This window comes from Bos grunniens, chromosome 7 (assembly GCF_055505025.1).
Source record: "Bos grunniens cultivar Pamir isolate PY7600 chromosome 7, Bosgru_T2T1.0, whole genome shotgun sequence".
Classification (NCBI taxonomy): Eukaryota; Metazoa; Chordata; class Mammalia; order Artiodactyla; family Bovidae; genus Bos; species Bos grunniens.
The window spans coordinates 4,445,432-4,514,616 of NC_141171.1; the positions used below are offsets into that span (position 1 = coordinate 4,445,432).

The 69,185-nt window shown below is 53.5% G+C and overlaps 3 protein-coding genes across 18 annotated transcripts; 2 read left to right on the plus strand and 1 right to left on the minus strand.

The window, feature by feature from the left end:
* Window positions 1-310: 310 nt before the first annotated feature.
* CERS1 (ceramide synthase 1) lies at window positions 311-20,511 on the plus strand. 11 transcript variants are annotated; one of them, XM_086408267.1, is made up of 9 exons: window positions 996-1,365; window positions 3,553-3,712; window positions 6,899-7,056; window positions 8,719-8,843; window positions 10,941-11,102; window positions 11,590-11,737; window positions 11,954-12,063; window positions 18,405-18,571; window positions 20,156-20,292. In XM_086408267.1, exons 1-9 carry the CDS (start codon window positions 1,129-1,131, stop codon window positions 20,164-20,166), a joined length of 1,278 nt encoding a protein of 425 aa, XP_086264393.1. In that variant the 5' UTR covers window positions 996-1,128; the 3' UTR covers window positions 20,167-20,292. The 11 variants fall into 11 exon arrangements, with proteins under 11 accessions (XP_086264399.1, XP_086264403.1, XP_086264400.1 ...); XM_086408273.1 differs by lacking the exons at window positions 996-1,365; window positions 20,156-20,292 and adding an exon at window positions 311-329 and having other exon boundaries at window positions 18,405-18,955; XM_086408266.1 differs by lacking the exon at window positions 20,156-20,292 and having other exon boundaries at window positions 18,405-18,955.
* On the plus strand, window positions 20,505-22,323 carry GDF1 (growth differentiation factor 1). The gene is made up of 2 exons (XM_086408278.1): window positions 20,505-20,864; window positions 21,482-22,323. Exons 1-2 carry the CDS (start codon window positions 20,540-20,542, stop codon window positions 22,264-22,266), a joined length of 1,110 nt encoding a protein of 369 aa, XP_086264404.1. The 5' UTR covers window positions 20,505-20,539; the 3' UTR covers window positions 22,267-22,323.
* A 310-nt stretch (window positions 22,324-22,633) lies between these two features.
* UPF1 (UPF1 RNA helicase and ATPase) lies at window positions 22,634-56,253 on the minus strand. 6 transcript variants are annotated; one of them, XM_086408258.1, is made up of 25 exons: window positions 55,737-56,092; window positions 44,384-44,482; window positions 43,821-43,963; window positions 42,093-42,182; window positions 39,609-39,776; window positions 39,036-39,216; window positions 37,767-37,928; window positions 37,058-37,142; window positions 36,777-36,875; window positions 36,218-36,326; window positions 35,903-36,062; window positions 35,681-35,799; window positions 35,097-35,261; window positions 34,889-35,003; window positions 33,943-34,086; window positions 33,355-33,568; window positions 30,255-30,372; window positions 29,703-29,859; window positions 29,394-29,536; window positions 27,830-28,004; window positions 27,238-27,319; window positions 25,888-26,049; window positions 25,538-25,755; window positions 25,077-25,199; window positions 22,634-24,499 (listed from the first exon to the last, which is right to left on the minus strand). In XM_086408258.1, the coding sequence occupies exons 1-24, from the start codon at window positions 55,956-55,958 to the stop codon at window positions 25,080-25,082; spliced, it is 3,450 nt and encodes a 1,149-aa protein (XP_086264384.1). In that variant the 5' UTR covers window positions 55,959-56,092; the 3' UTR covers window positions 22,634-24,499; window positions 25,077-25,079. The 6 variants fall into 6 exon arrangements, with proteins under 6 accessions (XP_086264384.1, XP_086264382.1, XP_086264383.1 ...); XM_086408256.1 differs by having other exon boundaries at window positions 37,025-37,142; XM_086408257.1 differs by having other exon boundaries at window positions 25,056-25,199; window positions 37,025-37,142.
* Between the last annotated feature and the right edge of the window lie 12,932 nt (window positions 56,254-69,185).

Genomic DNA, 69,185 nt, shown 5'->3' on the forward strand with positions numbered 1-69,185 from the left:
TGGATTCTGGCAATGTCTGAAGGTGGAGTGAATTGGATGTGCTGGAAGACTAGGGGTTGGGACAGGCAGTAAGGGAAAAGAAGAGGGATGGGGGTCCTCTTGACCCCTCTCTCCTCCATTTTCACCTGTGTGCTTGAAGGCCAGGTCAGGCTAGTGGCTGTATGGAACCCAGCCAGGCTCCTGCAGGGCCCACACTGATTGCTTAACTCTACCTTGAAAGGTGGTGGGAGGACTCCTAGGTAGGGGGAAGGGAGGGGCACAAGTGTACAAGAATCCCCGGGGGCTGGAATGAAGGCTGTCAGTGGCAGAAGAGACGATGTCCTCAAGAGGTGACCTTTGGGGGCTTTGGACACGGCCTGGTGGGTGGGCAATGGAAGATCACCGGGAGTGGTCCCGATGAAGCAGTGGTTCGGATTCAACCCACGTGGCCCCCCACACACCTTGGGGCACCCACTCCCTTGGCCTCCCTGAAGGTCTGTTAACCTGCTGCGGGGGCCTGCCGGGTCCTCAGGGGCATGGAGAGCAGCAGGTGGCCCTCAGGCCAGGACGTGGTGAGGCGTGAGTGTGGGACAGGGCAACAGAGACAAGCTGGAGGGCCTGGGAAAGGGAACCGCGGGTCCCGGGTGCGGCCTGCTGGTGTTCGCTGTGCCCCATGTCGGGGACACAGCCTGGTGGGGTGAAGGGGCCCAGGGTGAGCAAGGGCATGCGAGCGGGGACGAGGGATGGGGGCACAGGGCCGCTCCGGACCTTCTTGGGTTCAGGCCTGGCGGGCGGCAGGCCAGATGCCCGTTCCATCTCTACCCCGCCCTCCCGCGCCTGGGTTTCCTCCACTGGAAAATGAGCCAGAGCGCTGGCCCGCCTCCAGGACGCGGCGCGACAACGCCGGGACTTGTACACCGGAGGTCGACGCCGCCGCTGCCTCCGGGGGACCCAGCTACCGCGCGCCCCGAAATCGTAAACGCCGCGCCCCGTCCCTGCGGGGCGGAGCTAGCGCCGGTCCCGCCCCTTCGTCCCAAGAACTCCCGCCAGCGCGCCCCCCGGCCCAACTGCAGCGCGTGACGCGGGGCGCGCGGCTCCGGCGGCCACCGTGGGCGGGCGCAGACTGCCGGGGCGTCCGGGAGCGGCGGCATGGCGGCGGCGGGGTCGGCGGGGCCCGAGCCCATGCCGAGCTACGCGCAGCTGGTGCAGCGGGGCTGGGGCAGCGCGCTGGCGGCGGCGCGGGGTTGCGCGGACTGCGGCTGGGGGCTTGCTCGCCGCGGCCTGGCTGAGCACGCGCACCTGGCGCCGCCCGAGCTGCTGCTGCTGGCCCTTGGCGCGCTCGGCTGGACCGTGCTGCGCTCGGCGGCCACCTCGCGCCTCTTTCGGGTCAGTGCTGCTGGGGGTTAGGACATGGGGGCCCCCGGGCTGGAGGAGCTCGGGCCGCGGAATCGTGGGCCGCCGCGTGCCCTATCGGTCAGGAAGGGGTGGGAGTGGGGGTGGATGCGGGGGTGTGACTGGGCCGGGGAAGCGTGGGACGTGGGGACCCCGAATCGGGTAGGGTGTTCAAGATGGGGAACCGATTCGGTCAGTGAGGCACAAGGAGGCCCCGGGAGGTGGGAGGGCCTTGGCTGCTGCGCAGTCTTTCGGACCCGGTGGAGCCGGAGACCGAGGAGCGGAGGACACAGGAGGAGAAGGTTCGGCGCACAGGGGCCTTCTGCGCTTTGCTTCTCCGGGTCGTGGGGGGTGCTCTCCGAACCGTATTGGTGTCCTGGGTCGGTGCGGCGGTGGGACTGGCTTGTCCGCTGCTACGGGGAAGAGGCCGGAGCTGCCCGGTCGCTGTAGCTCGTCTCTCTGGAATCAGCGCCACCCTCTGATCAAGGGCTGCAAAACCCGGGGCTCCCTGACGACGCCGCGTTCTCAGTCTTTGGGAGAGATCGCGCGGCCTGGGTCCTCAAAGCTGGACTGTATGGCCCCCAAGGGGTCGCGACCGAACTACTGAATTTCCGGCGAGCCTGGGAAGGCCACCTCCCCCACCTGGAGAGTGACTGGGGGTGACATTGGTGCCTGGACTCCCTCCCTTCCTTGGGGAGGGGTCGCTGCTGTGGGAGCTTGTGGGAAGGCGTTTGGACTCATCGCTGGGCTGTGACTCCCCTGAGGACCAGCTAGGATCACTCCGCCCGTCTGACCAGAGCTGGCAGGGGGTGCAGGGACAGAGTGCCCAGAGCCAACAAAGGGGCCTTTCTCTGCTGGCGGGGAAGAGGCTGGCCCTTGTTAAGTCAAGGCTGCTTGTCCCCACCCCCATCTGACCCACATGATGGGTAGAGACCCCAGCCACCACCCTGCTCCAGGGAGGGGGCGGCAGGCATGACGAGAGCCCCTCCATATGTAAGCTCTGGGCCCAGTCTGGCTTTGTGGCTTCCCCCACCTTACTAGTTTCCAGCTGGGAGGTGGGAGGTCCAGGAACACCAGAGCCTGGGAAGGGGATACGGTCCGTTTGGGACTACCAGCCTGGAGCAGGCTTCCTCCTCACTTACTGAGGGAGCTGGGCAGGGGACAGCAAGGTCACAGCGCCCCCACTTTTGGAATCCCCGGAGGTCTGGCACTCACTCCAAATTTGTGGCTCGCCCTTCCCCAGAAACGGGTGGAGGGGCTGCCTTGTCCTCCAAAGCTCATCTTTTTGGCAGTTGTCTGGTTGCCAGGGGTTACTGGAGCTGGCTCCAACTGTCTCCATGGCGACTATTGGTGCTCCAGCCCCCTCAGCCTCGCCTCCGGGAAGGGGGCGGGGCTTGGCCGGCCGCTGTGGAGCCCCGCCCCCAGGGAGATTGAGGCTCTGCTTCCAGGACTCCAGGGGCTCTGAGCCCCTTAGATTCCTCCACGTCTCACCGTTGCATGCCCCCACTTCTCTTGTGCCTTCCCCGATGTCCCTTCAGGTCCCATCTTTGATGTCCTTTCCCTCACCCTCTTTCTTCCTCTCCTGCATCCTCCCTTCCTTTGTCGCCCTGCGTTCCCAGGTCTTGCCCCACATCCCTACGCCATCTTCCACAGCCCTTTGTTCCTCTCAGGTCTCCCCAGATTCCACCTCTGAGGCACCCCCTTCCCCTCAAGTTTCTCCCCCTGGCGATCACTGGATTCCAGCCCCCTGTGTCCCCCACAAATGCCCCCAAATTTGCCTCCATGCTCTCTTCACAGGTTCACCCCCACCGCCCCTTCCAAATCTTCTCTTTAATCCTCCCTCCTCCCTGTCATACCTCCAGCTCCTATTGAGACCCCCCCACCCCCAGTCCCCTGGACTGACCGCACGATCTCCCTGGCTTTACACCTACATGTCCCCTTCCTCTGCTCACAGCCTCCCCTCACGTTTCCTCTCAGGTCTCCCCCATCACTCCCCTCCCCAGGCCACTGACTGGACAGCTGGGCACTAAGTTTAGCTCTTGGCAGGCACTCATGGGCTCTGGTTACGTTCCAGGAGGCTGTGGGGACCTGGCCTGGAGTCCCTGGGCTTCGGTTTCCCTTTCCTGGAGGAGTGGACCTGGGCCCCCAGTGCTGATGGCCCACCCACCTTCTCACCCATAGCCCCTAGCCAAGCGGTGCCGCCTCCAGCCTAGAGATGCCGCCAAGATGCCTGAGAGCGCCTGGAAGTTTCTCTTCTACCTGGGCGCCTGGAGCTACAGCACCTACCTGCTCTTCGGCACTGACTACCCCTTCTTTCACGACCCACCCTCCGTTTTCTATGGTAGGGCGCCTCCCAGGGTGGGGCAGGTTGGGGGAGGGCTCTATTCGGGACATGGACACTCATGAGACATCCCATACTGGACATCAGCCCTGAGACAATGGCGATCAAGGGGCCTGTGGGCCAGGAAAGGGGGCACCTGACCCTGTGTCAGGACACAAGGAGACATCCTAGAGGAGGGGTACCCCTTGTGTGGGCCCTGGCAGTCAGTCCGGCAAGTGGAAAGGCCCTGGGGCATGCATGAGCTTGATATGTAAAGATGAGAGGAGGATGGGCAGGAGCTTGAGTTTCATCCTAGATGGGGTGGGTTTGTGGATTATAAGAAACTTCTGGCTCCCAGGAGATGAATCCTGGGTAAGAAGGGGAGCCGGGCCCAGAGGGCAGGCGAAAGACCAGTGTGGCTTGGACCAGCTTGGCGAGGAGGTATAGGTGGGGAGAAGTGGCTGCATCCATTGGGTGGATTCGGTGTGGAAGTCTGCTGGCCTGAGCTCTGGGTGGGGGGTGGGCAGGAAGGTGACTGCAGTGTCGTCTGTCACCAACCGGCAGGCTGATAGAGAACAGTCTGCAGTGAGGGTCAGACTTCGCTCCCCTTGTGCTGACCACACAGGCCATGTGTCTGGGACACGCATGGGTGTGTTTCCTGCCGTGTGATATAAACATCCTGAGAGGGTTCCTGTGGCACCAGGGAGCTGAGCATGGAAGCCCTGTGTGTCTGTCTTTCTGGGACCCTGCTGTCCACAGGGCCACTTTTCCCATGTCATGCATCCCTGGGGGGAGGTTTTAGTTGTCATTTGATTTTCTGAGAATGAACTGTAATTGAACTCTCTCAAAGTTTTGGGCATGGACTTGCCTCTGGCTCCTCCTCATAAATTATTCTGTGAGACCACACTTGCAATTTAGCTACTTGTTTGGGTGCCCATTTATTGAGCACCTACTGTGTACCAGGTGCTGTTCTGGCACAACTGGGCAGGTCAGAGAAAGGGCCCTACCCCTGTGTTTTGGGGTAGCAGACCATGAAATAGCAAGTCTGTTAATGGTGACAAGTACAGACGAGAAATCTTGAGTGAGGAGAGGAGAGGGGATATGGGGTGTCTGGGAGGTGGGAAGAAGGGCATTTTCTACAGGGATGGGGAAAGCGTTAGCTAGTGTCCAACTCTTTGTGACCCCCATGGACTATATATAACCCACCAGGCTCTTCTGTCCATGGAATTCTCCAGGCAAGAATACTGGAATGGGTAGCCATTCCCTTCCCCAGGGAATCTTGCTGATCCAGAGACTGAACCCAGGTCTCCTGCATTGCAGGCAGATTCTTTACTGTCTGAGCCACCAGGGAGGCCACAGGGATGGGAATGGTCCCACCAAAGGTGACTTCTGTGTGGGGACTGGGAGGAGCCGGGGGCAAATAGGAGATGTAAAGGCTACTGTCAGACAGACACGCTACTGGCTGATCAGAAACAGCAGGGAGCCCAGTCAGCTGGGGCAGGGGCACTGGGGGCCTTAACCAGAGGGCGGAGAGCAGAAGCGGGGGCATCGACAGGATGACTTGAGGGGCTGAGGGCGGGAGCTGGTGTCTGTGGCCAGAACAGGGTTGAAGCAGGGAGAGAAGTGGTTAAGAACTGTTTTAAGGGGATTCCCCCTGGTTGCCCAGTGGTTAGGACTCTGCTTCCACTGCACAGCGCACAGGTTTGATCCCTGGTCGGGAACTAAGATCCCGCATGCCGCTCAGCATGACCAAATCTAAAAAAGAGAGAGAGAGAGAGATCATATCATTAAGAAATTTTTTGAAAGCAGAATTGATAGGATTCACTGCCAAACTGGAGGTGAGTGTGAGAGCGGAGGAAGGTGGGGCTGATGGTGGGGTCTAGTGGGGTGGAGGTGGGGCAGGTTTGGGGAGACCAGGAACTGATCCTGGAGATCGAGGAGGGGGATGAGGCGAGGGTGATGTGGAGAGTCCAGAGCAGCAAGGGAGTGTGTGTGGAGACAAGGTCAGAGGTCCAGGGACAGAACCCAGCCCTGCCTGCCCCCCTCCAAATGTGCCAGGAGGTACAGACGCAGCCCGGATGGGGAATTATCTGCTTCCCATTTCCCTCTACCCCAGATCCGGGGCCCAAGGCTGGAGAGGGGATACTCGCTCCCCACTGTACCAGTCTTGCCGATGCGATAGGTGGAAAAGTGGGTGTCCAGTTTCCACAGAGGGCGCCTCTATGTTCCTTCCTTCTCAAGAGGGACAGAGGCGCCTGGCAGGTGCGGGGTGGGGGGCTCCCTCTGCTGACTGCAGCGCTGCTACGCAGCTGCACCCACAACGTACTGAGAGAGCCTCCTAAGACTGTGAGTTCGGCTGCCGAGTCTCGGGAGCCCTGGGCGTGTTAAAGTTGAGGGTGAGTGATCTGTCGGGTGTTTGGCATTCTTTTAATTAGTTACACATAACAAAGAATTAACTATTTATTTATTAATTTATTTGGCTGTACCATGTGGCTTGCAGGATCTTAGTTCCCTGGCCAGGGATTGAACCCATGCCACCATCAATGAAAGTGTGGAGTCCTAACCACTGGACTCCCAGGGAATTCCCAGAATCAATGGATTTTAACCAGTCACAGAAAGACAAATATTGTGTGATTCTTATATGAGGCACTCAGGGCTTCCCTGATAGCTAGGTTGGTAAAGAATCTGCCTGCAATGCAGAAGACCCCGGTTCAATTCCTGGGTTGGGAAGAGTCCCCTGGAGAAGGGATAGGCTACCCACTCCAGTATTCATGGGCTTCCCTGATGGCTCAGATGGTAAAGAATCCACCTGCAACACGGGAGACCTGGGTTTGATCCCTGGGTTGGAAAGATCCCCTGGAGGAGGGCATGGCAACCCACTCCAATATTCTTGGCTGGAGAATCCCACGGACAGAGAAGCCCACCAGGCTCCCGGGCTCCTTTGTCCATGGGGTCACGAAGCATCGGATGCAACTGAGCGACTAAGCACAGCACAGGATTGTCAAGTCCACAGAGACAGAAAGTAGGATGGTGGGGGGCAGGGGTTTGGGGGAGGGGGAGCAGTGGGAGTGTCCAGTGGGAACAGAGTTTCAGTTTTACAACATAGAAAGAGTTTGGGGATTGGTTGCACAACACTGTGAATATACCTAGTGCTACTGAAATTAAAAGTGGCCTAGATGGTACATTTTATGTTATATATACTTTTAGCACAATTTTTCAAAATTCACCATTTTGGAGCAAGCAATTCAGTGGCAGTTACACAGTCAGTGTTGTGCAAGCACCATGTCTGTCCAGAACATTCCATCTTGCCCCAAAGGAGACCCATCCGCATTAGCAGCTCCCCATCCTCCCTCTCTCAGCCCCAGGTAAGCACTAATCTGCTTTCAGTCCCTACGGATTTGCCTGTTGTGCTCATTTCTTCTACATGGAATCATTGGTTTGTGATTATCTGTGACTAGTTTGTGTCTGGCTTCTTTTACTCAGCATAATGTTTTTGAGGTTTATCCACATTGTAGTGTGTTAATGTTTCTTTCCTTTTTGTGGCTGCACAATATTCCACTGTGTGAATTTATCCCATTTTGTGCATCCCTTCACCTGCTGACGGGCACTGGGGCTCCTCCCCTTTCCTGCCATGAACATGGGTATAAAGGGCCCCTGTCTTCATTTCCCTTGGCCGTAGGCCGAGTGGGCTTGCCAGGTCATGGGGTCTGTGTATTCCCAGCCATTGAGGTGGCTGCAGGGAGAACGGACCGTCAGGCAGTCAGGAACTGGCTCTGGAGGCCGGGAAGCTGGGGCAGTGCTGGGAGGAGATGGCAGTGCCTGGTCCAGGGCGGGGGTGGGGGCAGGGACCAAGGAGGGACCCTCCGAGAGGGGCCCACGTGGATCTCTGTTGCACGAGGGGCTGGGGCACAGGCGAAGGCTTGTCACTGGAGGAGGCAGCAGAAGAGGCAGCTAGGGGATAGGGCTCCAGGGGGACATGAGTCTAGCTCCAGGTCATGGAGGCAGAGGGTGGGAACAGGAGGCCTGGGATGGAGCCCACGGAGGCCATTTCAGGGGTGCGGTGAACAGAGGAGGAGCTGCAGACAGCACGGCACAGCCCGGAGTTCTAGGTCAGATCAGGCAGAGACTGGTGATGGGCTGAGGAGGGGAGAAGGGAGCTGGTAGAAGTAGCTGAGGGTTGGAGTCACCAGGAAGGCTCAAGACCGGAGTGTGGGTGGGCGCATGTGTCGGGGGTGGGGCAGGGGGTACTACAGGAGGAGGGGAGGTGGAGCCGGGCCTGCTGTGCGGGAGCACTCACACTCACAGGCACTGGCCGGCACAGCGAGGCAGGTGGCACCTCCATCAGTCTGGATTTGCTGAGAGGGTCTCGAGCAAGCCTGGTGAGTAAGAGAAACAGGAAGGGGGCCTGGGGCAGAGTTGGAAATTCTGCACAGGACTGATTCCAGGGCTGCAGTTCAGTCGGTCAGTCGTGTTCAACTCTCTGCAACCCCATGGACTGCAGCACACAAGGCCTCCTTGTCCCTCACCATCTCCCAGAGTTTGCCCAAGTTCATGTGCATTGAGTCGGTGATCCCATCCAACCTTCTCATCCTCTGTCACCCTCTTCTCCTCCTGCCTTCAGTCTTTCCCAGCATCAGGGTCTTTTCCAATGAGTCAGTTCTTCGCATCAGGTGGCCAAAGTATTGGAGCTTCAGCATCAGTCCTTCCAGTGAATATTCAGGGTTGATTTCCTTTAGGATGGACTTGTAGGAGTCAATTTGAGGGTAGGAGCACCTCTTTCTGTAGATCTAGAATTGGTCTAAACCGTAATGCCTATTCTTAATGACTGGTGGAGAGTGCGTAACAGAAGGCCAGTGACCAGCACACCTACAGAGACACGTGGCACCCCCCTGGCGTGAGGGGGTGAGTGGGGTCACTTGGGGGTCCCAGAGGCCCTGTGAGTCCCTGACGGCACGGTGCGGCCCTCCCCAGACTGGAAGACGGGCATGGCAGTGCCACGGGACATTGCAGTGGCCTACCTACTACAGGGCAGCTTCTACGGCCATTCCATCTATGCCACACTGTACCTGGATGCCTGGCGCAAGGACTCAGTGGTCATGCTTGTCCACCACGTGGTCACCTTGGTCCTCATCGTCTCCTCTTACGCCTTCCGGTGAGTCCAGGGGGAGACAGGAGGGTGGAGGGTGCTGGCGTGAGCAGTGGCAGGAGGCTGGCACAGGACAGAGGCTAATCCTTGGGTCAGGCATGGGAGTGTCCATGGGGGAGGTTTCTGGAGAGAGACTCTGAAGTGATAGGGTGAGACAGGTGCAAAGAGCCCCCCTGCCCCCACCCCATCTGTGCCACTCTGACCTCTCCTAGATGGCACCCTTGGCCAGGTCACAAAGCAAGTGTTTACTGAACACCTGCCATGTGGCAGGTGCTGCTGGGGGTGCGACCATGAGCCCGACAGACAGACCCTGATGTTCTAGAACCTGCTGTGGCCACCACATGTGGTCACGGTGCTTCAAGGCAGAGCCTGTCCAAGCCACAAGCTGCTGTATATGTAAAAGCCACTCTGATTCCAAGGCAAAGGAGAGTGAAAATACCTTGCAATCCCTTTGTTACCTCATTTACATTTTGAATGACAATATTTCAGATATACTGAATTATTTAGAATATATTATTAGAATTCATTTTACCTCTTCCACTTTATTTTTTTTTAACGTGGCTGATAGAAAATTTAAAACGAAATTGGGATTAGCAGATGTAAATAATTACATATAGAAGGATTACTACTGTATAGCACAGGAAACCATATTCAGTACTCTGATAAATCCTAATGGAAAAATATGGAAAAGAATACACACACACACACACACACACACACACATACACATATATATGTGTAAGAATGTGCTTAGTCACTCAGTTGTGCCCGACTCTTTGCCACCCCATGGACTATAGACTGCCAGGCTCCTCTGTCCATGGGATTCTCCAGGCAAGAATACTGGAGTGGGTTGCCATTCCCTTTTCCAGGGGATCTTCCCAATCCAGGGATCGAACCCAGGTCTCCTGCATTGCAGGTGAATTCTTTACCAGCTGAGCTACCAGGGAAGCCTTTATATATATAAAAATACATATATATATAAAACTGAACCACTTTGCTGTACAGCATAAATTAACACAATATTGTAAATCAACTGTACTTCAATAAAATTAAAAAATGACGACATATACAGCTCATATTCTATTCCTACTGGACTAGCTATGCCCTCCAGCACAGCAGCTGCTGGCCACAGGTGGCCTTGTTAATGTTAATTAAACAAAATCACACATTCTGTACTTCAGCGCCAGTATGTGGCTGGTGACTCTGTAGCTGGTGACTGGGTCTCAGACAGTGCAGGTTTAGAACATTCCTATCATTCCTGAAAATTCTATCAGACAGCCCTGCTCTAGAGGGTAGAGTCAGATAACATCCCCTCACCCCCCAAAAAAGCCCCACATTTATCTGAAGGTGATAACTGGAAAATTCGAGTGGAAAGATGAAGACTGCTGAGGTGGTGAGGTTAGGTGCAGGGGGTTGCGGGTGACAGGTGAGCAGAGACTGAAGGGCGGTGAAGGAAGGCTCCAGGAACACCAGGGATGTTAGGTGGTGAGCACAGCCTGTGACTGTCGGGAGCCTGAGCTGTCAGGAGGACAGAGTGGGGACGGAGACGTGACCGAGGCACACGGCCACATCCAGGCTGGACTCAGGCTGCTGGGCCACGCAGCTGTGAGGGGTTGGGAGTGGGGCTCCAGGCTTCTGCAGATCCTGGTGGGGACCCAACCCGTCTTAGGCAAGCCTGCAGATTGTGGCCGTGTTCAGGTTAAATGTGTAAACCTGGGAACATCAGCGAGGCAGTCGTGTTTAAAGTTTGAGGGGTCCTGGACATGTGAGTGTTAGGGGTTACAGAGGGGTCAGGGGTCACGGGTGAGGTTACCCGTCAGGAGGTGAGGAAGGATCAGAGAAAGTACTTCCAGAGAGGTTCCTGAGTCACGAGGGATAGGGTGAGGGCCTGGGTGGGGCTGCCACAGGGTGGACTCGGTCTGGGTGCTACTGCTGACCTAGCCCCGTGAAGGTATGGGCAGGGCAGCCGGGCCAGGAGGATGGCTCTGAACCCGCCCACAGGAAGCCTGAGGGGGGCGGCCAAGGGGGCCTGTGCTTGGGAGCCTGGGTGTGGGTAGGATCCTATATAACTGGTCCTCTCTGCTCTCCCGCTGTCTTCCCCAGGTACCACAAGGTGGGCATCCTTGTGCTCTTCTTGCATGACATCAGTGACGTACAGCTGGAGTTCACCAAGCTCAATGTCTACTTCAAGTCCCGCGGAGGCGCCCACCATAGGCTGCACGCCCTGGCTGCCGACCTGGGCTGCCTCAGCTTCTGCCTCAGCTGGTGAGGGGAGGAGGCGGGCGAGGTCAGGTCGGAAAGGGGGTGGAGTTTAGATGAGTGGGCGTGGCCAAGCCAGAAGAAAGCGGGTCCCAGAGACGGGGTGGGCCCGGCAGGGGAGAGGGTGGGGTTTAGAAGGGTGGGCGTGGCCGAGCAAGGAGAATGCGGGTCCCAGAGACGGGGTGGGCCCAGCAGGGAAGTGGGTGGGGCCAGCTGGGGACTGGGTAGGGCTTGTGGGAAGGGACAGGGCCAGGCCGGGGAAGCAGGTGGGGCTTGGTGGGGTGGGCAGGGCCTGGCAGGGCAGTAGACGGTGAGAGTCGGGAAGAAGCAAGTGGGCTGGAAAGGACAGAGCAGGAAAGGAGACAGATGGGCAGGAATGAACAAGGATGGGGTAAGGAGACAGGGACAGATGGATGATTCCAGCCGGGACAGGTCAGGCACGGGGTGCGGCCATCCTCCGCTTCTCCCCCACAGCCTCCCCTCCCTCCTGCAGGTTCTGGTTCCGCCTCTACTGGTTCCCGCTCAAGGTCCTGTATGCCACGAGCTACTGCAGCCTGCGGTCGGTGCCTGACATCCCCTTCTATTTCTTCTTCAACGTGCTCCTGCTGCTGCTCACCCTCATGAACCTCTACTGGTTCCTGGTGAGTGGACGCCCACAATGCCTCCCCACCTGGCCCTCCTCAGACGCCTGTCCTGTTCCGGTCCCCGTCCCTGAGAAGCCCTCCAGGTGCAGGCCCTTCTCACACGGGTCCAGTGAGAGGGCCACATTAGGCAAGGGGCAGAGGACCTGTGGCAGGAGCAGACAGCGGTCAGGAGGCGCAGGGCTCTCTTTTCACCTCTGCCTTCCCCTCCCACAGTACATCGTGGCTTTTGCTGCCAAAGTGCTGACGGGCCAGGTGCGGGAGCTGAAGGATGTGCGGGAATATGACACGGCAGAGGCCCCGAGCCCCAAGCCCCGCAAAGCTGAGTGAGTTTGGAGGGGCCGGCGGCCCTGGTTCATTCCTTTAGCTACTACCTCTGTCTGACAGAGCGCGCGCTGAGGGCGGGCCCTGGAGACGCGGCGGCGGATGAAGCCCAGGTGGACGCTGCCCCCCACCCGGAGCCTCCATTCAAAAGAGAGACGGCAATAAAGGCATGGACCATGTAGCTACAGAGTTAGACGCTGTCGGAACAGACAGCGAGGAAGGTGGGGGCAGAGAGGTGCCTGGTCGGGGCAGAATGGTGAGGGGTGAGATCAGGGTCTCAGTGGTGGGAGCTGTAAGGGCCAAGCCCAGTGGTGAGGGGCAGCCGTTGGCCAGGACTGACAACAGCCTCTAAGCAGGTGGCACTGGAGGTGGGGGCAGGGGGCGCTGTGGGCGCCAGAGCCTGCACTCTGTTCATGCTGATACTCCCTGGCTTCAAGGTCCCTTGAGGCAACCACTGGTCAGCCAAGCAGATGGGGCTCAGGGTTTGGACCCAGGTGGGAGCCATAGGGACGGAGAGCAAAGGGGACCTCTTGAAGCTTTCTGGAGGTGGGCCTGGGGACTTCCAGCCCTGGGATGTGAGCCAGATGGCACCCAAAGCCCCTGGCCTAGAGGGGCCCCAGGGGTGAATGGAGGCAGGCTGGGGTGACTAGCCAGGTCAAAGGCATGCAGCACCCCACAGGTAGTGTGAGGAGTGGTTGAGCAGCAGTGAGGTGGGGGAGAGGGGACCGCTGAAGGCCCCCAGGGTGCTTCCCAGCAGACCTCTGATTTGGCCCCTGGGAGATTGTGAGGGACCAGGCTGGGGAAGATGGTTCCCAGGAAGCAGTGGGCTCAGAGTGCAGTGATGCATGGGTCAGCATGGGCAGTGAGGAGAAAGAGAAAAACAGACCTGAGAAGGGGAGCAGAGAACTGGGGGATGGTCAGAGCCCGGGGTCGAGAGAGGAGTCAGGCCAGGGAGCAGGGATGGTGGACACGAGAAGGCTGGGCAGCAGGTGAGGTCATCCCAGTGGTCAGATCCCAGCTGTGTTGGAGAACTCACCAGACTTGCTCTGGATGTAGGTGAAACAGAAATAACAGAATCAAGGACGATCCAAGACCTCTGGCTTGAGCTACCGTTTACCGAGATGGGACTCAGGGCAGGGCCGTATGCACCCATCGGGGTGGGAGCTGGCAATCTAGTTCTAAGGGTGTTGGATTGTCTGTGTCCAGCAAATTTTAGTTGGGAATTACACATAGAGATCGGTGAGGTCTCACCAAGCAGTCTGATCAACCCTCAGAGGCTTCTGGAAGGAAAGCACTTGCTTGGCCAAGTCTGAAACTCTGAAAGCTTTTTCTGCTGTAAGACAGTGAACTCCTGGAGAGCCCAAGGCAAAGGGAAAGTCAGACCCCCTAGCCGCACCCCATTCCCTGCTCTGTCTCTCCCAAGAATGTCCAGCCAGAATGTGGGTTGGGAGGCTGGCACCTCCAGCCCCAAATGACAGCATTCCCACTAGGATGGCAAAGAACAAACTCCATACAGAGATGACAGGGGACCTGGGAATGCTGCCTGAACCTAATCCCTAAGGATAACTAGAATTAGCACAGTTGAGTACAAAACAAGATGGGATAAAAAGCAATGAGAATGTGGGATGTGCCACAAAAGAGCTGGTCGGAACACCTCAAAACTGTCAGGTCATGGAAAACAAGAGACAGAGGAGCTGTCCTAGCTCAGACTGACTGAATGCCGTTGTGGAATCCTGGACCAGAAGAGACATCTGTAGAAAAACTGGTGAAAGTCAAATAAAGTCTACTGTTTAGCTCATCGCAGTGTCCCCAGCATTGGTTTCTTAGCTGGGACAGATGCACTGTGGGGATATGAAATGTCAGCATTTGGGGAAGCTTGGACAAGGCCTGCCCTGGAACTCCTGATGCTATCTCTGTAAATCTAAAAATTATTCTAAAGTTGAAAGTTTATGAAAAATGTAAAAGACCCGAGAGACCAGTCAAAACAGTATCGGACGTTCTGTTACTTTCCTGGGTCTGCTGTAACAAAGTGCTGCAGACCAGGGGGCTTAGAACAACAGAAGGTTCTTCTCTCACAGTTCTGGAGGCCAGACGTCTGACATGAAGGTGTCAACAGGAGCCACAGACTCTCTGAAGGTCTAGGGGAGGGTCCTTGCTCGCCTCCTGCAGTTTCTGGGGCTCCTCTTGGCTTGTGGCTGCATCCCTCGAGGCTCCATTTCCTGTCTCCACAAGGTCTCTTCTCTCCAGCTCTTCTCTTCTAAGGACATTTGTCATTGCATTAGACCACTATCATCTCTTTGCAGTTTCCTTCACTTAATTACATTTATAAAGACTCTTTTTCCAAATAGTCACATTCACAGTTCCAGAGATTAGGATGGGAACTTTTTATCTTTTTAGGGACCATGTTCAACCTACTGTAGAAGTTGTCTCCAACAATTAGATACAGCTTAAAGGAGAATCAGTAAATTGAAAGCTGTGGAGAAATTATCCAGAATTCAGCTAAACACATGGAAAATATGACAACTCGAATGGTAAGAATTACCTGGCTGAGTTCTAAGACAGACAGGGAAAGAGAACAATGAGAAGACACAACGCTGAGAATTCTTCCAGAAAGTGACAAACCATAAATCATCAGCAGGATGAATAAAAAAGCGTCCTTGCCCCAAACATGGGGCTTCCCTGGTGGCTCAGATGGTAAAGAATCTGCCTGCAGGGTGGGAGACCTGGGTTCAATCCCTGGGTTGGGAAGATCTCCTGGAGAAGGGAATGGTTACCCACTCCAGTGTTCTTGCCTGAGAATCCCATGGGCAGAGGAGCCTGGGAAATGTGAAACAGCCACAGAAAAGAAGAGGTGACCTACAAAACAGTGACGGACTAAAGCAGCAAGGGAAGCTGGAAGACTGTGGAGTCAGATACCACCTCCAACGCTGAAAGAAAGTAACAGAAAACCAGGGATCTTGTGTACAACTTGAAAAACAATTACTCAAGAGAAAAGATACCTGTTGGCTTGAATGAGATCCTGGGTTTTGTCCCCAGCATGCCCATCAAGAGAGAGAGAGAGAAAAAAAAAAAAGAATATCCACAGGAACAAAAATTAAGAATGCTTACCACTTGCAGATCTTTTCTACAAGAATATTTCAGAAAACAAGAAAACTATACCCAAGAGATACATCAGCAGAGAAACTGACACATACCTGGGTAAAATTCTTTTAAATGCCTAATCTCAGAGATTTAAAAGAATTAGAGCTGGGACTTCTCTGGCGGTCCAGTGGTTGGGACTCTGTGTTTCCACTGCACGGTGTGAAGGTTTGACCCCTGGTTGGGAACCAAGATCCCACATGCTGCACAGCCAAAAATTAAAAAAGAATCACAAAGATGCCATGTTTGGGTCAAGCTTAATAAAATAAAAATAAATGCCATGCCCTCCTCTGGGGGATCTTCCCAACCTAGGAATCAAACCTGCATCTGTTATGTCTCCAGCATTGGCAGGTGGGTTCTTTACCACTAACGCCACCTGGGAAGCCCCAGGGGATTACCTTTGGGTTATCTATGTTAGTCGCTCAGTCGTGTCCAACTCTTTGCAACCCCGTGGACTGTAACCCATCAGGCTCTTTGGTCCATGGGATTTTCCAGGCAAGAATACTGGAGTGGGTTGCCATTTCCTTCTCCAGGGGTTCTTCCCAACCCGGGTGTGCTACATTGCAGGCAGACTCTTTACTGTCTGAGCCACCAGGGCAACCAACTATAGTGAGTACTTATGTTAACACTCTTAGAGTGTAGAGGGGAGAATGGAACAAAAAACAGGCATAACAAATACAGAAAAGGAAAGTTAGAAAAAGCAGAGTAAGTAATGCAAAATAGAGCTCAGAATCTCAAATAATAGGCATCCAAATAAACCCTTATGGACTCATCAGGACAGTTACGAGACTGGGCTTTTAAATAAACCCACTTCTGACCTGGTTAAAAGACTTCAACTCCAGGATAAAATGCAAGTTGCAAGTAAAGGACAGGAAGAGACATTCGGGTGTAACCTTTGATCTGGAGGAATCTGCACAGTGCAGCCCTAAACCGTGGCGAGAGGGGACCCCGGGAGGTTAAGTCCGTGCTCCCCAGCAGGCAGCTCAGAAGCAGGAACAGGCGTTCTTTTCTGTATTTTTAAACTTAATGTTTATGACGTATTTTTGTCCGTGCTGGGTCTTAGCTGCTGCTCGGGCTTCTCTAGTCATGATGAGCAGGGGCTAATCTCTAGTCGTGCTTGGGCGCTCATTGCGGTGGCTTCTCTTGCTTCAGAGCGCGGGCTCTAGGGTGCACAGGCTCCGTAGTTGCGGTTTCCAGGCTCTAGAGCACAGGCTCGGTAGTTGTGGTGCGTGAGCTCAGTTGCCCTGAGGCATGTGGTATCTTCCCAGTTCAGGGATCGAATCCATGTCTTCCTGCACTGGCAGGCGGATTCTTTACCACTGAGCCATCAGGGAAGCACAGGGACAGATGCTCTTTTAAAGCACAGAACACTGATCAAAATTGGAAAAAACAAAACCAAAAGCAGGCCACAGGAGCAACCTCAGTTACTCAGAGCCGGAATCACGCAGACCACGTATGATGAGAAAATTCAGTTAGGTCTGAGAACAGTAAGAAAACGGCGACTGAGAAGCACTTCGAAGGACTCCGGAGCGGAAGAGCAAATCATGTGGCAGGGTGGCACCGATGCCTCCCTTGCTCCTGCCGCTTCTCTCTTCTGACCCGCCTCCACGGGACCCCTCCTGGGCCTCCATCTTCGGGCCCCTGCAGTGACCCCCGCTCCCTGGGCACAACCTCGGCCTGAAGCCCCCGTCATCCTCTCAGGCTGCTGGGAACGCCGTTCATCCAGGCCCCTCGCCCCACTCTGGCTCTGCTGACTTGCCAGCCCCACCTCCCCAGACATTGGCCTTTGCCGCACTGTCAGCAGGCCCTGCTGTATCTTAAGAGCTGAGACCCACGTGTCTGGCCGCAGCAGCCACGTGGGCCAAGGGTCCTAGTGATGCCGGGGTGGTGCCTGCGCTCCTGGGACTCTCCCTTCTCGGCCACCAGTGTCTTCACCATCGTCCCCTCACCTGATGACTAGCCCCCGTGTCCCCGGGAGGAAGATGTCCACCCTCTTGCCTGGCTGGCTGTTTGGTAGCTGGTCCGTCTCCTGAAGCCACCGTCTGGGCCACCGATGTCTACCCCCTTGCCTGCTCAGGGACATTCTGATCAAAGAGAGAAGCCGCCTCTCTGCCCTTCTCTGCCAGTCTGGCCAGCATCTTCCCCACCCCATCCCCCTTTACAGCACAGCGCCCCCCTCCTCTCCCTTCCCGAACCCAGCTCCCTCTGGGATCTTTCCCCCGTCACCCGCTGAGACCACTCCTGTCTGCTCCACTGATGCTAAACAAACCTGGTGGTCCCTTAAACCCCTCCCCTTTTTAAAAACAGTTTTATCGAGATAGAATTCACACACCATGCAGTTTGCCCATTTATTATGTAGAATTCAATGTTTTTGGTCCATCCACAGGGTTGTGCAACCCTCACCGCGGTTTTAGGACATTTTTGTCAGCCCCTCAAAAGAAACCCCATACCCAGCCCGACCCCTCCTTTTGCAATCACCAGTCTGCTTTTGCTCCCCACTTCACTTTCTGCCGCCTTCCTGCTCATGTGCCTGGCTTCTCCCCGACCAGGGTCACTGAATCCAACCCGACTTCCCAGTGCCTCTCCCAGCTCCCAGTGCTGCTCTGAGCGCCATTCTCAGCACCTTCTCAAATATCCAAAATCAACCCTCAGCCCCACTCCCAAACTACCTCTCCTGTACATTTGCCCATCGCAGCTGATGGCAACTTAAAGTGAAAACCTTGCAAAACCCTCGAGAGATCCCCTTCTCTTCCTTCTTCTTATCCGCAAGGAAATATCCAGAAACCCCCTGGGTCCCTGCCTGTCCACATCTCCCTCCATCTTCCACCTTCACTCTGATTTTTTCTTTCCCTGCAGTGTTGCACTGAGACTAAAAAAGTGTAAATCTGATACTGCAGAGAGGCCATCCTGCCAGAATTGGGTACTCCCCTCCCCCCACAAATACTAACATTGTTTTTGAGGAGGGAGGGGACACTTGGAAGCTTGCGCAGAAAAACAAACCTGAATCACCCCAGGAAAGCTCTGATAAAAAGGTCCAGGGCAGGGAATACAGATCCTTGGAGGTATTAAACCGTCTATAAAAGTATAGGAATTAAAAACAGCAGGAACAGAGCTGAGCCTATCAAACTTTAACAAAGAAGGAACCCCGGGAGGGAAGAAGTGTCAGTGGGACGCTTCCTTGGTAACCATCTTTATCTCACATCAGCCCCCAGCACAGACTTCCAAAAGATCAAAGATGTCGGTGCAGAAATGAAGGCTGTGCAATCGAACAAGAGCAGAAACGAGAGACTGTGTCGTCCAACAACGAACAGAACTATGAGAAGACTCGAGAAGCCAGGAATCCCACCTATGCTCTGTCTGATGGACCAACAGGCAAAGCCAGAAGCTATGGGACAGATGGGCGGTCCACAGGGGGCTTATCTCTGATCTCCTAGATAAAGGACTCCTGCGGTGGCAGTGAGAGAGCAGCAGCCCACGGAGAAGTGGGCTGAGGGGGAGAGACGTGCTCCCAGGAAGGGCCAAGGGAAGAGCGAATCACAGTGACTGAGACCATCTCCTCGGGAAAGTGCTCATATGAAAGGGTCTGTGGGCTAGGGTGCTCCACACACCAGAGAGCTGCAGGGGACAGTAATCCACATATGTCTGTGAGGATTCTTAGGAAAACTGGTGGATTGTTAGGAGTCATCCAGTCAAACTGAGTTTGCTGTGCTTTCTGATGTCTAGATCATGAGAATATATTTGTTGTTTAGTTGCTAAGTCGTGTTCGACTCTTTTGCGATCCCCTGGACTGTGACCCACCAGGCTCGTCTGTCCATGGGATTCTCCAGGCAAGAATAAAGTGGCTTGCCATTTTCTTCTCCAGGGGATCTTCCCAACCCAGAGATTGAACCCACATCTCCTGCATTGGCAGGCAGGATCTTTACCACTGAGCCACCAGGGAAGCCCAAGAATGTATTACTGGCTCAAAAAAATACGTTTGTGTGTAAGCTGGACTGTAGAACTCACTTCAGCAAAGACTGATGGATCGATCACGTGCAAAGGCATGAAGAGTTCTCATACGTGGGGACAGGAATGGCCAATGGCCATGACCATTAGGCTGCAGTGAGGTCCATCTTGGCATCAGCAGACTGGCAGTTAAACAGGGTGTAACTCTAAGCAAGGGCTGGCAGGAGCAGTGAGGAGCAGGGCAGACCTGCTGGGTCCAGTAAGGTGGGCCTGGGTAGACCCCTCAGAGCACAGGTCCCCCTCCCAGTGGGGAGCCCAGAGATCTTCCACTAACACAGGCAGGGAAGATGGAATTAAGGAGAGTGCCAGGGCACATGGGTGCCATCTCAGCTGCACCATTTGGAAAATTGAAGTGCAGGAGCACACATCTTTCTAGACAGTTCAAAAGATGCAAACCATGCACATTGTTAGAAGCTAGGGGTCTTTCTCTGGGATCTCAAGCTGGGCACTTATAGTATTGATTCTTTTTTAAAACACTACATAACTTGTTTTAAGGACATGGAAGCAAAATAGGGGCTGTGGCAGATGTAGACAGCAGGCAGTGGGTGGAGAATCGTGGCCTGGGAAGCCTTTCTTGGTAAGGCTCCTGGAGGTGGGTAGGAGCCTGCCCCACGCCAGTGGGGTCGCAGGGGGCTGTGGTCAATTCTGCCTCCTGTGGAGGCAGAGGTCCAGGTCCTGGTTCAGGCAGAGTTGGTGGGTAACTTGGCCTCCAGCAGCCGCGGGTGGCTAAGGAGGTGGGGAGGGGAGAGAAGGGTTTAATTGTGGGAAAGAGCGGGGACCACTCGCCCAGCAGGCAGATGGCAGGGTCTTTTGGCCTTGTGGGCTGGGAGGAAGGGTGGAGGCGGAGCTGGGAAAAGAGATGTGAAAGGCCAGGAGGGCGGGACAGGGGTGGGGGGCGCTCCGCAAGGGCGTGGGGTCCCCAGGCTAACCTGGGCCGGTTCTGGCTCGCAGGAAGCCGCTGAGGAATGGCCTGGTTAAAGACAAACGCTTCTGAACCCCTTCACCCCGGCCTCGCCGCCCAGGACCCAGTCCCGCCCAACCTCGCCCTCGGAGACAAGCCACGCGGCTCCCCAACCCGCCCCAAGGACCCTAGCCCTACCAGGCTCCGCCCCCTCTCCCACCCACTCCTCCTTGGCCACTCCCTGGACCCCTGCCCCGCCCCCTGGAGACCCCACCCCCGCAATTGGTCCCTATTCAGCTTCAGGATCGCGGCCACACCCCCCGAGACCCTGACCCAGCCCAGATCTCTCCAGGGACCCCGGTCCCGCCCCCAGCCCACAGGTCAGGGAGCCCGACAGGCCCTGAGCACTCGCCCGGCCGCTGCCTGTGAGGAAGATGCCACCTCTGTGCCGCCGTCCGGGCCGCCGAGTCCTTCTCCTCCTACTGGCCCTGCTATTGCCCTCATCACCCCCGGCCTGCGCTCCCGCGCCCCCGGGCCCCGCCGCCGCCCTGCTCCAGGCCCTCGGATTGCCCGACGTACCCCGGGGCGCCCCCGAATCCCGGCCCGTACCCCCTGTCATGTGGCGCCTGTTCCGGCGCCGGGACCACCAGGAGGCCAGGGCGGACCCGCGGAGGATGCCCCCGGGGGCCACCTTGCGGCCGTGCCACGTGGAGGAGCTGGGGGTCGCCGGAAACATCGTGCGCCACGTCCTGGACCGCGGTGAGTGGGGTCTGCGCTGGCGGCGTGGGTCTGGGAGGCCGAAGAGCCCTGAGAATCCCCACCCATCCCGTCCAGCCTGCAAGCAACCTGGGCTTCAGTACTCCATGCGGTCCTGGGCGTGGACACCTGTGGGGACAGGGGATGGGGGACAGCGAAGGGAGCGGTCCGAAAGCCAGGCTCTTCTACTCAGAGCCGGGCCCCCTGGCTTGCAGATGAAGCCCTGCCCCCACTCCATCACAGCCCCTCTGCCGCTTCACACCACTTGATGCCTTCCTGCTGATGCCACCCCGCCCCAGCATCGGTTCCCCTGGCCCCAGGCGGGCTTTCGTTCATCCCCCACTCGCCGATCTCCACCCCCCGCCCCCGCACGCGGCCCCCTGTCTGCCGAAATCCCCAACCGCGGGTTGACCCAAACTGGGTAGGGCCTCTTCCTCGTAAGTGATGCCCTGCCCCCACCCCCTGGCGCTTCACAGCACTTGACGCCTTCTAACAGACGGTGCGCCCCCACCTTCGGACGCTCACCTTTCTCTGCAGTCCCCAACCCAGGCCCCCCTCGTGGGCCAGCCAGCACCGCGAAGGGACCCAGCGCCAGCCAAGCCCTCTCCCTTTCTTCCCAGGAGCCGCCGCCCGCCCCCCGGAACCCGCCTCAGCTGCAGGGCAGTGCCCTGAGTGGACCGTCGTCTTCGACCTGTCGGCCGTGGAAGCAGCCGAGCGCCCGAGCCAGGCCCGCCTGGAGCTGCGCTTCGAGGCTGCGGAGGCGACAGCGGGGACGACTGGCGGCTGGGAACTGAGCGTGGCGCCGGCGGGAGCGGGCCTCGGGCCGGTGGGGCTCCGCCAGGTGGTGCCCACTCTGGGACAGCCGGTGCGTGCTGAGCTGCTGGGCTCCATCTGGGCCCGCAACGCCTCGGCGCCCCGCAGCCTCCGCCTGACGCTGGCGCTGCGTCACCGGACCCCCGCGGCCTGCGCGCGCCTGGCCGAGGCCTCGCTGCTGCTGGTGACCCTCGACCAGCGCCTGTGCCACCCCCTGGCCCGGCCGCGGCGCGAGGCCGAGCCCCCAGTGGGTGGTGGCTCTGGGGGCTCGTGTCGCGCACGGCGGCTCTACGTGAGCTTCCGCGAGGTGGGCTGGCACCGCTGGGTCATCGCGCCTCGCGGCTTCCTGGCCAACTACTGCCAGGGCAAGTGCGCGCTGCCTGCGGTGCTGTCTGAACCTGGCGGGACTCCCGCGCTCAACCACGCGGTGCTGCGCACGCTCATGCACGCGGCCGCCCCCGGCGCCGCCGGCCTGCCCTGCTGCGTGCCCGCGCGCCTGTCGCCCATCTCCGTGCTCTTCTTCGATAACAGCGACAACGTGGTGCTGCGGCACTACGAAGACATGGTGGTGGACGAGTGCGGTTGTCGCTGAGGGGCGGGCGGGGCGGGGTTCGGGGGGGCGTTAATAAAACACTCCGTGGTCCGCGCAGCTGGCCCCTCTGCTCTTGTTACCTGGCCCGGAGGGTGGGGGCTGGCAGCCACTGACCATCACCGTTGACCACGAGGGTAAAGGGTGGGGGTGCCCAACAATGATGCCATGGGAGAAACCATCCCGGAGCCCAACATCTAACGTGCCCGAAGCCTAGGAACCGCCGGACCCAGGCCCAGGCCCATGCTCCCCTTTTCATGCCCTGTCTCAGCTTTGTCATCAAGGTGGCTCTGAACCCCACATCCCCAACCAGCCAGACCCCCAGGGCAAGTGCTCTGCCACACACCCCTGCAGTTATCCAGCCCCAGTGTGAAAGCAAGAGATGTTTATTAAGATTTTATTGGTGACAAAAGAGCTTAAAACAAATTGACCAAAAACCAAAAGTTACATTGCCTTGGTACAGATGTTTTTCTAATTTGGGGAACTTATAGTAACTGCTGCTAAGAAGGTGGAGAAAAAAAGCAAACAGCACAAAGCAGAGGCAAAGCATTCCAAGGAACAGAACAGGGTGGGTGTGTCACCCGCGGGGACGGCGCACAAGGGGTCACAGCAGAAACCTATCCGAACTATGCAGCTACCAAAAGAAGTGGGGGCCGAAGGCCCTGCAGCGAAGGTGATAAATAAGAGGCCTGCCAGACAAGGCGGCCTGTGCCCCCACCCCTGTGTGCCAGAGGAAGGGGGCCTGCGTCCCCTCTCCCCCGTGTGCCAGCTGGAGGCTGTGGGATAAGGCACACTGGGAGGGGGATGGTGGGGTCAGGGGCACCAGGGCCTGGACAGGCAGGGTTAGGGCTAGATGGTCCCCAACCAGGGCCGGCCAGGGAGGCCAATACCCCACCGTGTGCAAAGAGCTGGGCGTGGGGGCCTCTGCCAGCAACAGTAACTTCAAGTTGCAGTGCAGACCCAGGCAGAGGCCCCGTGTAACGCCTGATGTGACAAACTCTTTCAAGCCCTTTAGCACAAAACCAATGTATTTTGGAAACTTACTCCCTTCTCCCCCCACAAATGACCCCAGCTCATCGAAGCTGTGCCCGCGTGTAGAGTGGCTCCAAACTAGTGGGGCAGGTGAGGAACAAGGTGGGGGTGGGGGGCGTTCAGTGACTCCCAACTGGCCTCAGGGTGGTGGGGGCCTCCCTGGGGTCGGGGACGGGTCCTCCTGACTGCCGCCTTTCACCAAATCCTCAGGAAGGACCCTGGGGAAGAAGCAACTGGCCGGGGAACAGCCACCTTCCGGCCTTCCAGCCTCACGGCCAGTCCCGCCCGAAGCCCCTCCTGTGGGGCCAAGTCCATGGCGCACCGGAGCGCTCTGCCTCGTGGGAGTCCAGCAGGGCCCTCGGAGCTGCCTGCCCGGCCCAGGACTGTGCTCCCTCACTGCCCTGATGCGCTGGGAGAAGCTGCTGGAAGCTAAAAACTGAAAACAATCCTCGTCCCATTGCAGGTGTTGATTCTAATCTTGAGTTTGTGTTGGCATGTTTAAACTTCGTTTCTGGAAGCTTCTCACATCTCCCAGGCCCACCATTAAGATTTGAGAGACAAACTCAGGAAAGTATATTTTTCAGTACTCCTTAGAAAGAATTTTTAAAAAACAAACAGAAAAACACAAACCACCATATTTTCTTGAAATGAAAACCCTCCTAGAACGCAGGCAGCATGAGCGCGGCGGTATCAGAGCCGGTGTGGACAGAACCCACACTCTGTGGGGCTCTCCCGGCATGGCCACCACTGCAAGCAGCCTGCTCAGCACAGAAACGCGAAGTTTTTTCCTGCTAAAACGTAGTCCCCTTTCAATAAAAGAGAAAAAGAAAGAAAAGAACAGAGGAAAGGGCTACTCTGAGATGAGGGTCTTCCTCCCTCCGCCCTGGTCGCAGACCCAGGTGTGGATGCGGCGGGCGAGCTGGGCTCCTCGCGAGCGGGGCTGGCGGGGCTCGCTGGCGGCGGTCCTCCGTGGCCGCCCCACCTCCCGCTCTCCCTTCGTCTCCTTGCCGCCACGTGCCAGCAGTGGGCGCTCGCTCTGCCTCGGGCTCCTCTCTCCCTCGGGTGCTCCTCTCCCTCTCCTGTTGCTCACAGTGGTGCTTCAGTTTTAGCAGTGGAAAACAGGTATCCATTTATTTTTATTTTTTATTACCCAGAATAAGATGCTGATGGACTAAGCCACATAGCTTAGCTCTTCCGCTGCCACCTGTCAGGGAGAGAGGGAGGGCAAGAGGCTTTAGAACAGGTGGGAGCCAGGGCAGCTCGTGGACCTGGCCCGGAAGGCTCCCCCACTCCAGTGGCCAGCTGGGGGCCCCGACCACCGACTTCCCATCCAGAGACAAGGTGGCTGAGAGTCACGGCTGCTGGGCCTGTGCAATCAACAGCCCTGCCCCTGCTCCCAGCATCGCCAGCTCCCGCAGCCCCTGGTCACGGGCGGGTGGGGCAGGCCCAAGGCCTTCTAACTCCACTCTGGCCTTGTTATGGGCAGACAACCATGACACAGGGCCCCAGAGGGACCGAGACGCACACCCAGAGGCGCGCAGGCACCTAGGGGCTGGGCCCTCTCCACCCTCACGACCGGCCTCGTCAGGGTGAGGGGACCCTCTGCCTCCTGGCTGCCCACCAGAAGCAGCGCTAAGACCCTCTGGAGAGTGGCAGAGGAGCGCGCCTGAGGCTCATATCCCCCGCAGCTGAGCAGAGGTACCGGGACCCAGAGTGGCAGGGACAGGGTGGGCGGCCCCTGGAGGACTCGAGACCCACACCTCCTCCAGAGGCCAGCTTGCCTTCTAGTACTGGGACAGCCCCGTCACTCCACCGTGCTGGTACGCCCGCTCGCCCTGGTATGTGGAGTCTTGCGACAGCGCCACGTCGATCTGTGACTTAAACTCATCTCCAAGGTAGCTGTCCTGCGAGACAAGGTTGGAGAGATGAGCACTGAATTAAGAGGTGTACTCGTCCTCCCGGCCGTGAGAACCTGCTCTGTGTCCTACCCGTTGCTACCCCCAAGGAATCATCTGGAAACTTACCTCGAAGCCCACGTGGCAGGAAACCCACACCGGTTACCTCGCCGCTGGATATGTGCTACCCAGGACAGCACTGCGTGTGGGGTGTTCTAGACCCACAGTCCCTATGCTGAGGTCGTTAGGGGAGAGTGTCACCGGGCCTGGGTGTGCCAAGAGGGCTCCCTGGGCTGCTCTGACCCCACCGTGGGTGTGCTGCTTCACGCTAAGGGGCCAGGGCTCACCTGGGACAGCTCAGGCTGGGAGAGGCCGGGCTGGCTCATCTGGGAGGGCTGGCTCATGGAGATGTAGCCTTGGGTCAGGGCGCCCTGGGAGAAGGGCTGGGACGCCACATCCTGGCTGGCCTGGCTGTTGGGGAGATTCGTCTGACTGGGCCCAGGAAGCCCAAAGCGGTTCTTCTGGCGCCCCCCACGACCAGTCTTGCCTTTCGGGGTGCCTCGGCCTGAAAGACAGCAGTCCAGGGTTCCCTGAAAGAGGTTCTGAGCCTCACGGACAAGCACGCCTGCTCGACCCTAGGGTGTGAGTCCAGCCCAGGCGAAACCGGCTTCCCACGGGACCCCGGCTCAGCGCTCACCTGCGGCTGGCCCATTAGCTTGTCCAAAATACCCCGGTGGCGGCATGGGCGGCATGACCAGGTTGAAGGGAATGGGGATATTCATGGCAGCCACGTGGCTGGGGCCGGCGCTGATCATGCCAATCTGGTCGTGGGTCTGGAAGTACATGTTCGAGGGCCGGCCTGTAAGACACAAGGTGAACGGCAGGCGTCACACCGCATCCAAACGAGCCCTGCTCTGCCCACAGCGGGAGCATCTGTCTTGTCCTCTCACTGCTGTCTGTCCCAGTGTTGCCTGGTGTGCTCCGACAGCAAAGTCACCTGATGCCGAATCGTACAACACATCCTCCCCACCCGACAGCCTCCTGGGGCTGGTGTCTGGGAGTGAACTTTTTCTCCTGGGGGATTCTGGGAACCACTGGCCTACGGGGATGTGAAAAACGGAAACCATGCTGCATTTCTGATTTCTTTCAAGAGCCCTTTTTACTGCAAATGTTACATTACATGCTCCCACCGCCTCCCCTAAGAAAAAGCCTAAGCCTGACACACCAGTGGATCTCAGGGAAGACAGAAGCCCCAGGGCAACCTCCGGTCAAGGCAGATCCACGGGGCCTCAGGGATGAAGGGTGGACCCAGGACACCCTCAGCTACACAGGCACTCATCACATATGGTGACAAGATCTGTTGTCATTTAAGAACACAACCCCCAGTCTGAGCCTAACGACCGGAAGGACACTGCAGCAGGGAAAGGGTCTCTAACAATTTCCTGTGGAAGAGGAGCAGCTGGGGTCCACCTGCCCTGGAGGGGAATGGCAAGCATGCAGAAGGCCAAAGGCAGCTGCGAGACTTGGGCAGGTGGCAGAGCACATGGGCGAGGTGCTGGCCCTCCATGACAGCTGGCTCGGGGAAGGGTCCCGGGAGGCAGGGACCTTAGTACACAGTACACAGAACCCTCACCCAGCTAGAGAGGCGGGGCGCCCAACCCTGAGGTCTGACAGATGGAGCTGGAGTTCAGGGAAAGCAGCAAAACCTGAGACGAGGCTGCAGGTGTGCCCCTCCCACGGAGAAGGAGAGCAAAGGGCAAGCAGGGTGGGGTGAGGGCGTAGAAGCAAACTGACCGAGCTACGAGATTTGCTGAGACACCACTGCGTACGCAGAGCTGTATTATTTTAAAAACATTAGTCTTTTGAGAAATTGCCCAAGACCAATTATTTGATTTCAAACAAGCAAAGCTGAGAAATAATGCTCACTGCCAGGCAGGTTTCTGTGGACAGAGGCATGAGAGGTCAGGCAGGAGTGACAGGGCTGGAAGGTGTGGGCGTGGGAAGAGTCAACAAGTGCGGGGCCAGGCGGTCCCCCGCAGAGACTCACCCTGGCTGCTCCGGTCATAGACCGACCCTGGGATGATGGCCTCCCGGGCATCATACATGGCTGTCGTCATGAAGCGGGCTCCCTGCAAAGGGTTTAGGTCAGTGAGGAATTTATCATGCTGACACAAGGAAGAACTTTCCAAACATCTGGTGGCCTGGGAGGTGGCCAAGCTGCACACACAGAGGCTTGCCATTCATGCGCTCTGGCCTTTGCCCACCTTTCCTCGCCTGACCCTGCCTTTGATGCCCAACAGCTCGGGCAGCACCCACTCCTTAAGCCCCAGAGCACCATGGGTTTACCATGCTCCCAGCTGCTTGGGTCTGACTGCGAGCTGCTGGGTGCCACCGTGCCACCATGCTCCACAAGGGCCAAGAAGAGAAAAGCCTCAGAACAACCGAGATGCCTGGCGTGGGAGCTCTCGGGGACAGGCTAGCGTGCACCGCTCATCTTCACACACTGACGCGCTCAGCCCATCCCAGCTCGTACTCGTCACAAGTCCCACCTGCCATCACGCACTGCCACAGGCCCAGAACACCAGCCTGGGGAGGAGGGGGTTCCCAGCAGTCTCTCCCCGCCCGCAGCGGGCACTCACCGGGTTGATGGTGTTGACCAGCTTCCTGGGCTTGCTGAACTGCATGAGGCTCTCCCGCAGGTTGTTCAGGGGTCCCTCCACCAGCACCTTCTGCTCCTTGTAGTAGTTCAGCAGGTGGTTCCATAACGGCTGCTTGGACAGGGCCTTCGGGTTGCCCACGATAATGACCCCGTATCTGCAAGAGGTAGAAACCAAGAGTTTAGCCAAAGCCATGGCTTTCCAGTAGTCATGAATGGATGTGAGAGCTGGACCATAAAGAAGGCTAAGCGCTGAAGATTTGATGCTTTTGAACTGTGGTGTTGGAGAAAACTCTTGAAAGTCCCTTGGACTACAAGGAGATCAAAACAGTCAATCCTAAAGGAAATCAACCCTGAATATTCATTGGAAGGACTGATGCTGAAGCTCCAATACTTTGGCCACCTGATGCAAAGAACTGACTCATTTGAAAAGGCCCTGATGCTGGGAAAGACTGAAGGCAGGAGGAGAAGGGATGACAGAGGATGAGACGGTTGGATCGCATCACTGACTCGATGGACAGGAGTTTGAGCAAGCTCTGGGAGTTGGTGATGGACAGGGAAGCCTGGCGTGCTGCAGTCCATGGGGTCGCAAAGGGTCAGACACGACTGAGAGACTGAACTGAAAGTGCAAGGTACCCAGGCAGCTCCCCTGGCACCCTGCCCACCATGCCCGTCTTCTCAGCACACAGGAACATTGAGAGCCACCCTCAACCTCCTTGCCTAGATGCCCGGCCTGCCTATGCAGCACCCTCTGGGAATGCTGGGGATGGCTGGGTAACTGCAAACTGAGGTGACTTTCACTGGAGCCCATCCTGTAAGCTGCCAACCCTGCACTTGGGTTTATTTGAGCGCAGGTTTCTGTTGAGCCCAGATGTCAAAACATCTCTGTGGGAAGATGTACTCAGAGACGAGTCTCCTCATTTGCAGACCTGAGTCAGCCTCCTGGGCAACCAAGTCACACGTGGCAGAGGCAGATTCCACAGCTGCCTCAGGCATTCTGATGGGCTGGGCACGCCACTTGGTGCCCAAGCCAAGCTTCTGGGGAAAGTTTACATTCATCAGCTGTTTCAGGGCTCCCCTGCCTATGCTGGCTACCAAAGGAAAACCAAGGTGCCCCTCAGTGGGGAGGGAACCAACATGTGCACGTGAGTCCCGCTTGCAGCTGGCACAAGGGTGGCTGTTGCTGATTTCCTGTGGGGGTGACATGGGGTCCAGCTGATTCTCTGGGTCACTCACTACTTCAAAAGCTGTATTCCACAGCTAAACAAGGCAACCGGACAGAAAGCCACCAGGACGCAGAAGCAAAGACAACTCACGGGCCAGAGGTTCTCTCCAGACTGCTGCTGGGAGCCCTCTGCCCTGGCACTGCCGAGGCCCCTCTACCGTGCCCCGTGCCACAGCCCAAGGCGCAGCTGGGGTGCGAGAACTGACAGGAGGAGAAGCAGGCAGGGAGCAGCTCTCGGGCTAACCCCTCCCAGCATCTCAGAAAGCCTCCTATGCAAGAGGGGCCGCCTCTGCAAGGCCCAGCGAGACTCAGCTCTCCGTACCGTGCTCTGGTCAAGGCCACGTTGAGTCGCCTGGGGTCATTCAAAAATCCAATGCCTTGGTGCTCATTGGCCCGCACACAGGAGAGGATGATAAAGTCCTTCTCACGCCCCTGGAACGCGTCCACGCTGGCAATCTCCACCTCCTACAGGTGCAATGATCACGGTCAGCCAACAGGCTTCCTCCAAGGGGCTCTCAGCCCGCACGAAGTGTGTCAAAATGCACCACGGAATCCCACAGAGGAGCCTGGGACCTGAAGCTGGCAGAGCCCCCTGCTGCCAGGCGGTGGAAGGGCAGCGCTCGGGGCGTACCTGGTAGAGCTTGGTGTGCAGGGAGCCGCTGAACTGCATGTACTGCACCAGGTAGGAGCGCTGGCCCTCGTAGGGCGTGATGATGCCGATCTGGTCCGGCTTGGCGCCCGCCTTCAACAGCTTCGTGGTGATCTTCTCCACGTTTGCAGCCTCCGTCCTAAGAAAGTCAGGCTTTCACTTCCCAGGCTCCATCTCTGGGCTCCTGAGACCCCCCCAAGGCTAGAAGCTGTGGAAGGCTCAGGGGCAGCCTCGCCTCCAGTGCAACCCTGTGGAGGCCCTGCTTGGCACACCCATGGCTGGGCAGCCCAGCATTTACCAACGGAGTCAGGAGGGACAGAAAAGGCTCACATGGAGGCTCCTAAAGGATCTGCTCAACAGGAAACATACACTGAGAAGATGAGGTTGGACCTATGCTGCTGGTCTAAGTGTGTGGACAGAATGAGCACAAGGAAAACAAGGACAAGTCTCACCACGTTAAACAAGACCACAGGTGCGCAGCCGCTGGAAAAGCTGTCACCGAGGCCAGCAGGTACCACAGACAAGTCTGCTTACCTGTTCAGGTAGGAGGTGCCTGAGCTGGCAATCTCCTCTTGGCCCTGGGTCACATAGAAGAACATTGGTTTATCCGGTTGGGGCCACTGAAAGTCAAACCCCTTCTTTACACGATCCGCTGGCATCGTGGAAGAGAAAAAAGAAAACATCCTGTTAGAGAAGAAAAGTGCAGCGGGTCTGGGTGAGCTGAGGTGGAGAGCAGAGTGGAGGCCATTCCATCCTGGGTGGAGGCACACGGCAGAGCAGGAAATGACAGGCTCCAGCAACTGACCCAGGTCTGTGGGTCCCAGGGGAGGCCATTGGCGGGGGTCCTCTGACCGAAACTCCCAGCAACACTTAGCACTATAGCTGGTACAAACCTGGCTTACTCGCGGAACAGATCTCACTGTTAGTGTTTTCTGCGGCCTATGTCTGCCCCAGGGTAAAGAAGACATTCTACCTCCTTCCAGAAGGTTTATGATGTACTTTAAGGGACTCGTGTGTACCCACACCTGGCCTTTAACAACGACACTGCTGACCCCCACGCCTTGTCCCGACCAGGGCGTGCGGACAGGTGCGTCTGCCTCTGGACTCTATCTCAGGCCTGTGCGCAGCGCCTCTGGGACTGCAGCTGGACAGCAACTCGTGACATCCCCGAGTAGGAGCTGCCACCGTCCTCAAGCTCTTTTATGTTCATCTTAGGTGCTCAGCCCTCTGCAAGTCCTTACGATGCTGAAAATCAGTCTGTCCAATCAGACAGTCCATCCATTCTTTTGGGAATTTCTGACTGGAGTTACGCCTAATCAGATTAATGTAAAAAAAAAACTGGAATTTTTGCACCAAAACAGACTACCATAGATGAAGGAAAAGCCTGAGCTGTGAGGACACATGGTATGATCCCTTTTATGTCAAGCTGAAAATGAGGCAAAGACTCAATGTTTCAAGTGAGGGCAGTGGCTAGAGCAAGCTCGGGGCTGGCAAACATTTAACCACCTGCGAGGGACAGGGCAAGGGCTAGCAAACAGTGCCGGCTAATTCCCATGCTGTAGACACGCCCCCACCACTGACATCGGCCACCCTGGGGCGGGGCGCCCGCACCATCCCAGACAGGGCTCGCTGCTGGGCTGCAGGGTGCTGGTGAGGCGGGGCTTCCAGGTGCAGGTGCTGGTAAGACACGGTCCCCTCATGAGAGCTCACTAAGCCTGGGCACTTCTTTACACTTCCTCAGTTTTTAAAAAACTTACTTCGGGGGTGCCATGTCCCAGACAGTGACGGTTCAGCAGTGAACCACCGCCAGCAACCTGTGGAGCCGATGCCATGGAGAAGGTGGAGCAAGGCCAGCGGGAGTCTGTACCAGTGCTGAGTGGTGGCTTTCCCAACAAGTGTCAGCTGCGTCACCAACAAGCTCCTCGTGACCTGGCCTTTTCTAGTCTTACCACCCGGCAGACCAGCAGCTCCAAGGGTCAAGACTGTATTGCACAGCAGCCGTGTGGCCGTGGACAGGCACTCACACTTTCCGCCTCAGTCTCCTCATCTACAAAGTGAGCTAAACAAAGCTGATGTGATAGGCTGCTGGCATTAACAAGACTCTAAATCAGCAGCTCTCAAACGAATGCTGCTCTCAGCGTCTCTTTACACTCTGAAAGCGGAGCAGTCCAAACAGCTATTATTTCTGTGCATTACATCTACCGATATATATTATATTTTAAAACCCCAAAATTTTAAATAATTTAAAAAATTCATTGAAAGATGAACATATTAACTTAAAAATATTTTTATGAAAAATAATATTTCACTAAAATATATACTTAAGTGAATTTTATCAACTCACTTCACTCTCCAGCTTACTCGAGTCCTGCTCCCAGTCTCCTGCGAGCCCTCACAGCATGTGAGGCTAGAAAGGCCTCACAGATGCAAGTGGTTGGAAAAGGGACGCATGTTTGTTTTCAAACATTTATTTCGCTGTGCTAGTTCTTAGTTGCAGCACTTGAGATCTTTAGTTGTGGCACATGAACCCTTACTTGCAACGTGTGGGATCTTAGTTTCCTGACCAGGGATTGAACCCAGGCCTCTTGCACCAGGAGCACACAGTCTTAGCCACTGGACCACCAGGGAGGTCCCAGGAAGCATCTTTTAAGACCTTTCCCACTACTGTGGCATTATCTCAATTCTATCTGAAAACTGGATGGGAGGCTGCCCTGTAGCTCAGGGACGATGGCCTTTCTGCTCTGCCCTGACTCGCATGGCCTCTGACCCCCAGTGACATGGAAGCACCTTTGCTGCCTGTTGGAATGGGATGTGCTGCTCACCCTGTCAGGCAGGGCTTCCAAAGGCTGACACCCCTGACACATGTCACCACCACGATCTCATCAGAAAATTTACTCGGCACCCGGAAGACATGGTAAGCTCATACTAGGGGACACGCGTTTTCCAAAACCCTCATTTTGGAGTGAAGTCTCATATTTTATCACTGGTGATGAATACTATGAGTTGTTTTCCTTGAAGCCACAGGCCAGCTTTGATCCCTCTGAAGAAAATGCCTGTGAGCTGTCCAGTCTGTGTAACTAGCGTGTAGGTCCTTCCTTCAAGCACCTCACACACCTGCCAAGCGTCTCGGGAGACCATCCTCTCCCACCCCACACAGAATCCCAAGGACGCGCCTCAGGGACCAGTAAACGGAGGACTCTTCACTTTGAACTCAGGACAGGGCCTGCCACAGGTGTGTGGCGGTGCCAATTCACAGCAGCCTGGTCGCACCACAGGTGTCAGCACAGCCCGAAGGCGCCCGACACCCCAGGGCCACCGCCGAAGTCTGCTCTCGGGCGTGCACAGGCCTCGAGAACCGCTGACAGAGGAAGGAGTGGGGCAGGCAGTTGTCTCACCGCCTCTTCTGTGTGTGATGCACCACTGGCGGGAATCCTCACGGCTGACTCTGCGAATCTTACCAAGATGCGGGCTCCCCTTCTCCCATGCCCAAGAATGTCCTGCACTCTAGAGCATACGTTCTGCCCACTGCACCTCTCTGAGGGGCCCCTACACACACAGTCACCACCTAAGGCCACTTGAGAAGGAAGCGAGACCAGGCACTGTCCCCAGACTCCCAGCACTGGGCCGAGCTTACCTGCGGTAACGCCATTCTGGAGAGAGCCCTCGTAGAAGATGTTGGACGGGAAGGCGCTGAGCGCGGGGTGCATCCGGTACTGGACCTGGAGGCGGATGGGGCGGATGCCCAGCACCACCAGGCGTTCAAAGAGCGACTGCGACAGCCCGGCCTTGGCCGCCTTCTTGCACATCACCACAGGGCCCAGCTGGCAGTGGTCACCCACGAGGATCAGCTGTGATAAAGAGGCCCGCATCACAGTTCAAACATGGACAGCCTACATGTCCACTCAGGGACTAAGAGGACTGGGGTCCATACAACCACCCAACTACACTAATTCAAGTGGCAAGACACTGACCTGGAGTGGGAAAACTGCCCACCATACACATGGAACATGCTCTGAACCTTCACGAAGGCACTCTGTGCCGCGCCCACCCTTGGAAGACCCCCTCAAAGCCTGCTGTGCACCCCTCTGTGCTCTGCCAGGGCAGGAAACAGAGCCTAGGACACTAAAGCAAACCTCCAGCACTAAGTACCACACAGAACTAGAACAAAAGAGAGTGTACCCAAAACGTCAAATAAGACTGTGATGGACGTGCTCTGGCCCACCTGCTTGGCTCCAAGGACCACAGGGACCATGCACTCTGGCTCGGTGGCCTGCGTGCTTTCGTCGATTAAAATGGAGCGGAACTGCATCTTGGCGAGCCTCGGGTCTCCTGCGCCCACACACGTGCAGCAGATGACATCTGCGTTCTGGGGAAGAGAGCGCCAGGCCTCAGGGCACCTGCAGGTGAGGGCTCCCAGACCCCAAAGGGCAGGCAGGACGGGACGCAGACGCCACTCTGGTCCACACCCTTCCTGACAGAATCTACAGTCCAGGCTGTGGTGATCCTAAGTGCTTGCGAGTCATGCCTAAAAAAGGGCGTGGTGCCTCACGACAGCCTCTGAGGGGCAGTGCCGAGCCAGGGAAACCATGGTTTCAGTTGGTTCGTCACCTAGAGTAGGAGACAGTGCTCTGGACCTGCCCCGGGCTCCAGGCACAGACCAGGACCAGGCTCCCAAGAGTCCAGCCACAGGGAGGCTGGCAGGGAGTGGACTCTACCGCAAACAATTGTCATTTCAGACAATAAGATGTCTCTGTGTGACCTCAGAGGAAGCACACGGAGGACGGTATCAGAGTTCTCTCCTCAAATAGAAAAGAACCCACTACAGGCGCTACACATGGACTTAATGTATCCAAACAGGTCCTCTGGCCCAAAGAACATGTGAAACTCCAAGTGTCGCTCAGCCGTGTCCCACTCTTTCCAACCCCATGGACCGTGGCCCGCCAGGCTACTCTGTCCATGGCATTTCTCAGCCGAGAATACTGGAGTGGGTTGCCATTCTCTTCTCCAGGGGAATCTTCCCAACCCAGGGAGCAAACCCGGGTGTCCTACACTGCCAACAGATTCTTTACCGTCTGAGCCACCAGGGAAGCCCAAAGTGAACAAGTGAGGAAGACAAAGCCCAAAGGCCCAGACCCGTTCCCGGGCAGCAGGGCAGGTGAGGAGCTCACCATGAGCAGCTCCCTCTCGGCAGTGCGCTTCAGGGCTCTGTAACGCTTCTCGTCCGCTGACGACAGCTCCCCAGTCTCATCCTTCAGCTGCTGCAGCTTTTGGAGCTCTGGCATGCTGCAAACACAGCGTGTGAGCGGGAGGTGCGTGCCGCCAGGGCCTGCCCCGGGGAGACGTGCCTAGCCTTAAGGCCAGGGACCCGACACCCACCTGTCCATGTTCCTAATCTGGTTGTGCAGGGCCAAGAAGGACACCGGGGAGTCTATGGCCTCGCGGCTCTTGGCGCAGAGCCGCACGACTTTCAGCCCGGTCTGGTGGATCTTCTCAGTCAGCTGATCCACGGCTATGTTGCTTGGAGCACAGACCAGCACAGGCCTTCAATAAAATGTGAGCGCAATGTCAGTGCTCGCCCAGAGAAGAGCCCAGAGCAAGACCACTGTTTGGATCACAGGTGGCAGGGGAGCCGACTTAAGCTCTAAGACTAAAGCCAGGAGTGACATGGTGCTGAAGGAGCAACAAGGTGGATGGTCTGGACTTCCTGATCTTCACACTGTGCATGCCACTCCCCACTAACTCCTGATTCTGGCGTCATCACCTCGTGACCACACTGCTGAGACTTTCCAAGCGCTGAGGTGCACACAGGCACAACACAACCGAGGATGAGTCTACCCTGTGCAAGCTCACTTGTTAAAAGCGGCCACAGAGGCCAGACCTACCACCAACGGCGTAGGAAGCAGCACGCCAGGTATGCTGGGCCCCTCCGTTTCCCCACCCTGGGCCGCACAGAGCCCTACCCGTTGCCTTGCCGAGCCAGGTGGTAGACGATGGTGGCTGAGGTCACGGTCTTTCCTGTGCCCGGTGGGCCCTGGATCAGACTCAGTGGTCTCTGCAGCACAGTCTTCACGGCGTAAACCTTCGGATACAAGTAGCCGTTAGGGGTGCAGACAAGGCGGAGGGCCGCTCAGCACGCAGGCCCTGGGGCCTGGGACCCTCCTGCCCGCGGGACAGGTGAGAACCTGAGAGTGGTTGAGGTCGGGGAGCCCCTGTGCCGTGAAGCGCTTGGGCAGCTGGCACTTGATGATCACATCCTCCACCTCATGGCCAAGCAGTTTGTGGTAGATGTAGCCCGACACGGAGGTCTCATCCACGGCAAAGGTTTTCAGTGCGCTCTGCATTCTGAAGGGGAAGCTCCAGCTCAGTGGCGGGCACACGAAGGTGCCAGGCAGCCTGGCTCCCCACAACACGGAGCAGTGGGGAGACTGCAGCCACACCAAGGGCCAGGGCCTGCCAAGCAGACGCAGGCAAGCGCGGGGGGAAGGGGGTGGGCATACCTGTCGAATGAGGTTGACTTCCACACGAAATCCACCTGGAAGTTATGAGTCACCTCCACAGGGGCGCCCACGCTGCTCCGAAGCTCAATAGCAATCTCATCGCCATAATCTACACCGCCGAGTTAAGTCTCATCCTTGTCAAAGCCTTCACTCACTGAGGAGACAGCCCCTCCACACCAGACACAGGAAGCACAGCGAGAGGCCCGTGTTCTCCATGGCAGGTTCCGGCCACTGCAGCCAGGGGCGTCTTCCCCACGAGCCTAGGGTGGCATCCAGCAAGGAACAGCCAAGCCCAGGGCCCAGGTTCCACAGAGCCCTCGGGCACACGGTTCGGAGTACCCTGGTTTCTGCCTAAGCAGCTCTGTATCAGCTAGGACAACTAGAGCCTGATGGCTTGAAACAAACCAGAGTCAAAGGGGCTGCACACAGCCTTCCCTGCATTTGAGGCCTCAAGACCGCTCTCCATCGTGGCCCACACAGGTCTCTTGTACTCGGGACAAGCCCGTCGGAGACTGGGGCAGAGGGTGCCTGGGCCGGCCCTTCTTTACACAAAGGATACTATCAGGGACCTTGATGACGTGGCCGATCCCTTTCCAGAGGGGCGCCAGGTCCCCTTTGTACCGCAGGCATATCTCATCCCCTTGCATGAGCCGCATGTCTTACAGAGAGAAGACAACAGGAAACCGGCGTTTGCACACGCATCACAGACACCACCACCAACAGTTCAAATTCAGGGACACTTTACAAGGGTGAAACTAGGAATTTTATGCTACTTAGAGTCACAAATATTTTAAAACTTAAAATCACCTCTTAACCAAATTATGACTAAATCCTCATTACCAGAGTCAGTCTTGGGCAAAGTGAAGTAGGCGATTCTCTTCTTGTTAAGGCCCAGGTCCCACCTGACCGTGATGTTATCTTGAGTCTGAGCATATAAAAAATAAGAGCCCTGTTAGCCTGCAACACAGACATGGGTCTGGGCTCCTCGTGTCTGTTTTCCATAGGTAGGTGCCTCTAGGCGAGCAGCACCAGACAGCCTGAAACACCAACCAGGGCACATCCGGGAGAGAAGGCGTGAGGACCCCAAAACCTGCAGAGGACAACCAGAAGACCCCCCCACACGACGTCTGTTCTTGGAGACAGCTGCTCTGTGGGTGGTGGAGGGAGAGAAGGAAGCTGACGGCTGAGGACATGGCCCGTGAGCCTCGGGGCTCCCGATTCCCGTGCAGTTTCCGAGGAATGGGCACAGGAGCGTCCTCAGGGTGCTGCGGGCTCCTGGGGTCTGACTCTCCCCGCTGAGGCAAAGGCTACAAACCCAACTGGAAGCAATGTTTGTTGGACTTTAGGCCAGACAGCACCTAGATGGATGTTTGGCCGTGAGTGGCAGGGCACCTGCCCACAGGCCTGTCCTTATCCACGGCTCCGCCTCTCAGGGGCTGCACCGAGGCCCAAGTCAGCATGTGCAGTCTGCAGAGAAACCCACCCTCCGCAGACCTGAGGAGAGATGCTCTGTTAAAATGAACAAGCCCTCGTGCACACACCACATCACCTGCGACTCTTTCAGCTTCTTGTCGTAGTCAGCCTCCAGCTTGACCAGAGGCCCAAATATGTTCTGGTACTGGTAGGCGTCCTCGTAGCGCAGGAGGACGTGCTGCGGCTCCTCGTCCACTCCGGGCTTCTCCAGGTCCTCCAAGGTGGCAGAAGGGTTCTCCTAGAGACAAGAGCCGGCACCACGCTCTTCCCCATTCTCACCTCTACTTAAGACGCCCTGTATGCGAGTGCACACCCGTCATCACTTCTCAGGACGAGCAGGGCTCCCAGTGGCCCAGCCCTCTCATCAGGAAGCCCACGTGACACACAGAGGGGGAAGCCCCAGGAACACAGCCTGACACACTTATCCCACCAGGTGGGCACGTTCCTCAACCAACACCTAGCCCCTGACACGGGAGAGGTTATTCTCCCCAGCTGCCAGAAAGAGCACTGGATTCCCCAAGTGTGTAAACAGAAAGGAAGGCCCGCCTCCCCGTTTCCTCCTGATCCTACTACGCTGCACCAAAAGGAGAAACACACTCTCTCTTGGCAGGTAAGTGGGCTGTTTAGATATAAACAAGAAGAGTGAGATAACTGCGGCAACCTGAAAATCAAGGTGGAGAGGGTCCCTGCTAGCCAATGCTTCACAAATATTTTGCCCTGCAGCTGAAGAGAAGATAAATTCACATTTTTTAAATTATACGGGTGCCTAATTAAAATCTCTAGCCTAATTAATTATAACAGCAATTAGGGGTTCTCGGCTGTTCACCAGTTAAGATGCTGAGCTTCCATTACAGGGGCTCAGGTTCAATCCCTGGTCAGGGAACCAAGCCCCCACATCCTGCACCAAAAATAAATAAAATGTGTACATGTGTGTGTGTGCAAGCAGCCAGAACCAGAGGAGGGCTTCCCTGGAGAACGGCCTGTGGGCAGGGCAGGAATCTTGCGGGCCCCCAGCCTGGTGTCGCCCTGGCTCCAACATGTCACACGTCTCAAGCCCAACCAGGTTTCACACAGTCCCGGCTGTCTGCTCGGGCCCGGCTCCTCCTGGCGTGTCCAGCTGCAGTCGCTGACCACCAGCTCCCATCCTCCTCCTTCCCACCAGCCACCCCTGCCCTCAACAAGAACAGAAAAACTCCACTGGCCAGAGCTTTCCTTTCCCAGAGGCCTGGCAGGAGGCATCCCTGGCACCCTCCTTCCTGTTTCTGAGGACCCCAGCCCCGGTCCCAGCCCCCTCCCCCACCAACACGTGGCACGGAGCGGGACGTGCTTTGCCACAGGCCCTCACCTTCCAGAGCTCCTCCAGCTTGTTGATCTGCTGGGCGGTGATCTGCCGCGCCCGCAGCTGCTCCTGCTCAGAAGGGATCTTGACCAGCCAGGACAGGAAGCACCGGTCCTGGATCAGGGGCTGCCACTGGGAGCTGTCCCAGTTGATGTCCTTGAGGCTGCTCTGACTGGCACAGGGCTGCCTGCAGAAACCCCGAGGGCGGGGAGAGCCCAGGTGAGGATGACCTCTGCCCCTGCCCCAGGCTTATTACCTCTTACTTCAGAGTGGTGCTCCCTACATTTTACTGTATGATCACAGTGCCTTTAAATTGTTAGCAATAAATGCATCTCCTCATGCACTTGAGGTCTGAACTCTTAAAACTTTTATGATTTAACCAGAAGACACCCCAAAAGGATCATATGACATTCCTAGCTCTGTAACAAGCCCCAACCCTCCAAACCTCCTTAGACCGCGCCAGTTGGCAGAAACCACTTAAAACTATTTTAAAGCTCCAGAGAGTTGGCGCCGTGGAGAGCCTGAGTCTTCGCCTGAAAGGCACCCCCCCAAACAAGGGAACTGGGGCCCTGCCCTCACCTGCACAGCAGCACCACAACCGAGTCGGCCTTGGCAGGGATGAAGCCGAGGAGGAAGACGTTGCGGCAGCCGCAGTTATAACACTCCAGAACCGTCTCCCCTAGGGGCCCATCCTTGTGCAGAGTCACCTCTTTGCATTTTGCCCTCACAAGGTGATTTACAATGTGGCTGAAACCAGGAAATGATCAATAGTTAACACCCAAAGTTTGGCTTTTCACCACTTCCAATTTTCGAGCTCCGTTAAAAGTTCCGGTACCGTTCACGGTCCATTAGCAGGAATGGTCACACCTCATCCATCTGGCATCCAGAGGGACCGGCCTGCCCCTGAACTGGCTCCCCACTGAGCGCAAAAATCGATCTGACTTGAACCATTTCTAAGGAAAACTTCCCTAACATGCTTCACACAGTTCCCTCTTGCCCCATTCCTGCTTTCTTAAATCCAGCTTATTAGGCCTGACTGAATCTAACTCGGGTGCCAAGGCTGCTGTCTTGGAGAGGAAGGCTCGCCCCTTCACTGCTCCTATTCACTCAACGTAGTTTCTCCGCTGCTCCTTTCAAAGTCACTTCTCCTGGCCCCGCGCCTGCTTCCAGGAGCAACACCCCTTCTCATTTGCTGCAGGCCAGGAAACCTGATAACCAAATGTACTAGAAACCTGAGGACAGCAAAAAAATACGGAGCAGGGGGAGGTCAAGGCTACTCTCCGGAAGCACAGGGCCAGCTCTGAACTGTCTGGAAGCCCCGCTGTCTCAGCTCTTTCCTTGTTGCGCGTGGCCAGAACTCTTGACGCCTTTCTCATTTCCGGGACACGGCTCACCTAAGCCAGGCCCTGAGTCCCTGGTTTAGCGCTGAACTCGCCCTCCCCAACACCAGCCTCACTCGGGGCCCCAGGTAGTGCCTGCTCCTGCCTCAGCTCTCCCAGCCTCCCCAGCAACCCCCAGCCTTGCTGTGCGTGTGTCACACGCTGAGTGCGCCTGCTGGGCCTCCAGCCTTCCCTGCTGCTCCCCTCGCGTCACCCTGGGAAACCCCTCCTGTGCACGCTTTGGCTCAGAGGCCAACATCCTAATCCTCTCTGGCCCCACAAAGATTGTCAGATTACCCAGCTAATCACCACTACTCTCTGTACCTCCAAAGCCCCCACCCCTCCTCCCCTCCTGGAGCTGCCACCCCTGGGTATTCTACCGGAATCAGTGATTTCCTCCTGTCTTTTCTAGGCCCACCACGCTCTACCACGTTGGAAGCTTCCTGAAGGCGGGTTCATCACCTTCACAATTTGACCTTGCACAGAACACAGTGCTGGCTGACCAAGTCTGTTTTCTCTCAGAGGTTCTCTGCTCACTTCCCTGACCTTGGCTCTGCTGACCTGAAGATGGGGTTGCCAACTAAGGCAAGTTTTATTTAATTGCTTTTCCTGCAAGAGAGGAACTAATGCAAACACAGTAACACTTAAATTACCCAGAACATTTGGAAAGTGAGATACCAGCCTCTTCTGGGCACCCTAAAGATGCTTCTCCTTTCATATCCCTAAAAAACCCAGCTCCCTTTCTTGCCTCACTCAGAAGCCCATAATTTGCATTACTGACTCCAAGATGACATGAGATGTGAGCACTGTGCGTCCTGCACGAGGTCGTGAGCCCGCGTCCGGCTGCCGAAGACATAGGAAGGGGGCTATGTATGAATAAAGCCGCCTACGGAATTTCGTCACTTTATTTCTATAAAACAGGAATCTCAGAGGAAGATGCTGCTTCCGTGCTGGTGACCTGGGAGCCCTGTCCCACGGAGACTCTGCTCTGCTTCTCTGTGGCAATGGCCTGAGTCCTCACCTCACGGCAGCCTCAGAGAAGCCAATAGAACTAGACCCGTGCCAGTGGTGGGGGCTGAGGAATCTCACCACTCGAGCCTAGATAAACAGACTCTCCCTGGAATCTGAGTACCCGCATCATGCTGGTCTCACCTAAACCCAAAAAAAAGGGACCTAGTCACAGCTGCTGCTGATCAACAGCAGGAAGGGAAGCCCAGAGTCGACGGTCAAGTGAACTTAATTTAATCTGATGATTCAGGATCTGGCCCATATTAGCCTCAGGACTGCTCCAATGAGCTAAGGCCAGAGGGAGCCTTCTCAGGAAGCAGCTCCCATGGATGCCCATGACTGTCTTGGGAACATCCTCCCCAGGCACCCAGTAATGAAGATGAACGGGCATGCCAGGAGCTCATCTTGCAGAAAAATATAAATAAAAACTGGGAATGAGAATTAAACCAACCCTACTTGCATAATAAAAAGAACCGCAGAGAATAAATCAAGGGTAAATACATTAAGGCATTCACACACCACCATCTGTTTCAAGTTAAACCAGTCACAGAGGAGGGGAAAAAACCAGGTTTGTTAGCGTGATTTTATATTGTGCTTCGCTTCAACATTTCCATAATTTACACACAAATCTGAGCACAGCACTGATTAAAGACACATGCGCGGTTTGATTATCTACCTGCCAGAAGTATTTCCACGTCCATTACAGAACCACTTCTTGCTGGTGTTACAGTAAACCACGCAAGCAGGATCGTGTATTCCACAGTAACTAAAAAAGTCAAAACATCAACAGTTAAAGTTGGAAGATTGCTCTCTGGTTTTAATTTGGCAGGATGTAAAATTCTTTCCTCTTACAACATTTTTAAGTTTTTCATTAAACACATACTCAAACCCAACGATCCCACTAACAAAACCCAATCAGTTAACTGCAGAGGCTTCCTGACCCTGTGAACACAGGGAAGCGGTTAGGGGTGCTGTGGAGACCCCTCAGATGGCAGCAAAGACCCTTGCAGGCAGCGTTGGGGGTGTGGGGCACGAGAGCAGTGCAAGGTGCCAGGTGAGCCCAGCAACGTAGACCTAACACCCCCAAGGTGACGGAGTCATTTCCCTCGGTCTCAAGTTTCAGGAACTGTGACTTGTGAGCAGGGAAGTCAACATCCCTGGCTCTGGGCACACAGAAGGTAAGCTGAGACCACGCTGCATTCAGAGCCTCACACGCTCCGGCAGAGGGCGCCATGCTCCTGGGAACACTCAGCTCAACCCAGCAGTGGAGGGTCCCGCAAGGAGCACCTCGGGAGAGCCCCCGGACTCCCTTTTCTGAAAATCAATACACCAAAAACAAAAGCACTGGCTCTGGCTCTGCACAGAGTAAAGTTCTGTATGTGCATAAAGCCAAGACTTTGTCTCAAACCAGAATGTGCTCTGGCCAACAACCTTCCCCGCGGCACCTCGTGCCAGGACAGCTCTCCCTCCTCCGCTCCAAGCGGGCGGCAGGAGTGCAAGGGGGTGTGCAGACTTTAACCACTGCAGCTTCACTAGGCCACTTCACAGGCCTGTTGAGAACAGGAACACTACTACAGATGTAAAAATGTACTGGGAATGAGAGGGAGCACAGAACCAACAGAGCAAGACAGTCTGCCATCAAGCAGGGAAGCAGCAGCCCTCTGTGCCGTCACGGGTGCTGATCGCGGAGGGCCGCGCGCCCGAGGGTGGGCAGGGCCGAGAGGCCCAGTGCCCTGACTGGCAGAGTGCCCCGAGCAAGATCATTTCACCTCTTTTGGTCTCAATTTCCTTGTGTGTATATAACAAAAAAGCAAGAGAAAGTCCAAACACAAGGGATGGGTCCTCCTCTAGATCAGAATTCCAAATCTGGTCAACACGCAGGTCTTTCTATTATTATTATTTTTCTTTGCTGCCCAACACAGCCTGCGGGATCTTAGTTCCCTGACCAGGGATGGAACCCATGCCCCCTGCTCTGGCAGCATGGACTGCCATGGAAGTCCCCAAGGCAGCTATTTTAAAGAAGCCTACAGGAACCTCGTTGTGAGTGAAGTCTCAGATGCTCTCTTCACCCTCTGGACTCGGATGCTCACCCGATGTGCTGAGTTCTTTCGGATGAGTGAGGGGGCAGGCTCCGGGGAACAACCTTAAGGCCCGAGGAAGGCAGAGAAGGGGACTCTTTCTCCTCCAGCTGAGAGAATCAGGGATGACAGAGGGTGCTGACCCCACTCTCCTGCCCAGGATGAGGGATTTATGTGCGTACAAGGGCTTGAGCAACCTTATTTCCAAGGACAGTGTTTCCAAGTGTCACAGTCCATGGTCTTAGACGGGCCTCTGTAAAGTTGGAACTTCCATGTGGAAGGTGGATGCTCTGGGAGGTGAGTCCCCTCTCTGCTGAAGCGCTCACCTGCAGGCATGTACAGGCAGATCCTTTGTGTAATAGGTATCTTCTTCATCTTCTTCAAAGTTCAATTCGGCCAACAACTGGCTGGTCTTGGCCACGCTGTCGTCCACGGCCCCGTTCTGCAGGATGCCCTCAGGGCCACCAACCTACGGCAGAAGGGCAGCATCACCATGAAAGGCCGCAGCTTCTGGGTCTCAGCCCAGGCACCTGGCATCTCCCCACATGAGCAGCCATGGCAACCTTCCCGTGAAGCACTGGCCTGCTCTCCACTGTGAGACAGTCCAGTTTCTTCTGATGTGACTTTTTATACTCTCCTATCAAACCTGCCTGGCCAGAAACAGGGCACGCGCAGCAGAGGTTACCCGCCTCGCCACGTGCATACCCCAGCAAACCCCATCTAGCCACAAAGCCACACCACCACCAGGGTGCGGAGGGCCACAAGGAGCAAAAGGACCGCTCACAAACCAGGCATGGTCCCCCCGAGGACAGATGTGCAGCGCCAGACCAGAGGGCCTGGAACCCCACCACGGTGAAGGGGCCGCCCCCCCATTCCTCTGCCTAGGCACCAGAAGCAAAGGCTGAGACTCCTGCAGACGTAGCAACGTGGTTCTCTTGCTAGTCCACAAATGTTCTTCACTGTCAGTTCCCCTCTCCGGAAGGCAGCCCTTAAGCAGGAATTAGAAACTGAATGTTAAGACAATCTTCTAGTTTCAGGATACAATCGTACTAAATATACTACCTTTTACATGTTGTAACAGCAAAAACATACAAACAGGCAGCTTTAAGTAACTAAGCAGTGAACTTCAGGCACTTCTGCTGAGCTCACACATCCATTCATGGGTACACGGACAGCTCATCCGAGGGGAAGAGATGCTCCCCTCAGATGGCAGCCAACAGTCCCCATCACCCCCAGGGGCCACAGCCCACACGAAGCTGGGTCAAGCAGCAGGAGCAGCCCGTGACGAAGGACAGGGAGTGACAGGAGCCCTGGGTTTCTCTGAGCTGTGAGACGGGTCAGACACTGGCCTGGCTCCCTTGCAGAACCGCTGCCACGCACAGCTGGCAGACTGAAGCTGTAACCCACGCCCACGCTGTGCAGGGTCGGCCAGGCCAGCCCGTCCACTGCTCGTCACCCATCTGAGCCGGAGAGCAACACGTCTCCTGAGAAGGGCACCCCAGAATTTCAAAGATGCATTCGGGTTGTCAAGAAAGCCAAGAACCCAGCACAGGAATCCCTGTCTCTGTAATGGTCTCACCCAGATCAGAACCCCATTTCAGTTTCTGCCACCACTTTAATATACTTTCATTTTCAGAACGTCCAGGTTAAATGTAAGAAGACTGTATCCTTTGTTTGGGGGAATTTTTTTTTAAACGAAAAATCAATAACAACTTTTGGGTTTTAATGTCATGAAGATAATATTATTAACATCACCACAAGCACCTCTTTGTGAATCCCTGATCGCCTTTTTTTTTTAAGACAGCGATGGAGACGATTTATTGCACACGTTACACTCAGCCACAGCTGAGAAGAGAGCTAGTCCATAGTTGTCCCAGGTCCAGGGCAGTGGGCCAAAAGGGCCGGCTTTGATACGAGCAAGGTAGGTCTCGCAAAGGTGGTCAAGGCGATCAGAATGGCCATAGGTGTTCTGGATCCATTGATGAGTTCTAGCTAGGAGGCATGCAGTCCACACTTTGTACCAGTGTCCCTGGCCTCTGGCTTCCCTTGTTTCTGCTTCTGTGGCTTCCATGGGTGTACAAGTTTACCTGGACCTCTGCCTCATCTTTCTTCTTTTGCGCTTCAGCCTGCGCATTCACTTCTTCCTCCACTTTGCTCTCATGGCGCAGAGGTTTCTCAAAAGATGGCGCTAAGGCCGAGAGCCCTGATCTCCTTTTTAAAAAAAATTTAAATGGTTCTGTGGCATTAAGTACATCCACACAGTTGTTCAAACACTACCACCATCCACCTCCACACCTTCCTCATCTTCTCAAACTGGAGCTCTGTCTGTCTTCCCTCCCTCCATCCCGGGCAACCTCCATTCTACGCTGTTTCTATGAATCTAACTACTACTACAGGGACTTCACACGGTGGAATCATACTGTATTTGTCCTTTTGTGACTGACATTTCACTCAGCGTAAGGGGTTAAAGGTTCATCTACGTCATACTGTGTCTGAATTTCCTTACTTTTAAAGGCTGAATGATATTCCATTGTACGGACACAACATTTTGCTTATCCATTCATCTGAAAATGGACAGTTGGGTTGCTTTCACCTTTTGGCTGTTGTGAATGATGTTACTATGAAGCCCAAGTCTTTCTTCAAGTCCCTGATTTCAATTCTTTGGGGTATATACCCAGAAATGGAGTTGCTGGATCATACAGCTATTCTGTGCTTAACTTTGTGAGGAAGTTACTACTGTTTTCCACAGCAGCTACGCCATTTTACTTTCCCACCCACCAGAAGTGCACAAGGGTCCTGATTTTTCCACAGTGTTGACAACACTTGTGATTTCTGTTCGTTCTCGACAGTGGCCATCCTGCTGGGCGTGAGGCAGTAACTCACCGTGGCTTCGATTTGCCTTTCGTGGCTTCTAACGATGCTAAGGATCTTTTCCTATGCTTGTTGGCCATTTGCATATCTTCTCTGAGGAAAAGTCTGTTGAAGTGCTTTGCCCGCTTTTCATCTGCTGAATTCCTTGTGGTGCTTTGTTCGTCCAAAGTCGCCTCTCCTGCCGGCAGCACTCCCCCCGCCACGCACAGCGGCAGCACCGAGGTGAGGCTGCGAACAGAGACCAATGCGTCTCTCGGGCTGACCGCTCAGCACACACACGCTGGTTTTCTCAAAGTGTGTGGCCAGATTACGGTACCTGGATTTCACTTAATGGCAGTGGAACAGCCACATATATCATGCTACAGGAGATCGAAGGATGTGGGCCACAATCGCAAGCTCAGAACGGTATTTACATTTTTAAGTGGTTGAATTAAGTACCTAATAGTAGGTATTTGCTTCTTGTCCCACAAAGTCTAGAACATTTAGTACCTAGCACTTTAAGAAAATGTTTGCCAATATTTCACCAAAGACATACAGATGGCTAATGGGTTCATGACAAGATGCTCAATATCGCTAATTATTAGAGAAATGCAAACCAAATAAGGTATCACCTCACATCAGTCAGAATGACCATGACTAAAAAGTCTACAAATAATAAATGCTAGAGAAGGTGTGGAGAAAAAGGAACCTGCCTACACTTGGTACACTGGGTAGGAATGTAAACTGGTACAGCCACAATGGAGGGTCCTCAAAAAACTAAAAATAGAGTTATCATATGACCCAGCAATCCCACTGCTGGGCATGTATCCCGAGAAAACTCTAATGTGAAAAGACGCATGCCCCCCAGTGTTCACAGCAGCACCACTCACAGCAGCCAGGACACGGGAGCAGTGTCCACTGACAGATGAGGGGGTGAAGGTGTGGCACACACAGTGGAATACCACTCGGCCATTAGAAAGAACGAAACGACACCTCTTGCAGCAACATGGATGGATGAGACAGTATCGTATTAAGTGGAGTCAGACAGACAAAAACAAATATCATATGATATCACTTATATGTTGGAATATTAAAAACAGACAAATAAATGATGAAACAAATGAACTTATTTACAGAACAGAAAGACTCACAGACACAGAAAACAAACTTATGGTTTCCAAAGGGGCTGAGCGGGAAGGTGTTAACTAGGATTCTGAGACTGACACGTACACACAGCTGTGAATAAAACAGATACGCAATAGAGACCTATAAGGAACTGTAACAGAATAGAATCTGAAAAAGAATATACACATATGTGTGTATAACCGAATCATTTTGCTGTACACCTGAAACGAACACAGTACTTTAACTATACTTCAATTTTAAAAATGGTTAATTTAAAGAAAAGAAAAATGAAAGTCTCACCAACTCCTAGAGGAGGAGCCTCTAAAATGTGTCATCAGGGTGCATAAACTTTTTTGTTCAAGGAAACATTAGTGATGTGAATCTTTACTTTCCTGAAATGCCAAAATTAGTATGTAGAGTAATACAGAAACCTGCATGCCACCAGGGGCCCCCAAGCTACCCATCCTGCTTCATCCAGGCCTCAGACCCCACACTTCTCCCCTCACAGAGGGAGGAGAGAGCCAGCATCGGGAATGTGTGAGGCTCTTGAAAGCAGTGATCCTTTCCCTGCATCACTGTTATGAACCCTTCCGGCTTCATAAGGAGCAGGAAATCTAAGTCTGCTCTAGGAACTCTCTTGAGAGACAATGCAATACAGACGAGACAAAGTTAGATGGACTCTCCCTCAGCCTCTAAGGCAAGGAGACCAGAGAGAGCAGTCCAGATTCCCCGACAGGCTCTCAGCTTTGTGGCTGGGAGTGTGGGTGTGACCCTTCTCACAAGTACTTTTGCACACGCACACGTGCATGTCCAGCCCCTGCCCAGCCCGACTCCTGCCCTGCTGTGACCTGACCACAGCACAGACTTCCATAGCTGGGTTGTTAGTTTCTCTCTCTACTTTCTGGAAAGTTTTAAGATAAACATTAACTTCAAAAATACATTTGACCTTAGAAACTATAATTAACTGAATTAAAGCACTAAAGAGTGCCTGGCACAGAGAAGGCACACAACCCAAGCCAGGCAACATAACAGAAGGAGGGAGGGGAAGGTCCCTGTCTGGCACAGGACTGACTGAAGTTAACAACCCCTCAACTACAGCCAGGAGCCCTGGGTCCTGCTGGGCTCAAGAGGGGAAAGGCCTCCCCAAGCCTCCCCCTGCACTCTCTGAGCACACCCCCAGGCACCAGGTCACTGGGTCTAGAAAGCCAAAGAAACAGTTTCCTCTCCACCCCTGATTAAGGCCTTGCAGGGATTTTCTGCCAAGAGAGTTTCTTATGACCCACTGCAGAATTCTGTGCACATCAGAGCAGCAGGAAGAAAAGTCACTTCATTCTCACAGAGGAAACGCACGTTAATTAAAAATTACCACCAAATGTGTTGGTAAGAACTTTTAGACCACACATTACCCACACCTTGTAAGCGTCAACCACTCACCATAAAACGGACCTTCCTCGGTCCCTGAAAGGCTCCACTCCCCAGGCCTTTGCACTCACTACCCCCTTGGCTTCTGCACAGACAGCTCCTGGTCCTTCAGTCTCCATCCACCACTGACCCCATCCGAGGGGTGCCAGTGGGGCCAACTCTGCCTGTTCTGCTTCCTGCCATGACCCCAGCACCTAGAACTAAGCCCACACCCCAGTATGCTCTCACAGGACAGGCTCAATGAACACATCTTCTCATCCAAAATATAAAGGTTGTGATGAAAAATGATTCATCATTTATTCTTTTCTTCCACCGTCTAAAAAAGAGTGAATGGGAAACTGCCTTTCCTGAGGTGGCCTGAGGCAGAGAGGAGCTGCTGGGTCTCTGAGCCCTGAGGAACAGCCTAACAGAAGATCCCTCTCCCTCAACTTTGAAAAAGTTTCAAAACTACAGAGAAAGAATGACCACTCATCCCCCATTTGGATCTACCAGCCACTCACATTTTACCAGGCTTGCTCTCTCCCTCTCCTGCTCTGCACAAGCACGCACACACACAGATACTTTTACTTTCCTGATCCATTTCAGAGTCACAGGCCCCAGGACAAGGGCTTTCTCCACACAGCCACAATATAAGCATCACACTCAGGAATAATGCTAATATAACACTGCTATCTAACACACATACACACATGTCCCCAGTGCCCTAAAACATCCTTTATAGTTTTTTAAATTCAAGATCCAGTTAATGATTACACACTGTGATACAATCTCTTAGCCCTCTTTAATCTGTTTTAATCAAAAGAAACTGTTACGATTTGACCATTCTGACCTGCAACAAAGGGGACTGCACACGGCCCCACCCAGCACAGCAGCCCCTATGCTTTGAGTTAAACGGGCGCCACCTGCCTCCCCTTTTCTTGTTCTCATCGAGAGCTGAGCCCACCCCAGCTCTGGGGTCAGCCACTTTTCAGAGGAGCTCACAGACTGAAACAGGATCCACCCACACCTGCAGGGAGAAGCCAGACTGTGACGAGAGGTTCGGTCCAGGAGGCAGGACCCCTCACAAGACAGTGACCTGGACAGGATCCTGGCTCGTGGCATGAAAAGGAGAGAGGAGCTGCCCGGGAGAGCAGGGCTGGAGACACGACAGGCAGTCACATTAACACTAGCCCTCGCAGGGGTCTGGGCCAGGTAAACAACATGACTGTGGAGAAAGGGAAGTCCAGTGTACTAGACAATCGCGGAAAGACTACCATTGGTGCTGTTCATTTGATAACAGCAGTGAGGCTACGAAGACGCCCTTTCTCTGTTTGTAGAAATGCATTCTAAATACCGTAGGTCTAAACAGCTAAGTATTACTAACTCATATGGCTCAACCTCAGAAGAGCGAAATAAGTTGGATTTGCTTTAAAACACATCAGAGAAGGAAAAGAGAAAGGAAAATCTTCACAATCATCAAATCAAGAAGAAAGAAGGGCAAGGTTCGCTTTATTTACTTATACACGAGAGAATTCGTAACGTCCATTTTTATACAATACAGGTGGTAAAGCGCTGCCCGGACACTGTGTCAGCTCTGCAGAGCCATGCACTTGAGAAGAGTGAGGGGAGACAAGCACAGCCAAATGCCTTCCACCCGGGCACGAGCAGTGGCGCCGCCAGGCTCATGTCACCCCCGGCTGGTGAGCTACGGGAGGAGCTGGAGTAGACGGGAAGGGCTATCCTCAGTCGTGACAAAGGTCCCCAAAGCTCCACAGGCAGCCTGAGCCAACTGGAGGTCTAGAGGCCATCACAGCCCAGTCCACAGGGGTCCTGAGACGCCGGGTTTGGCTGTCCAGCTCGCAAGCTGCTACTGGACCAGCACACGTTTAAAAAGGCACAAGAGGATCTGATGCCAGCCGTGGGACCCCAAGAGGAGGAAGGGCCACCTGGTACCATGAGCGTTCTCTGTCACACACAGAAGGCCACACACCTAACCCCAGCACTCTCTACCTGAATCCCCCTTCTAGCTTCAGCCACACTCTGCCGGACCTCCCGCCATCTGAGGGCCCCGCTTACCACACTCCGCCGGACCTCCCGTCATCGAAGGGCCCCGCTCTCAAGTGAGGTCACAGCACCCTTCAGCAGCAACACAAGGCTCCCAGATTGAGCTGGGCCCCTCGGTGTAGACACTGGCCCTTGCCTGCACTCGCTAGCCCTCCATGCCAAGCCCTGTGTTCCCTGCCAAGTGGACACACCTTCCTGAACGACTCAAGGAGCACCACTCGTAAAGGCTTTCACTTTGCCGGGCAGACCACCCCCTCCTCTGGACCCTCACTGTCCCCATGGCCAACTGCAGACTGGGCAGCACCTGCCATTTCTAACACAGCAGCTTGACAAGGACTCACTCTGCCCCCCAGCAGGAGCCACCGCCCACAGCGCTCCTGGAGCACAGCAGGACGCGGAAAGGGAAGTACCGAGGGGCAGCCGTCGAGAATCAGGCCAAGGAGGGCAGCCTGGGAGCCTGTGTGGAGGGAACCGAAGAACCGGCGAACAGACACATGGGGCGCGCGGGCTCGTCACTGAGCGGGTGGCCAAGCCTCCGCACCCCGGTGCGGAACCCACACAGGCCGCACACATCCCCGACGGGCCGGCTGAAGTGGCCAAGTGTGGGCTCATCCAATTCCCTACCTCAGGGCTTTAACAAGAGACTACCAAGATCAGCAGGAGCAAAACAGAAGAGGAAAGAGCGATGGCATGAAACAGAAGATAGTGAGTGGCTGTCTGATGGCTGCACAGCTAAAAAAAAACAAAACCCACTGAATCAAACACTTAAAAACAAGAGGACTCCACGGTGTACGACCATACCTCAGTAAAGCTGTTTGCAAGGTGTCTCCTTTTTGGCTGTGGGACCTAGGCTGATAGAGAATTTTGCTACTGTGTTAGAGTTAACTTCCCCCTCAATCATGCTAAATCTGGGTAAAGAAATTAATTGGGTAAACAGAGTTAAAAGCTATTTCAGCTATTCAGCACTAAGCCACATAAGTCCTCCCTTTTGGTTTTCAAACCCCGGCAATCCAATGAAAGACAAGTGCTATAGAATACTTGCCAGAGCTGTGAAGTTCGCAGCATCTTATCTCCAATTTTTTCAAAGCGCACTATGTCACAGTTGTACTAACCGAGTGTTCACACAACCAAAAAAGGTCCACACAAATTTTCAACTCACCACTTTCAGGAACCCTGGGACTGTAAGGAATTCAGTCCTCATCATAAGCTAAGGGCCAGGAATCAGAAGACGATCTGTTTACCTAGATAGTCAAGGATGTGTCAGAACAACCTTCCTGGACTTCTGAAGGCAGCCAGCATTTGAAGACAAGGTAGCAGCTCTTTGCAGCTTTTAAAATCGACACACACTGATGTATGTAAATACTCATGAATCCATCGATCAAGATAACAAGCACATCCATCACCCCCAGTCTCTTCCTGCCTTTGTCCTCCCCTCCCTGCTCTCCTCCCCTCCCCGCAGCCACTGTCCTACCTTCTGTCACCATAGGCTACCTAGTCCCTTCTAGAGTTTCATATGAGAAGAATCACAGAGTATATACTTTTTTTTCAGTGCATCTTCCACCCAATGTGCTTGTTTTGAGACGCATCCACGCTGCCGTGTGCATCAGTGGTTCACTCCTTCTTTTGTTTGGTAGTGTTCCCAACTCAACATTTTCATCATCCTAAGTCCGATGTTTGGAGGAAACAGGACAGCAGCACCAAAGGGAAATGTAACAACTAAGCAGACCAGAAGGCGTGTAACGCCAGCTGTCACACAAAGGACTTCTGAACTCACCTTTCCCTGCCCTTGGAGACGTTAGCAGACAGGCCCAAAAAGGGTCAAATACTTAAAAGAAAACTGTTGCCTTATCTTAGGGACATTTGACAGGGCTGTGACAAATATCAGTTCATTTCATAAATAAGAAAACAAGTTGTTACCTGAACCAACTCAGTTCAACTCAGCGTGCCATTCTCCCCGCTGCCCCAAGACACACATGTGTTACCTAAACCTTCAGGCAAAACCAAAGTTGGCAGTCAAGACTGATATTAAAGGTGGTATCAGTGATATAGCTACACATTAGAAAACAGCCTGGTAGCCCCTGAAAAGGTAGCAGGCAGCTGTTACCAGACCACCCAGAATTTCACTGAAGGCTTACACCCACACACAAATTTGCACACAGATGTTCCCAGCAGCGTTCCCACAGTAGCTAAGCCAAAGGCCCAGCGCAGACAAGCAGATACACAGAACGCGGTCTGTCCGTGCTGTGGAGCGCCATCCGGTCATAGAAAGGGACGCAGCGACGCACGCTACCACGCGGACGAACCCTGAACACACTCAGGGAAAGAGCAGATGACACAGGCACAGTATGGCCACATGCAGTCCGTTTACATCAAAGGTCCAAAGCAGGTAGAGAGATCAGTGGTTGCCTGGGGTTAGAGAAGGGAGGACTGGCAGACTGAGGGGCACCAGGCTTCTTTTCACGGTGACAAAAATGTCCTAAAACCGACTGTGGGCGAGGCTGGACACTCTGCACTAAAGCCACTGAGGAGCACACTCCGATTGGCTGAAGTGTACGGGATGTGAGTTCTATCTCAATAAAGCTGTGAAACAAAAGGAGCTGCACGGCACTTGACAATTCACAGCCACTCATCCAAAAAGATAAAATCAAAAGGCACTCGGAACAGAAGCCCCACCATACATTTGGTTATACAGCAAGTCTTGAGGACAAATAAGGGAAAACCTCCCAAATGTCATAGGCAGCCAATGCCACCAACACAGGAGATAATCAACTTTTCACTCCCCTTCCCCAAACACAAGTCCAAAGTTAGGCTACAGGTGGGTGGGTCATCAGAGTTACCTAAAAGTGAAAAAGGACAAACCCTTTTGATGTCATAACAAGTGAGCTCAACTGTAATGTTTCCCTCTGCTGGAGTGTTCTAATGCTCTTATTCAGTACAGTTCAGTGTTCAGGTGCAGTAAAAGAAATCAATTACTGTAAAGCAATCATCCTTCAATTAAAAATAAGTAAATTTATTTTTAAAAAAAAGGAAATTAGTTACTTCAACAGAAAGAGAAAGACACGCCCCCACAATTAATCAAAAACAGAACCCAAGGGACAAAACTAGAACTCAGAGCTGACCCAAGTTTGCTGTTTTACAGTCTACAGTTTAAAAAGGATTTGCAATAAAACGATAAGGTTCCACAAAGCCTCCCTGAACTGCCACGGATCATGGCACACTGCTCAGCCAAGAGATCTTCAGCCTCCGTCTTCTGGACACACCGGACACAAATCACAGACAGCACTGTGTGCTCTATTCATTCAAACATTGAGTCCAGATTTCAGGTATGTTTAAAAGTAACAAAAATACAGCTGTTACTCCCATGTTATAGCTGTGGAAACAGCATCCACAGAGCATGAAACCACTCTGATAACAGGTGTTATCATGAGCTTACAGCAGCTCACTTATTTCCCAAGCACACTCTCCCTTCCCCCATGATATGTCAACAAAAAGGAAAAAACAGGTATGTGCACACCTGTTCTCCCTGATGCCCCACCCATTAAGCTTCTATTTTTAAGGAATCTGGGGTTAGAATGAGTCAAATGCTTTCTGCTTCTATTAGGGGCTAAAACAAAGTCCAAGTGGGTGGTCTACCCACGGGAGTGACTCAATCAACTAGAATGCAAGCCCCCAGGAGACAGTTTCAGCTCACGCTGGCTGAGGCTGGGTTGGCTCCCCCGACTCTGGCAGTGGGTCCTCACGCCAAGGGACACCTGCGACAAAGTGAAGCCTATAGCTCTTCTGTGGCTGAGAATTCAGGAAAATAAATGAGGGAGGTGCCAGGCACAGGAATGGAATTTGAGACCCACAGGATGATGGCTACATTCCTGGGGAGCCTAGCCCAAGACCATAGGCAGCGCCCTCTCCCATCCCGGGTCAGGGACTCAGATCCAGGAAGTGCATGCCGGATACACTCTCATAACACAAACCCAAATTTAAAATAACCAAGCAGCCTTTGCTAAATGTTCACATCATTAAGAACAAAAGTTCCTGACGTGGCAAAGCCACATATATAAAACCCACTACCACTCACCCACTGGAGGAACAAACTCAAAACCAACTTTTCCAAGGCAGGGCTGCGGAGTTACGTAACAGGTCGGTTTCAGCAACAGGCAATGCAAGAAGAAAAAACGCAAACTGCCTCCTCAATAATCTTAAAAGTCTGCGAGCTTGGGGTTCTCTACTGCATGCAAAAATTCCGTTTCTGCTAGAGGAGCCTCAGCCCTCCTCTCGCCAGCGTCCGTGGGCCCAATGAAATATAAACCTACCGCACAGTGGGCATGAACGAGGGCAGGGGTGCCCAGAGACTACAGGTAAGGGGGTGGGGCAGCGGTCAGATGAGACTGAGGGGGGAATCGGCGCAGATCAGGAGTTGGCTTGAGTGGGGCACTGACCCAGCTGAAGGAGAACTCGGGGACAAGTCACTCCTGCCCAGGCCAGAGACGGACACTTCGGACAGGCCCGGAAGGGGACTTGGGACCGATCAGCTAAGACTCAGTCTGGAACTAAATCCTGAGATCACTCGGGAGAGACCAGAGAAGGACTTGAAGTAGGTTTACCCGGGTCGGGCTGGAGAGCAGAAACTGGAGGCAGGTTACTCCGGACCTGTACTGAGCGGGAGATACCCGGCCGGGTCACTCTGGACCAGGCGGGATTGCAGGAGTCGAGCAGATCAGCCCCGGCACGGCTGCAGGGGAAACCCGAGCAGGTCCCCCGCCGCCGAGGCCCGGCCCCGGCTTCCGGCGCCGCCATGTGCCGCTCACCTGCGCGTCGAGCTGTCCGGCCGCCGCGCCCGGGCCGGCTCCGACCGGGGCCCCCGCGCCGCCACCTCCGGGGCCGCCGGGGGGCGTCTGCGTCTGGCTGGGGAGGGTGAAGTCGGTAAACTCGAACTCGGAGCCCTGGGTGTCGGCGCCGAGCAGCTCGGCCTCCTCAGTGTCCAAGAAGGTGAGCGTCTGCGAGCTGGGCCCGTACGCCTCCACGCTCATTGTGCCGCCGCGTAGGGCCCTACGGCCGGCTCCGCGCCGCACTCGAGCCCGCCGCCGCGCTGAGGCCTAGGCCGCAGGCCTCGGGTCGCCGCCGCCGCCGCCGCGTCCGCGCCCCTGGACCGGCTCAAAACGCCCGCCGCGGAGCGAGCCGGGTTGAGAGTCACGCGCGCCTAGCCGCTGAGCCCCTCAGCTCCGTCGCTTCCTTCGGGGCCGCCCGCCCTCGCAGCCCCCGGCAGGAACCGCCGCCACCGCCGTCGTCGCCGCCGTGCGCGTGCGTGAGGCCGGCGCAGGTGCGCGTGCGCGAGCCCGACGACGGCGCAGGCGCGCGCGCTCCTCGAGGACGCCTTCAACCGCGCCCGTACCGCCGGAGCCGAGCGGACAGACGGGACGCGCAGCGCGCACGCGCGGGGGCGGGGCTTCCAACCGCCGTCCCGGCGACCACGCGAGTTCATGGGTCCGCCTCAACCGCTGTCTGTGGCACTCGGGCAGCGGGTGGTGCGGCTGTGGTCGTCTGTGCCCCTAGAAGCGGCGATAGTGCCATGGGGTAATTGAGCGCCAGCTGGATGCCTTACCGAGGTGGAACACCCAGCTGGGGAGGCTTGGCGAGGAAAGTGTGGTGCGTCCCCTTCACTCGGAGAAACTCCCTGGGCTAATTTCTCCAAATCTTTAAGATGAGGGCGCAGGGCACATAGTAGCTGCTCAGTGTGCACTGGTTGAATAAGTGAATGGGGAGAGTCCTTTCCACAGAGCCTAGCACACAGAAAAGGTGGTTGCTGCTGCTCTGGACAATGGTGTTATTCAGAGGCATGAAATAACAGCGATTGGGAGCACTGCTCTGGGTTGAAACCCAAACCTGGCCACCTACTGGCTGTGTGACTTTAATTATACAAGCGATTTTACCTCTCTGAGCCTAGCGTTTCCTCAGCTGGGAAAGGGAAATAATAGCCATTAAGATGGGATGAGGGGAACTTTCCTGATGGTCCAGTGGTTAAGAATCTGCCTGCCAATGCAGCAGACACTGTTTGATCCCTGATCTGGGGTGAGCCCACATGCTGTGGGGCAACTAAGCCCCTTGGACCACAACTACAGAAGCCCAAACCCCCTACAGCCAGTGCTCTGGAACAAGAGAACCCACTGGACTGAGAAGCACGTGTACCACAGCTAGAGAGTAGCCCTGCTAAATCGTGTGAGGAGCATCCAAGACCCAACACAGCCAAAAATAAATAAAAAGGTGGGATGAGGAATAAATGAGCTACTCTTTACTCCCAGGTATTTACAAAGAAAAGTTCCATGTGGACAGGGGCTGACTTATGGGAAAGGTGCACAATAAAAGTTTAATTACTAGTTTATGAGCCTTAATCTCCTAACTCCTAGCCCAGAGAACCACCCCTCCCCACCAGTTCCCAAGATTCTGGGACTAAATACTTGAAGTCAGTTCACAGGGCTCCTGGTTTGCATGGCTGTTCCTAAAGTTCCAGCTGCTGCATGGTTCCTCATTTTCCAGTATTCCTGTCATGACATGATAAAAGATTCCTTTTTTCCTTCTTCACATCTTTTTTGGCTTCCTGTGCACAAAAACGTGGGAATATAAAAAATGAATAATTGGGTCCCCCCCACCCCTACAGGAAGACACAGTTTAAGGGAGAATCCTAGCAAGCTAACAGATGCTTTCAATAAAATGCAAAGCCCTCTATGGAAAGTATCCAATTGAATTGGTAGCATCATTTAAGACCAATCTGGTAAAACTTAGCAGTTTCAGTGCATGCCCTGCCCTGCCCTTGACCTAGTAATTCCACTTCTAAGGATCTCCTCTTTTTTCCTACATAGCCTCACATTTGCAAAATGACATTGTGGATGATACACTGCTGCTGCTAAATCGCTTCAGTCGTGTCCGACTCCGTGCAACCCCATAGACGGCAGCCCACCAGGCTCCCCCATCCCTGGGATTCTCCAGGCAAGAACACTGGAGTGGGTTGCCATTTCCTTCTCCAATGCATGAAAGTGAAAAGTGAAAGGGAAGGCGCTTAGTCGTGTCTGACTCTTAGCGACCCCATGGACTGCAGCCCACCAGGCTCCTCTGTCCATGGGATTTTCCAGGCAAGAGCGCTGGAGTGGGGTGCCATGGCCTTCTCTGGGATGATACACTAAAACATATCAATTTACCACAGAAGAAGTTAGTAATGGAAGAATTGAAAAAAGACATGACATACAGAAAGCAAATAGCAAAACGGCGGAAATAAGTCCTTATCAGTAATTACACTAAGTGTAAATGAATTAAACGCTCCAGTTAAAAGGCAGAGGTTTTCAGAGGTGTTTTTCTTTTGTTTTTAATCATGGTTCAGCTATGCTGTCTGCAAAACAATCACTTTCTTTTTTTCTCTTTGCCACTTGGCATGTGGGATCTTAGTTCCCTGACCAGGGATCAAACCCATGCTCCCTACATTGGTAGTGCAGACTCTGAACCACCCGACTGCCAGGGAAGTCCCCAAAGACTCACTTTAGATTCAGAAACAAAAAGGCCAAAAGTAACTGCATGGAAAAGGATACTCCAGGCAAATAGTAACCGAAAGAGAGCTATATTGGCTATACTAGTATCAGATTGGAGAAGGCAATGGCACCCCACTCCAGTACTCTTGCCTGGAAAATCCCATGGATGGAGGAGTCTGGAAGGCTGCAGTCCATGGGATCACTAAGAGTCGGACACGACTGAGTGACTTCACTTTCACTTTTCACTTTCACGCATTGGAGAAGGAAATGGCAACCCACTCCAGTGTTCTTGCCTGGAGAATCCCAGGGATGGGGGAGCCTGGTGGGCTGCCATCTATGGGGTCGCACAGAGTCAGACACGACTGAATCGATTTAGCAGCAGCAGCAGGAGCAATATCAAATAAAACAGATGTTAAGACAAAATTGTTACTTGAGACAAAAAAACATTAAATAATGATAATGATAAAATTTCAATCTATCAGGAAGAAATAATAATTATAAACATGAAAGCACCTAACAACAAAGCCCAAAAATACTTTAAGAAAAAATGTGATAAATTGAAAGAAATAATTCAACAGTAACTATAGTTTACTATCAAGGAAATGAGTCAAAAGCTTAGGGAGATGAAAATGTCAGCGTAGATTTATCATTTAAGACCTACTCACCCGCCTAAGCTTTTGAAGACGGATGTGGTTACCATAATGGACAGCAGAGTCAAAGTAGCAATCCGGAGAGAAAAAAAGCAGCAATCAGAAGAGTCTGACTTACAGAGCCCTGTGGCATTGACTAGCTGCTCATGGCGTTCTTAGAAGTAAAATAGTTGGGAAGCCTACTAAATTCTTACTTGATCTGTTTAAGCAGAAAAGTTTTAGGTCATGTGAATAAAAGTCTAATTTGAATCTTATAAATGGAGTATCATGGCCCCTCAGCCTGTCACTCTCACTTTTCACTTTCATGCATTGGAGAAGGAAATGGCAACCCACTCCAGTGTTCTTGCCTGGAGAATCCCAGGGACAGGGGAGCCTGGTGGGCTGCCGTCTGTGGGGTTGCACAGAGTTGGACACGACTGAAGCGACTTAGCAGCAGCAGTCAATTCTGACTTGATCCAATTCACAAACCCAGAACATCTTTAATGAAGAGGCTGAGTCCCCTTGAGGAAGGAGCCAGTACACTACCAAAAATTCTTATGTTAAGCTTTCTCCCAGTCTTCTCCAATGCCAAGGTGAACATGCACTAGGCTAAAGGAAATACTTGGGTCTTTCACAGATTACTAGACAGTGGCTCTGAACCAACACAAATTTCAGGACACCCCAAACATCACTGTGGTCCATCAGTCAGAGTAGGGAGTTATGGAAGTCAAGTTATTATTGGAAGTTTATCTGGTTCATTTTTCAGTGGATCCCTGAACTCATCTTGTGTTATATCTCCAGTTCTGGAACGCGTAATTGGAATAGATACACTTAGCAGCTGGAAGAATCCTCACATTTGTTTCCTGACCTATGGAGTGAGAGCTCTTATGGTGGGAAAGGTCAAGTGAAAGCCACTGGTACTGTCTCTTCCTAATAAAATGGTAAACCAAAAATAATACTGCATTCCCGGAGGAGTGGAAAAGTGTCAATTAGGGGTGGAATTAGTGTCACCATTAAGGACTTGAAAGATGCAATTGATTGCACATCCCCATTCAGTTCTGCTCCTGGGCCTGCGCTGAGGACAGATGGAGCTTGGAGAATGCCGGTGGGTTATCACAAGTAACTGGGTAGTGGACTCCAGCTGCAGCTGCCCTACCAGATGTGGTTTCATTCCTTGAGCAAATAAACACATCCTCAGTGTCTGCTATGCAAGCTATAGAGGTGGCAAGTGCCTTTTCTCTATCCTTGTCCAAGACCAGAAGTAGTTTGCTTTCAGCTGGCAAGGCCAGCAATGTTCCTTCACTGTCCTACCTCCAGGGGTACATCAGCTCTCCAGCCATAAGTCATACTTTAGTTTGCAATATCTTGATCAAATTACCCTTTCACATGATGTCACATTGGTCCATTATATTGATGACATTGTGCTGATTGGACCTAGTGAACAAGAAGTAGCAATGATTCCAAACTTACTGGTAAGACATTTGTATGTCAGAGGGTAGGAAATACGTTCAGCAAAAATTCAAGGCTCTTCTAGCTCAGTGATATTTTTAGAAGTCTTTCTTATATTCAGTTGACCCAAGATTTCTCTTTGGGCCTAGATTCCAGAAGATTCTGCAAAACATGCAGATCCCACCAGAAGTGGACAGCTGGAAAGCTGCAGCCTCTCTGTGACAGCCCTGAAGGGCAGCCATGAAGGGGAGTGCTCCCAGTGGGCAGAAGTTCAACCAGTGCACTTAGCTGTTTATTTTGCTTGGAGGGAGAAATGGCCAAATGTATGAATGCACACTGATTCATAGGCTGGACGGTCAGGGATTTGGAAGGACTGGAATTTGGGGGACTAGAAAGTCTGGGGAAGACGGTGTGGATAGACCTCCCTGAATGAGAGGGTGGGGAATGTGAAGAGATTTGTATCCCATGTGAATGTTCACAAAGGCTGAACTCAGCAGAGGAGGAGTTTAATAATCCAATGGACAAAGTGACCTATTCTGTGAATACAAGTGCGCTTCTCTCCCCAGCCACTCCTGCCACGATGCCATGGACCACATCAACAAGTGACCGTGGTGGCAGGGACAGAGGTTATGCGCAAGCTTGGCCATATGGACTTCCATTCATTAAGGCCAGTACAACTATCAGTTCATTTCGGTTGCTCAGTTGTGTCAGACTCTGCAACCCGTGGACTGCAGCACACCAGGCTTCTCTGTCAGTCACCAACTCCCAGAGCCTGCTCAAATTCATGCTCATTGAGTCAGTAATGCCATCCAACCATCTCATCCTCTGCCGTCCCCTTCTCCTCCTGCCTTCAATCTTTCCCAGCGTCAGGGTCTTTTCCAATGAGTCAACTCTTCGCATGAGGTGGCCAAAGTACTGGAGTTTCAGCTTTAGCGTCATTCCCTCCAAAGAAATCCCAGGGCTGATCTCCTTCAGAATGGACTGGTTGGATCTCCTTGCAGTCCAAGGGACTCCCAAGAGTCTTCTCCAACACCACAGTTCAAAAGCATCAATTCTGCGCCACTCAGCTTTCTTCACAGTCCAACTCTCACATCCATACATGACCACAGGAAAAACCATAGCCTTGATTAGACGGACCTTTGTTGGCAAAGTAATGTCTCTGCTTTTGAATATGCTATCTAGATTGGTCATAACTTTCCTTACAAGGAGTAAGCATCTTTTAATTTCATGGCTGCAGTCACCATCTGCAGTGATTTTGGAGCCCCCCAAAATAAAGTCTGACACTGTTTCCACTGTTTCCCCATCTATTTCCCATGAAGTGATGGGACCGGATGCCATGATCTTTGTTTTCTGAATGTTGAGCTTTAAGCCAACTTTTTCACTCTCCACTTTCACTTTCATCAAGAGGCTTTTTAGTTCCTCTTCATGTTCTGCCATAAGGATGGTGTCATCTGCATATCTGAGGTTATTGATATTTCTCCAGGCAATCTTGATTCCAGCTTGTGTTTCTTCCAGCCCATCGTTTCTCATGATGTACTCTGCATATAAGTTAAATAAGCAGGGTGACAATATACAGCCTTGACGTACTCCTTTTCCTATTTGGAACCAGTCTGTTGATTGAGAAGCTCACTGCACAGCAAATGAAAATGAAGTGTGGCAAGGAATTCACTGGTCTTACCATATTCCCCATCATCCTGGAGCAGCAGGTTTGATAGAGTTATGAATGGCCATTTGAAGACTCAGTTACAGTACCAGCAAGGTGCAGGGCTGAGGCACGGTTGTCCAGGAGGCTGCATGTGGTCTGAATCTGATAGCCAAGATTCACGGACCCAGGAACCGAGGTATGGATGTGGGAGTGGCATCATCCACTATTACCACTAGGGAAGCCTAGCAAAATTTTTGCTTCCTGTCATTGTGACCTATGCTCTGCTGGCCTAGAGGTCTTTATTTAACTTTTGTATTTATTTTTTGGTTGCACTCGTGTGGCATGTGAGCTCTTAGTTCCCCAACCAGGTATCAAAGCCTCAACCCTGCACTAGGAGCACAGTGTCTTAACCACTAGACCACCAGGGAAGTCCCAAGGTCTTTATTTCAAAGAGAGGAGTGATTAGACTGGGAGAAAAACAATGATTCTATTGAACTAGAAGTTACAGCTACCTGGCCACCTGGCCATTTTGGGTTCCTCAGGCCCCTGAATCAACAGGCAAGGAAGGGGGTTACTGTGCTGGCTGAGATGATGGATCATGATGTCCAAGAGGGAAAGTAGCCTGCTACTCCACAATGGAGGTTCTGAAGAATATGTCTGGACTGCAGGAGAGCCATGCAGGCATCTATCTGTTACTATTGTCGTTTGTCATTGTTCAGTCACTAAACTGTGTTCAACTCTTTGAGACCCCATGGACTGCAGCACACCAGGCTTCCCCACCCTTCACTATCTCCCAGAATTTGCTCAAATTCATGTCCGTTGAGTCAGTGGTGCCATCCAACCATCTCATCCCCTGTTGTCCCCTTTTTCTCCTGCCCTCAATCTTTCCCAGCATCAGAATCTTTTCCAGTGAGTTAGCTCCTTGCATCAGGTGGCCAAAGTATTAGAGCTTCAGCTTCAGCACCAGTCCTTCTAGCGAATATTCAGGGTTGATTTCCTTTAGTTTCCTTTAGACTGGTTTGATCTCCTTGCAATTCAAGGAACTCTCCAGAGTCTTCTCCAACACCACAATTCAAAAGTATCAATTTTTTGACACTCATCCTTCTATATGGTCCAACTCTCACGGGAGTATTATCATGGTCGTGTGATTAAGGCCAATAAAGAACCACAACAACCCAGTTCAGTCAGGACTACTAATGATCCAGACCCTTCAGGAATGAAGTTTTGTGTCACTCAATGAGGTAAAGAACCATGATCGCTCAGGTGCTTGCTGAGGGCAAAGGGAATATGGAACAGGTAGTAGAAGAAGGTAGTTAATACCAGCTATGACCACATGACCAGTTACAGAAATGAGGACTGAAATCATCATGAGTACTTCTTCCTTTCTAAAAAAAAAAAAAATTATTTATTTTTAATTGAGGTATGATAATTGCTTTACAATATTGTGTTGTTTCTGCCATACCCTTTATTTATTTTTTTTGCTGTGAATGTGTGTGTAATATCTATATAGCAAGTATCTTTGCTTTCCTCATCTTATCCTCTGACCACGTAATGATATATTTCTTTATTTATTTGACTGTGCTCAGAGAAGGCAATGGCAACCCACTCCAGTACTCTCGCCTGGCAAATCCCATGGACGGAGGAGCCTGGTGGGCTGAAGTCCATGGGGTCACAAAGAGTCAGACAGGACTGAGCGACTTCACTTTCACTTTTCACTTTCATGCATTGGAGAAGGAAATGGCAACCCACTCCAGTGTTCTTGCTTGGAGAATCCCAGGGACTGGGGAGCCTGGTGGGCTGCCATCTCTGGCGTCACACAGAGTCGGACATGACTGAAGCGACTTAGCAGCAGCATCCAGGTCTTAGTTCTGGCACACAGAATCTTCAAACTTCATTGCTGAATGCGAGATCTTTTATGTAGGATCTTCTCACTGTGGTGTTTGAACTCTTAGTTGCAGTGTATGGGACCTAGTTTCCTGACTGAATGGAATCCAAGCCCCCAGCATTGGGAATGTAGAGTCTTAACTGCTGGACCACCCGGGAAGTCCCAACGTTCAGTATATTGACTATAGCACAACGTCTAAGTAGTCCTGAATATTCATTGGAAGGACTGACGTTGAAGCTGAAGCTCCAATACTTTGGCCACCTGATTCGAAGAGCTGACTCATTTGAAAAGACCCTGATGCTGGGAAAGATTGAAGGCAGGAGGAGACGGGGGTGACAGAGGATGAGATTGTTGGATGGCATCACCGACTCAATGGACATGAGTTTGAGGAAACTCCAGAAGTTGGCGATGAGTTGGACATGACTGAGCGAATGAACTGAACTTCACATTGTAGTATTTAACTTACAGGATATCAAGGACAAAAGTAAATATTACCCAAGGACTTTGTATTCTCTGCTAGAGAAAGGGTTAGTACATTTTCATTGTACACAGGAAAGTTGTAATTGTGTTAGGTAAAAGGATGACCTGGTTAGCATCTTTCTTTGAAAATTAAGTATGGTTTAAGGAGATGTGTATGATTGCCAAGTTGACAAGAGGTCGACTTGTGATGGTTAATTTTGGGTGTCAGTTTCACTAGGCCAGATATTCAGCCAAAGATTATTCTAGATCTCTATGAAGGTATTTTTTGATGAGATTAACATACAAATATTAACACTGAACTGAGTCAGGCCAAGAAGGACAAATACCATATGATTCCACTCCTGTGAGATACTGAGAATAGGCAAATTCATAGACAGGAAATAGAATGATGGTGGCCAGGATATGGGGAGGGGGGATTGCAAAAGATACAGGGTTTCTTTGGGAGATGACAACAATGTTCTGGAATGAGATAGTGGTGGTGGTTGTGTAACATTATGTGTATACGAAAAATCAATGAATTGTCGTATTTTTTGTGTGTTTTGTTTTTGTTCTGTTTGTCTGTTTTGGTCACACTGCATCGTTTGTAGGGTCTTAGCTCACCAACCAGAGATCAAACCTGTGCCCAGAATCCTAACCACAGGACCACCAGGGAATTTCCAATGAATTGTCTACTTTAAATTTTATGCTTCAGGATTTGAGTTCAATTTAAAAGTTGCCCTCTCAACATTTTGAAAGTTTAAAATATGTCCTCAAATTCTTTGACACTTCTTTTTGATTGCCCTCCCTTTGAGTGTAACTGGACTTAGTGACTTGCAGCTAATGAATAGAAGGCAATATAGAAGGTGACAGAAGTAATTGCATGATGCTGGAGGAACTGGGGACTCTGCCTTGCCCTCTCCTGGCCACTTACTCTAGGTTAAACAAGCCACCACGTCCTGAGGACCAGGGAGAGGAAACTAAGACCCCTCAAGTGGCTGCTAACTCACTTCAGTCGTGTCCGACTCTGTGTGACCCCATAGGTGGCAGCCCACCAGGCTCCCCCGTCCCTGGGATTCTCCAGGCAAGAACACTGGAGTGGGTTGCCATTTTCTTCTCCAATGCATGAAAGTGAAAAGTGAAAGGGAAGTCGCTCAGTCGTATCCGACTCTTCTCGACCCCATGGACTGCAGCCTACCAGGCTACTCCGTCCATGGGATTTTCCAGGCAAGAGTACTGGAGTGGGGTGCCATTGCCTTCTCCGTCTCAAGTGGAGACAGACTTTATTTTCTTGGGCTCCAAAATCACGATGGATGGTAACTGCAGCCATGAAATTAAAAGACACTTGCTTCTTGGAAGAAAAGCTATGACAAAGCTAGACAGCATACTAAAAAGCGGAGACATCATTTTGCCAATAAAGGTCTGTATAGCCAAGGCTGTGGTTTTTTCAGTGGTCATGTACGGATGTGAGAGTTGGACCATAAAGAAGGCTGAGCGCCAAAGAATGGATGCTTTTGAACTGTTGGTGCTAAAGAAGACTCTTGAGAATCCCTTGGACTGCGAGGAGATCAAACCAGTCAATCCTAAAGGAAATCAACCCTGAATATTCACTGAAGGGACTGATGCTGAAGCTGAAGCTCCCACACTTTGGCCACTTGAAGCAAAGAACTGACTCATTAGAAAAGACCCTGGTGCTGGGAAAGACTGAGGGCAGGAGAAGGGGGCTACAGAGAATGAGATGGTTAGATGGCATCATCAACTTGATGGACGTGAGTTTGAGCAAGCTTCGGGAGATAGGGGAGGACAGAGGAGCCTGGTGTGCTACAGTCCATGAGATGGCAAACAGCTGGACACAACTGAGCAACTGAGAAACGTAACCGTCAGCCAACACCTGCTGCCCCCCGCGTGTGGTGGTGAGCTCTGCAGCCTCAGGAGAGTGTCCTTTAGCTGAAGCTCTAGCCGCCATCTTGACCTCAAGCTCCTCAGAGACTCAGAGCCAGAAATGCCTGGACAAGCCACTTCCTAATTCCTGACCTATGCAAACTATGAGATAACAAGTGTGTGTTATTTTAATTACTAACTTTCGGCGTAATTTGTTACATGGCAATGGATAACTGATACAGACATGTAAGGTGTTTACATGTGTATGTGCTCAGGCGCACAGTCATGTTCCTCTCTTTGCAACCCCGAGGACTGTAGCCCGCCAGGCTCCCCTGTCCATGGAATTTTCAGGCAAGAATACCAGAGAGGGTTGCCATTTCCTATTCCGAGGGGTTTTCCCAACCCAGGGATCAAACTCACGTCTTCTGTGTCTCCTGCATTGGCAGGCAAATTCTTTACCACTGCGACACCTGGGAAGGCCCTGCAAGATATTTAATTGCAAGTTAGTTGGTAAAAGCAAAAGATTCAAAACAACTTAAGTGTTTGTCACTAGTAACAAATGACTTGTCCCAACCTCAGATTGGGATGTTACATCCCTAAGGGTAGGTCAGCCCCAGCTGTCATGGGCTGGAAGATATCCTGGCTGAGGTGCCTCAGGAAGGAAGCCAGCCCTAGAATGTGGTCTGGAGCAGCTGAGCCTCAAGCCCTTCCAGTGCACTTTAGTTTTCTAGGCTTTTGAGAGACATGGTCACCAGAATTCCAGACCCATGCCTTATCCATCTTTTCCCAGTCACCCCAAGACCTTCCTTTCCCTTCCTCTGATGGAGCTCTTTTCACAACCAGAGTTTGTAACTGAGCAGTACCCTATAGGACCTTCGCAGGACAGACCTCACTTCCCATGTCCTTCACCTGCCTCTCCTCTGTAGAAATAACTTTAGCCTCCTAGGCCTTCCCCAAGTTCCAAACAAATTTAATCAGAGAAGTGAGAAAATGTAGCGAGAAAGGAAGACAGTCAAGTGAGATACATAGTAACAGTTTAAGTAAACTCAAGAAACTTTAGTTCTTCCTCAAGGACTATAGATAATATTCTGAGTCCTGTCCTTTGACTTATTTTGCAGATATTGAACCCCCGACCAGGCAGAAGATGTTAACTGCATGCTGCCCACAGGCACATAGACCCCAGAGCTGTTGAAACCAGGAGGTTGATGATGTTTACTTCCAGTCACCTCACCACCAGCCAATGAAAAGAATGTCCACACGCTGATCACACACCCCAAACTCCCCTCCCTCACTCTGTCTTTAAAAACCTCTCCCTGAAAGCCAACAGGGAGTTCAGGCCTTTTGAGCTCTAGCTGCCTGGACTCCTTGCTTGGCGCCCTGCAATAAATGCTGCACTTTCCTCCATCACAACCCAGTGTCAGCAGATTGGTTTTACTGTGAGTGGGCAAGTGGACCCAAGTTTGGTCCCATAACACATTGATTATAATTGTGATTAAATTATTGTCAGCGTGATTTTTTGATGTACAGTATCTCTTTGGAGAGGATGCTGTAGGTGCCTCACTCAGAGCTCCTCTACTGGCCGGTGCACCCAGCTCAGCAGTTGCAAATATTGTCTGCTAACAGCTCACATTCACCCACTGTGAATGGCCCTCATCCTGACTGCCCAGTGGGGAGGTTACGCCTCCCAAAACACACACACCCTAGGCAAGCCCACACCAGTGACCAACTGGCAGGGGAACCAGCAAAATGAGACCAACTTTGCTGCTCTTCACGCTCTCGGGTCCACCCTAAAGAAGGGGAGGCTTGACTCCAGCTGAGCCCAGTTCCTTGCCTGCTCCTTCTCTAACTTGTCGTGCATTCTCTTCTCCCTCACTGGTTTCTCCCAAACCCACCCAACCTTGAATCCCTATCTCAGGCTCAGCTTCTTGAGAACCCAACCTAGGTGGGAGCAAAAGTCAGTTCTCTGAAGGCAGGAACTGTGTCCATCTCATTCACTGTTCATTCACTGCTGTATGCTCAGGGCCTAACACAAAGCTGGGTACACAGTAGGTAATCCGTAAGTGTTCCGGTGGTCAAGTCACAGCCCACATTAGTGCTCGGGGAGAACAGGGAGGAATCCTCTTACCATGGTTATAGGGTAAAGGGATCAACATGCTTTGTCAAGATCTTCCATTCTCTGTTATCTCTGGCACGTTTCTCCTGCAAACTCAAGATCCACCAACACCTTCACCTGCTTTGAGGGCCCCTCAGAAAAGAAGGCGGAGAAGGCAATGGCACCCCACTCCAGTACTCTTGCCTGGAAAATCCCATGGACGGAGTAGCCTGGTAGGCTGCAGTCCATGGGGTCGCTAAGAGTCGGACACGACTGAGCGACTTCACTTTCACTTTTCACTTTCATGCATTGGAGAAGGAAATGGCAACCCACTCCAGTGTTCTTGCCTGGAGAATCCCAGGGACGGGGGAGCCTGGTGGGCTGCCGTCTATGGGGTCGCCCAGAGTCAGACGCGACTGAAGCGACTTAGCAGCAGCAGCAGCAGCAGAAAAGAAGGCACGTTGATCTACTTGTTTCCTCTGTTGCTTGTGCTGTGGGAGTCATTTCCAAGAAACCATTGCTAATCCAAGGTCATGGAGATTAGCTTCTGTGTTTTCTTCTAAAGAGAAGAAATTCACTGCAAGGAGATCCAACCAGTCCGTCCTAAACATTGGAAGGACTGATGCTGCAGCTGAAACTCCAGTACTTTGGCCACCTGATTCAAAGAACTGACTCACTGGAAAAGACCCTGACGCTGGGAAAG

Bases quoted from the DNA above. Each gene is read 5' to 3' on its own strand.
- CERS1 (XM_086408266.1), top strand. From the start codon at position 1,129: ATGGCGGCGGCGGGGTCGGCGGGGCCCGAGCCCATGCCGAGCTACGCG. The intron at 8,844-10,940 runs GTGAGTCCAGGG...TGTCTTCCCCAG, and splicing joins GTCTCCTCTTACGCCTTCCG to GTACCACAAGGTGGGCATCC. The intron at 11,738-11,953 runs GTGAGTGGACGC...CCCCTCCCACAG, and splicing joins TGAACCTCTACTGGTTCCTG to TACATCGTGGCTTTTGCTGC.
- GDF1 (XM_086408278.1), top strand. From the start codon at position 20,540: ATGCCACCTCTGTGCCGCCGTCCGGGCCGCCGAGTCCTTCTCCTCCTA. The intron at 20,865-21,481 runs GTGAGTGGGGTC...CTTTCTTCCCAG, and splicing joins GCGCCACGTCCTGGACCGCG to GAGCCGCCGCCCGCCCCCCG.
- UPF1 (XM_086408256.1), bottom strand. From the start codon at position 55,958: ATGAGCGTGGAGGCGTACGGGCCCAGCTCGCAGACGCTCACCTTCTTG. The intron at 35,004-35,096 runs GTGGGTGTCGGG...CTGTGTTTGCAG, and splicing joins CAGATTAGGAACATGGACAG to CATGCCAGAGCTCCAAAAGC. The intron at 34,087-34,888 runs GTGAGCTCCTCA...TCTCTTCCCCAG, and splicing joins CCGAGAGGGAGCTGCTCATG to AACGCAGATGTCATCTGCTG.